Raw genomic sequence first — 72,089 nt, 5'->3', positions numbered from 1 at the left:
AAAAATATAGATTAAACATCTTTAAATCCAATGTTCTTCCTATTCTATTGCTGCAATGCTGGTTCTTCTGTCCTTGGTTTTTCTTTTTACATTCATCAGATCAATAACTTGGCTGATTCTGTATTCCCTGTTATAAGGCTGTTTTAGTAACTCTGTTATTTGGCATTGAATTCCTGCAGAGAATACATTTAAAGTCTCAATATTTTACACACACACACACACACACACACACACACACACACATACACACACACATACACACATACACACATACACACACACATACACACGCATGCATGCACGCACAGTTAGATACATGCACTATAGAATTGTTTCCTTTCTCTTTTTTTCAAACCTAAAGATTTCATTCTTTTTAATGGTTTTTGAGTTCATATTAATTTTTTCACTTATTAAGAATTTTTTATTCATTTTACATGCCAACCACAGATCCCTCTCTTACCTTTTTCTGCTCCCCTTTCAGCTTTCTGCCCACTCACCTGCCACAGCCCACACTCCATTCTCTCCTCTGAAAAATTAAGTCCTCCCATGGGGAGTTAGCAAAGCCTGGTACATTTAGCTGCAGCAGGTCCAAGCCTCTCCCCCTGCATCAAGGCTGTGCAAGGTGTCCAACCATAGGTAGTGGGCTTCAAAAAGCCAGCTCAGGCACCAGGGATGGATCCTGATCCCACTGCCAGGGGTCCTTTATGTAGATCAAGCTACACAAATGTCTGGTTTAGGCAGAGGTCTAGTGCAGTCCTGTAGATGCTCCATAGCTATTGGTCCACAGTTCATGAGTTCCCTCTTGTTTGGTTTGGTTGTCTCTGTAGGTTTCCCCATCATGATCTTCATGCCCTTGTTCAGAGAATCCCTCTTCTCTCTCTTCAACTGGACTCCTGGAGCTTGGTCTCGTGCTTGGATGTGGATCTCTGCATCTGATTCCATCAGTTACTGGATGAAGTCTCTGTGATGGCAGTTAGTGTATTCACCATTCTGATAAATGGAGTAAGCCAGCTCAAGTACCCTCTCCACTATTGCTAGTAGTTTAAGCTGGGGTCATCCTTGTGGATTCCTGGGAATTTCCCTAGCACCAGGTTTCTCCCTATTCCCATGATGTCTCCCTCTATCAGTATAACTCATTCATTGTTCTCCCACTACATCCCTGTTCCAGCTCGACCACCACTTCCCTTATGCTCTCACCCCCCATTGGGCATATGCTCAAGGAATGCTCAATCATACCAGAAGGACACTTGCTCAACTATGTTCTTAGCAGCATTATTCATAATAGCCAGAACCTGGAAACAACCTAGATGCCCATCAACTGAAGAATGGATTAAGAAAATGTGGTATATATACATGATAAAGTACTACTCAGAAGTCAAAAAACGACAACAAACGACATCATGAAATTTACAGGCAAATGGATGGAACTAGAAAATATCATCCCGAGTGAGGCAGCTCAGACTCAGAAGGACAAACATGGTATGTACTCTCACATAAGTGGGTACTAGCTGTAAAGCAATGGATAACCAGACTACAACCCACAGCTCCAAAAAGGCTAGGTAACAAGGAGGACCCTAAGAGAGATGCATGGATTGCCCTGGGGAGGGGAAATAGGTGAGATCTCCTGAGTAATGTGGGGGTGAAGGGGAACAATAGAGGGTAGGGAATGAGGGATGAGAACATTCTTCTTTGTGTTACAGAAATGTAGTTGTCAAAATTGGCTACAAGCAAACCAGAAATAAATTTAAAAATTTATTTGATATAACAAATCCCTTATAAACAACATTCAATGCACACCATATATATTTAATAGAGATTTTTAGTATTTAGCCTTATATATTGATATTATTTAGAATTACTGACCATTTTTAGTAACTGTTAGTATAAAAGAATGAACAATTATTTGCTTTTCTTCTTTTGATATTCTAATACCTGCTGAGGCAAAGCCCACACATTCACTGATGCTTATGACACTCTTTCAATTTTGTCTTTCAACATTTTTATAGTAATTTCAGTTAATTCTGAATGTTAACTTTGCTGTTATACACAGTTTTGATTTCAAAGGTGTACACTCATCCTTCAAAGAAACTTTGTTATTCCTTCATATACAGCTCAACATTAGTTGTAAGTGATTATAAGTGACTTATTGACAGTCTTCAAAACATAGGTAATAATTTAGATAACATTTAAAAGTCCTTGATAGTTCTAAATGAGTATGTTGACATGGTGTTTAGTACAGTTTATTGCAAAAAGTGGATGAGTAATGAAGCTTTTTTAAAAATAATAAATTAAATTACTAAGTGAAAGCTACTTTATTAAAAATTAGTTTTATCTTTTATTTGTATTTTAGTTACTTACATCAAAACCTTCAGGTTTATTGATGACCATCTTGGAATGATCTGCCTCTGCAGACAAACTAACTGATTCTGTCTTCACTTCCATTTCTTTGGGACACTTACTGCTGCCAGGATAGAATGTAAGTTACAGCTGCTGTCCCCAAAGAAGCATAGTCCATTAATGTGGAGTCTAATAATAAACTAGGAAATCTAACTCGGAAGTGGAGTAAAAATCTCAGGAGCTTGAGTGAACTAGGAACCAGTAGATAAATTCTTTCCCTTTTCCATATTCCTGGGAGTCAGTTGTAAGACATAGTTTATATGGTTTCTTGGGGGCATGATACATCAGTTGCCTCACTGGGAGAAAGACAGCTTGGTAATACATCTTTGTCAAGGATCATCTCCTTGTCCTTGCTTTGTTTTTCTTATCCTTCAGTCACAGGTATACATTATCTAGTAAAATGATACACATGAGTTCTCTTCTAAGGTGCAGCTCTCTGGAGAACATGCTAAGAAACACATTTTAAAATAGCCTACAATTTATTTGTGTGTCTTGTTTCAGAGCTTTTAACTTATCTGAGAGAACTATTATTTCAAACATTCCTAGTACTAAAATAAATATAGCTATATTTTTTTCAGTTTAGAAATATCTATTCTTTATTCATTTAGTTAAAACATAAGTTGCTTATGCCCTTCATGCTCTTAAGCAATATAAACTCAAGGATGAACAGGAAGCCTCTATAGTTCACAAATAAATTAACAGAAAAGCTGTACAGACAAATTAAGTCTTGTATCTCAAAGATAAATATACAATTAAATGGTTTGACATAACTTTCCCAAATTTTCAACTATTAAAAAGAGATATAAGGATGGAGAGATGGCTCAGTAATAAAGAACACTTATCATTCTTCCAAGACTTGAGATTGATTACCAGCACCCACATGGCAGCTCGCAATGCCACTGCTAGGGAATCTGATACCCTCCTTTAGACTCCCCGGGAACCAGGAACACAGGTGGTGTGCAGACATACAGGTAGGCATAAACAAAAATTAAAATTTAAAAAGTTAGGATTAAATTTGCAAAGGAGAACACACACACACACACACACACACACATATGTGTATATCTGTTTTATATATTAGAAAAAGAGTGTTTCTGGTTCCTCTACCCTCAAGGCTCAGTGATTACTTAAACAGATGTTATTTCTTACTATTTTCTCATTACAATGACCTGCTGACAGTTATTGAACATGACACTGAGGACATATGTGTACAAGGAGAAGATACTCATAAATGTGAGGCCAGAATTTTATCGAGGCTGGTGACTAGTGTCAAGGATTCATTAATGATGTAAAAATATAAGCCATGATGCATGACTCATCACTGCAGGAAGATGTTTCTATTTTCTTGTATCTTGCTATTAACTCCAGGCAATCTTTATTCTTGATACAATTTATCAGCAAATGTGAAGCATGTGTATGCTTGAGAAGACATGGGATTCTGTTTTTAATCTTTGTCTTCCAACAAAATAATTGGTTATCTGACTGAGTTAGCATGGGATCCAGGATGCCCAAGAATACCTCCAATTTCATGGAAATAAAATATAGAAATATTGGAAATTCAAATGAAAGCCATAAGGGCTTCTCTAGATGAAGAGTAACTTACAGTTCCATGTGATAATTGATTATTGTTTTGCACCATTAATTTTCATTTCCTTTGTTATGTATCAGAATTTTGTCAGTGAACATTATATGAAACTCAGGTCAAAATACTAACATAAAAATAATATTAAAAATGTGGCCTTCATTGTATGGAAGATAATAGTACAAGAAAATATTAATAAAAATAGGAAAAAGTGAATTGTATCTAGGAATAGTAAAAATAATGACAAAGAATTAATAAAATCACTTCTAAACACTCTAGATCCCCCCAACCTATACATGTGAACTTATTTGATGAAGTTGCTACCTGAGGTAACCTCACAGTTATTTATAAATACATTGAATTTGGGAGGCAGTCTCTAAACAAAATATTATAAGTACATAGGAATGTATTTAAATTGAATCAGAAGAAATGCATGAAATACAAACTAGATTTTTTTAATCAAAATACCAATGAACTTATAGAAATTCAGAAATAACTAAGTGGGTGAATAAAGCTGCTTTTCATAAGTAGTGAACCTGCAATGCTGAAGGTGAGCTGCTTACAAGAATAAGGATCAAAGAGGTAGTTAAACATTGTATATTCATTCCTATGAAACATTGTACGTTTGAAAAGGTGCTTCTGTGTAAATAAACATACAAGCCTTATATGGTGATATTTTATTTGTGCTGAAATGTGATTTTATTTGTATGTTAATAAAGTTACCTGGGGGTCAGAGCTAAGAGCAAGCCATTAAGCAGAAATCTGACATTGGTAGCACACACCCTTAATCTGACCACATGGCAGGCAGAATCTCTGTGTGTTCTGGGACACAGCGAGCATGGTGACAAAAGCCTTTAATCTCAGTACCAACCATAGAGACCTGGAGGTCAGTATAGACATGCAGTGACGAGGAAGTCATGTGGATGGGTTACAGCTAATGAGAAGGTAGAACAGAAAGGCCATAAAAAGACAGGACACAGGAAGAATCAATCTCTCTCTCTCTCTCTCTCTCTCTCTCTCTCTCTCTCTCTCTCTCTCTCGGAAAGGACAGCAAAGAGGGGTAAGATAAGATGGTCTTACCTCTTGGCTACTGCTTAATTTCTGGGGTTTTAACTTTTTTTTTCCCTTTGGAGAAATTGGTTTTTTCCTCCTTTTTAATTTATTATATTTGTGTTTTAATTTTACACATCAGCCATGGGGACCCCTGTCCTCCATCCTCCCGCCCCCACCATCACCCTCCCCGCAGCCCCTCCCCTCCATTCCCACCTCCTCCAGGGCCAAGATACCCCTGGGGATTCATTTAAACTTGGTGGATTCAGTACAGGCAGGGCCAGTCCCCTCCTTCCAGGCTGAGCAAAGTGTCCCTGTGTAAGCTCAAGGTTCCAAACAGCCAGCTCATGCACTAAGGACAGGTCCAAGTCCCACTGCCTGGATGCCTCCCAAACAGTTCAAGCTATTCATTTGTCTCACTTATCCAGAGGGCCTGATCCAGCTGGTGGCTCCCCAGCTTTTGGTTCATAATTCATGTGTTCCCATTACTTTGGCTATTTGTCCCTGTGCTTTTTCCAATCTTGGTCTCAAAAATTCACACTCTTACAGTCCCTCCTCTTTTTCAACAATTGGAGTCCTGGAGCTCCACCTGGGGCCTGGCTGTGGATCTCTGTATCCACTTCCATCAGTTATTGGATGAGAGTTCCAGCATGACAGTTAGGATGTTTGACCATCTGATCACCAGACTAGGTCAGATCAGTAGTCTACAGTGGATGTATCATTGTGGATTAATGGGGACCTCTCTAGCACTTTGCTTCTTCCTGTTACCATGTGGTCTTCATTTATTACAGTCTGTTATTCCTTGTTCTCCCTTTCTGTTCTTGATCCAGCTGGGATCTCCTGCTCCACTAAGCTCTCTTTCCCTCCAATCTTTCCCTTCATTACTCCCACTCTCATCCAGGTTGTTCATGTAGATCTCATCCATTTCTCTGTCATTGGGTGATCCCTGTGTCTTTACTAGGATCCCATTGTATAGGTAGCCTACCTGGAATTGTGTAGCAGTCTAGTCATCTTTGTTTTACATCTAGTATCCTACTATGAGTGAGTACATACAGTGTTTTTCTTTCTGAGCCTGGGTTACCTCACTCAGGATGATTTTTTTCTAGGTCCATCCATTTGCCTGCAAACCTCATGATGTCATTGTTTTTCTCTTCTGAGTAGTACTCCATTGTGTATATGTACCATATTTTCTTTATCCATTCTTCAGTTGAAGGGCATCTCGGTTGTTTCGAGGTTCTGGCTATTACAAACAATGCTGATATGAACATAGCTGAGCAAATGCCCTTGTGGTGTGATTGAGCATTCCCAAGAGTGCTATAGCTGGGTCTTGGGGGAGATGGATTCCCAATTTTCTAAGGAAGCACCATATTAATTTCCAAAGTGTCTGTACAAGCTTGCATTCCTATCAGAAGTGGAGGAGAGATCCCCTTGCACCACATCCTATCCAGCATAAACTGTATTCTGTGTTTTTGATCTTAGCCACTCTGGCAGGTGTAAGGTGGTATCTCAGAGTCATTTTGGTTTGCATTTCCCAGATAATTAGGGATGTTGAGCAATTCCTTAAATGTCTTTCAGCCATTTGAGCTTCCTCTGTGGAGAATTCTCTGTTTACTTCTATAGCCCATTTCTTAATTGGACTGTTGGGCATTTTGATGTCTAATTTCTTAAATTCTTTATATATTCTGGATATCAACCCTCTGTTAGATTTGGGGTCGGTGAAGACCTTTTCCCATTCTGTAGGCTGTCACTTTGTCTTGTTTACCATGTCCTTTGCTCTACAAAAGCTTCTTAGTTTCAACAGGTCCCATTGATTGATTGTTTGTCTCAGTGTCTGTACTACTGGAGTTATATTTAGGAAGTGATCTCCTATGCCAAAGTCTTCAAGACTACTTCCTACTTTCTCTTCTATCAGGTTCAGAGTAACTGGATTTATGTTGAGGTCTTTGATCCACTGGGAGTTAAGTTTTGTGCACGGTGACAGGTATGGATTCATTTGCAGCCTTCTACATGTTGACATCCAGTTATGCCAGCATCATTTGTTGAAGATGCTTTCTTTATTCCATTGTAGCTTTTTGGCTTCTTTGACAAAGATTATATGTTCATAGGTGTGCAGGTTAATGTCAGGGTCTTCAATTTGATTCCATTGGTCCACATGTCAGTTTTTATGCCAGTACCAAGCTGTTTTTATTATGGTAGCTCTATACTAGAGCTTGAGGTCCAGGATCATGATACCTCCAGAGGTTGTTTTATTGTACAGGATTCTTTTGGCTATCCTGGGTTTTTTGTTTTTCCATATGAAGTTGAGTATTATTCTTTCCAGATATATGAAGAATTGTGTTGGTAATTAGATGGGGATTGCATTGAATCTGTAGATTGCTTTTGGTAAGATTGCCATTTTTACTATGTTAATCCTGCCTATCCATGAGCATGGGAGATATTTCCATTTTCTGACATCTTCTTCAATTTCTTTTTTGAGGGACTTAAAGTTCTTGTCATATAGGTCCTTCACATGCTTAGTTAGAATAACCCCAAGGTATTTTTATATCATTTGTGGCTATTGTAAAGGGTGATGTATCTCTGATTTCCTTCTCAGCCTGTTTGTCTATTGTATATAGGAGGGCTACTGAATTTTTGAGTTGATCTTGTATCCTGCTATGTTGCTGAAGGTGTTTATAAGCTGTATCAGTTCCTTGGTTGAATTTTTGGGGTCACTCATGTATACTATCATGTCATCTGCAAATAGGGAAAAGCTTGACTTCTTCCTTTCCAATTTGTATCCCCTTAATCTCCTTATGTTGTCTTATAGCTCTGAAAGTACTATATTGAGTAAGTATGGGGAGAGGGGACAACCTTGCCTTGTTGCTGATTTTAGTGGTATTGCTTTGAGTTTCTCTCCATTTAATTTGATGTTGGCTGTTGGCTTGCTGTAGACTGCCTTTATTATGTTTAGGTATGTTACCTGTCTTCCTGATCGTTCCAAGACTTCTGTCATGAAGGGGTATTGGATTTTGTCATATGCCTTTTCTGCATCTAGTGATATGACCATGTGTTTTTTTTTTTCCTTGAGTTTGTTTATATGGTGTATTACATTGATGGACTTTCATATGTTGAACCACCCTTGCATTCCTTGTATGAAGCCTACTTGATCAATGGATAAATGTTTTGATGTGTTCTTGGAGTCTGTTTGCCAGTATTTTATTGAGTATTTTTGCATCAATGTTCATGAGGGAGATCGGTCTGTAGTTCTCTTTCTTTGTTGCATCTTTGGTTTAGGAATCAGGTAAGTATAGCCTCATAGAAGGAGCTTGGTAACATTCTTTCTGCTTCTATTGTGTGGAACAATTTAAAGAGTATTGGTATTAAGTCTTCTTTGAAGATCTGGTAGAATTATGCACCGAAACCAACTTGTCCTGGGCTTTTTTTTTTTTTTTTTGTTGGGAGACTTTTAATGACTGATTCTATTTCCGTAGGGTTTATTAGACTATTTAAATGATTTATCTGGTCTTGATTTAACTTTGTATGTGGTAACTATCCAGAAAATTATCCATTTCTTTTAGATTTTCCAGTTTTGTGGAGTAGAGGTTTTTGAAGTATGACCTGATGATTCTCTGGATCTCCTCATTGTCTGATGTTATGTCCCCCTTTTCATTTCTGATTTTGTTAATTTGGATGCTCCCTCTCTGCATTTTTGATAATTTTGATAAGTGCTTGTCTATTTTGTTGATTTTCTCAAAGAACCAACTCTTTGTTTCATTAATTTTTTATTGTTTTTTTTTTATTTCTATTTTATTGATTTCAGCTCTCAATTTGATAATTTTCTGGTGTGTGTTCCTCCTGGGAGACTTTGCTTCTTCTTGTTCTAGAGCTTTCCAGTGTGCTGTCAAGTCACTAGTGTGAGATTTCTCCATCTTCTTTATGTGGGCATTTAGTGCTATGATTTGCCCTCTTTGCACTTTTTTCGTAGTGTCCTATAAGTTTGGGTATGTGGTGTATTCATTTTCATTGATCTCTAGGAAGTCTTTAATTTCTTCCTTAATCGGTTGGTGATTCAGTTGAGCATTATTCAGTTTCCATGAGATTGTAGGTCTTCTGTAGTTTTTTTTTTTGTTGTTGTTGTTTTGTTTTGTTGTTGTTGTTGAACTCTAAATTTAAATCATGGTGGTCTGATAGAACACAGGAGGTTATTACAATTGTTCTGTATCTGTTGAGATTTGCTTTGTGGTCAAGTATGTGGTCGATTTTAGAGAAGGTTCCATGGGGTGCTGAGAAGAAGTTATATTCTTTTTTTGTTCGGGTTGAATGTTCTGTAGATATCAATTATGTCCATTTGAGTCATAACATCAGTTAAGTTCATTATTTCTCAGTTAAGTTTCAATTTGGAAAATCTGTCCAGAGGTGAAAGTGGGGTGTTGAAGTCTCCCACTATTAATGTGTGGTGGGTATTGTGTTCCCTGAAATATTGTGTGATCCCCCAAATAAACATATGCGGGGTCAGAGAACAGACAGCCACTAGAACAAAGCCAAATTGGTGGCTAGGAAATGGGTCAGAGCAAGCCCTAACAGAAGTTGAGCGGTGGTGGTACACACCTTTAATCCCAGCACTTGGGAGGCAGAGCTAGCGGATCTCTGAGTTCAAGGCCACTCTAGAAACAGCTAAGCACGGTGACCCACACTGTTAATCCCAGAAACCCAACCTTTAATCCCAGGGAGTGGGGGCAGAAAGAGAAAGGTATATAAGGCGTGAGGACCAGGAACTAAAGAAGTAAAACATGTAGTTAGTTAAGCATTTGGTTGGTTAAGCATTCAAGGCTTTGGAGCAACACAGTTCAGCTGAGATTCATGTGGAGGAGGACAGAGAAGCTTCCAGCCTGCGGAAAGAGGATCACCTGACGAACTAGCAAGGTGAGATAGCTGTGGCTTTTTCTGTGTCCCTGATCTTCCAGTATCACCCCAATAACTGGCCTCAGGTTTGTTTTTATTAATAAGAACCTTTAAGATTCATGCTACATTAATGTGTGGGGTTTTATATGTGATTTAAGATTTAGTAATGTTTCTTTTACATATGTGGGTGCCCTTGTGTTTGGGGCAAAAAATGTTCAGAATTGAAACTTCATCTTGGTGGTCCTTTCCTGCGATGAGTATGTAATGTCCTTCATCATCTCTTTTGATTGATTTTAGTTTGAAGTCTATTTTGCTGGATATTAGGATGGCTACACCAGCTTGCTTCTTAAGGCCATTTGATTGGAAAGCCTTTTCCCAGCCTTTTATTCTTAGGAGGTGTCTATCTTTGAACTTGAGGTGTATTTCTTGTATGCAGCAGAAAGATGGGTTCTGTTTTCATATCCATTCTGTTAGTCTGTGTCTTTTTATAGGTGAATTAAGTCCATTGGTATTAAGGGATATTAATGACCAGTGATTGTTCATTCCTGCTATTATTTTTATTTTTTGGTAGTAATGTGTGTGTACTTCTCTTCTTTGGGGTTTACTGCTGTGGTGTTATTTATTTCCTGTGTTTTCATGGGTGTATCTGACTTCCTTAGGTTGGAATTTTCCTTCTAGTGCTTTCTGTAGGGCTGAGTTTGTGGATAAGTATTGTTTAAATCTGGTTTTGTCTTGGAAGGTGTTGTTCACTCCATCTATGATGATTGAAAGTTTTGCTGGGTATATTAGTCTAGGCTGGCATCCATGGTCTCTTAGTGTCTGCATTATATCTGTCCAGGTCCTTCTGGCTTTCAAAGTCCCCATTGAGAAATCGGGTGCTATTCTGATTGGTTTGCCTTTATAAGTCACTTGGCCTTTTTCCTTTGCTGCCCTTAATATTCTTTCTTTATTCTGTACATTTAGTTGTTTAATTATTATGTCAAGAGGGGACTTTTTTTTGGGTCTAGTCTGTTTGGTGTTCTATAGGCTTCTTGTTTCTTCATAGGCATTTCCTTCTTTAAGTTGGGAAAGTTTTCTTCTATGATCTTGTTAAATACATTTTCTGTGCCTTTGAGTTGGTATTCTTCTCCTTCTTGTATCACTATTATTTGTAGGTTTGGTCTTTTCATGGTGTCCAAAATTTCTTGCACATTTTGGGTCATGACTTTGTTGGCTTTAGTGTTTTCTTTGACTGATGAATCTATTTCTTCTACCAAATCTTCAACACCAGAGATGCTCTCTTCCATCTCTTGCATTCTGTTGGTTATACTTGCATCTGAAGTTCCTGTTCATTTACTCAGATTTTTCTATTTCCAGCATTCCTTCTGCTAGTGTCTTCTTCATTTTTTTTTCTTTATTTCCCTCTTCAGGTCTTGGACTGTTTCCCTCATCTGTTTCATTGTTTTTTCATGATTTTCTTTCAGGGACTTATTGTTTTCTTCTGCTTTATTTGTCCTTTCCTCTAGTTTTTTATAGCATTCTTCCCATTTTTTGTTTGTCTGTTCCTCCACTTTATTTTTTATTTCTTCTATATAAGGCTCTAGCCTCTTTATGATTGTACTTACAAGGTTGTTTTCTTCTGCTTCTTCCATTCTGTGATGTTCAGGTCTAGCTGTTGGAGAAGGGCTAGGTTCTGGTGATGCTGTATTGCTCTTTATTTTGTTGTATGTACTTCTGCCTGGATGTCTGCCCATCCCCTTGTGGATTCGTTCTTGGTCTTATCAGTGCACTTGGTCAAGACAAAGCTGACAGATTTAGGGAGCCTCTCTCTGGTCCAGATGGAAGCTCTGGCCCAGATGGGAGCTCTGTTCTAGATGGGAGTGCTGGCCGGATGGTCTTTAAGTCTCAGGGGTTGGCTAGGATTTCCTTATCTTTTCCAGATGGTAGCTCAGGTAGGATGTTAGCTGGGGTCTGGTGTCTGAGTCTCAGGAAGTGGCTGGGGTCTTGGGCAGATGGGTTTGGAGGCTGGTATGGAGATTGCAGGGTCTGCCTGCAGTTTTGGAAAAGGGGGATCTTCCTGCTGAATGGCCAGAAACCAGGGCCAAGTTGGGCAGATCTTCCCGGGATGGCTGGTGCCCAGGGGTGGGACCTAGAGGTGGGGGCTTCTCTGACTATAACATCGGGCACTCATCTCTGGTCCAGATGGGAGTTCCAGGGCAGGATGGATGCTAAGGGCTGGTTTCTGAGTCTCTGGAAGTGGCAGGGGTCTCTGGCAGATGGGTGTGGGGGCAGGACGTGGAGGTTTTAGGGTCCACTGGAGGGTCTTGGAGATGGGAACCTTCCAGGTGGGGTTGGGGGATCCTTCCCTATGGCCGGTACCTGGGGCCAAGTTGGGCAGGTCTTCCCAGGAATAGCTGTTGCCCAGGGCTGGGACCTATGTGGGGGCCCCTTGGATGTGACCCCAGGCACTCACTTCAGTTCCTTGTGGAAGTTCCTGCTTTTAACTCTTTATTTGACTCTATGTTTCTTTTTTAATAAGACTGTTTAGAATTACATTCTACAGCCTCTTGAAGTCCCCACTGTCAGGCTACCTATAGATATTATAGTGACTGCAAATACTTACTATTTGTATGATTTGTTTAACAGGATACAGCACCATCATTCACATAAAAACCTCTGAAGCTATACAGAAAATAGTATTTACACACTATCATAGCCCTAGGACTTATTATGTCTTATTTACAAATCAAACTTGACTCTTGATCCATCACTCAAGAAGAAATTAGAATTAGAAAGTAAGTATAGCTAAGCTCTTGTACTTCTCACTACAGTTTTTACTGTAGTGAGGTAAGATCTATCAAACTATTTTCTTCAAGATAGATATGTATTTTTTTTCTTGAACTCAGTGATAACTTTAATATTGTTTGATGATTTTAATGAAGCTTGAATAAGTTAAAGTCATCATCCCCATATTGAAGGAAAAATGTAATAAATTATATTGTTGCCATTTTCTTGGGTGTGAAGAGTTAAATATTAAGAATCTTAAGCGTTACCATATGCAAGTTGTGTGCCACCATTTCTGAACTCTTCTTTGTGCCAATCACATCACAAGTAGCACATGGATGGATTAGCAGGTCTCTCTTTCAAAAAATAGCTGTTCAATGTCCCAAGAATTCTACTCTGTTAAATTATTAACTTGAAATATAAAATTTGAGAATGAGAGTGCTTTTTTAAAAAAATTTTCAGATTAAGTGTTTTATAAGATGAATCAAATTAAATATGGAATACCTAAAAACCTGACAATTAGAATTTATAATATTTTGAAAGTTTCTAAAGTAATGACATGTTGATATTTGCAAGAACAATTTTATAAGATCTGGGAGGATTTTTTTTAATTAACTAGATAAAACTTTATAAAAAATATGTTTTGAATTTCCCAGCAGCACTTTTACAAATTCAGAATGTGTCCTAAATTGTTGTTTTATTCTTTGGGAGGTCTGAAAATATAATGTCTGGCCACATTATTGATCTTTATCCTGATATAATATTGAATGCAGGGAGAATTAGCTTATCTAGAAGTGCTTTGATTCATATCTGTTCTCTTATATCACTTTATAGATTTCAATCTCCATAGATATAATAAATCCCCAGTTATGTAGCTAAATATTATAAAGAGACATTATTGGAATAAACAAATAAAATGTTCATGCTTAACGAAATTGAGATAGAAAATTATTTCTTCTCTTTGAGGCTTAAATGTGCATTGGACAAATTATTCAGCTTCTGAGTAATACAATTTTAATTCTTCAACCAATAATTTAGTCTCCTTCAAGTATTAAAACTATCTATCAACGGGATTCTTACCCTAGCAACTTATGTCACTATTATTGCATTTAGAGAAAACTTCATTAGTGTTCTAAGATACACTGAAGACCCAATTGGTTTTTGGAATTGTTGATCAGCACTATCCTTCAAGCTAAATAATCATCTTCTTTAGTTCAGTTGTGTGTTCTTGATAAAGGTTATTTCAGTGAAGATTACTGCTAGTTTACGTTTTCTCATAGAAGGAGGGATCAGGAGGGCCTTGGGACCCATGCCTAAGTAGCCACCCATTCCAGCCAGTTGTATACAACTCTTTCCTACTTGCACATGATCTCAAGGTCATAGGAAGGAGCTAGAGGTTTTAGCTGGAAAGGACTGGAGGAAGGGGCTTCAATCTACATGGTTATAGGGAATCCACCATTTATACTAGGTAAAGCCTAACTCCTGTTTGGCTACATTGGGATTACCTGTGCTACTGTGAGTGACCTTTCACCCATGCTCTGTAAGTAAACCCAACTGACTTGTTAATGTCACCAAGGACTGCTGGTGGTATTTCACTTTGGCTTACAATTGAACTGTAGAAGCAAGTTTCGGGGAGTCAATTCTTAGTTCCCACCTATAGGGATAAAATTTCCCTGACAGTAATTAACATGAATTTCAGAATTTTCTAAGCTTTCATTTTGTTAGGAATTATAAAAGCATGAAAAGTGGATTATGAGTTTATGAGCTAAGTTGCTTCTTTGTTTGTTTGTTTGTTTATTTTGAGAAAGTATTTCTCTGTGTAGCTTTGGAGCCTGTTCTAGAACTCTCTCTGTGGACCAGGCTGGCCTTGAACTCACAGAGATCTATTTGCCTCTGCCTCTTGAGTGCTAAGATTAAAGGCATGCACCACCACCACTCTATTTAAGTTGCTTTATTATGGAATTTCTTTATGCGTTTGGGTAACAAGAATATTTACCTTTAAAATATGCTTATAAGTTGCTTTTATGCTTATAAGAATAAATGTTCATTTATTAAACAAAATAAAAATTTGTTTAAAATAATTTACCTTTTAAAGATAAAACTGAGTAAAATTAAATGTTTCTGAGCAACTTTTATTGAAGTATTTATTCATTTTTATTAGAATAGAGTTTAATATTCTATGAAAATTAGATTCCATTATCAGATATCACTTTCTGCATTATTTAATCTTCCCCAAATATACATTGATCATTTTAGTTAATCATAAACCTTCAAATTACCTAAGGAGCTATCATGTATTTTCTACCAAACTGTTGATAGGACAACTAAATGGGTCATAGCTACCCAAACAAAATCTTTCCAGTTGAGAAGTTTGAAGTGAACACATGTAAATATACACAGCTAGAAAGAATATACCACAAATAATAAAAACATAAAACTGATAAATGGAACTTGCATTGCAAGCAAAGGAAATTCTTCTAAGTAAATTACTCCGCTGCCTAGAACTAAAGAATAAGAAGAAATTAAAGGCAGAAAGATATGAGACTAAAAAGAGTTTTTATGAACAGCATTTTGTGCAGAATAAAGAACATGGAATGTAAAGATACCATGAGAAACAAAACATAGCAGATTTGATGCTAAAACAGACTTGTAATAGTAGGAAATGAAGCTGTGGAGATATATAACATGAAAGTCAGTGGGCTTTTGGATATTTTAAAAGTTTTTAAATTTTAATCAATGAACAGTGGGTATCAGACTCAGAATTTTAATCAGCAAAGAAACATAATTTTCATTTTAGTTACAATCTATGTTTGTTTATGTGAAAATTTTTCCAAGAAAAGTTGTGGCTCATATTATCTTAATGCTGATGCAAATGAGATATTTAAATATAGTTGAGAAATATTCAAGTAAGGCAATTACCCAAAATTTGGCTCAAACAAGACAGTGCATGAAAAGAAATATAATTGATGGCATGAGAATTACCCCATACATTTAGTAACAGAAGTATTCTGCTGGTAGAAACATAATAGCACATACAGATGTTGAACCCTCGTTTACTAGGGAATGTTGCACTGTTTCCTGAGTTTTATAACAGATTTCATCATAGTACTTTAACAACAACATCATCTTCACAAATTGTCATAGTTAGATCCAGGCATGGTAGACCATACCCTTAATTCCAAGCACTTAGAAGGCTGAAGCATGAGAATCATTTTAAGATGGAGGGCTGCCTGGGCAACATAGCAAGTTCCATGGCAGCTTGGATTACAACATGACACCCTGTCTATAAAACCAAGGAAGAAATAACAACAACACAACAAACCATAGTTGAGAGTGAAGCCTGGACCGTAGCCCGAGAGCCCAAGTTAAGCTCTCTACTTACCCATGATTCATGCACAATAGTTAAAAGCCATAGAAGCAAAGATGGCACCTATGATATGACATTTTGTTAGCTCATTATCAAAAGTAGTGTACAATTGCTCACTTTTCCCTTTACCTAAGAAAAAACTATAGAGAACATGGATGGTGACACTCACTAGGAGATTGCAAGTGTGGAAGATGAGTATAAAGAAAATCTATCAGTATTTACACATGGAAAACTATATACAACTATGTAAATAAATACTTTTATAAATCAGTATAGAATACTCAGAGGTTCACATTAGTGATGAAGGGCATCAAAGTGTTTTAAAGTAATGTTTGACATGAATTGTGGGGATGTTTTTAAATCTGGTTATGTCTTGGAAGGTGTTGTTCACTCCATCTATGATGATTGAAAGTTTTGCTGGGTATATTAGTCTAGGCTGGCATCCATGGTCTCTTAGTGTCTGCATTATATCTGTCCAGGTCCTTCTGGCTTTCAAAGTCCCCATTGAGAAATCGGGTGCTATTCTGATGGGTTTGCCTTTATAAGTCACTTGGCCTTTTTCCTTTGCTGCCCTTAATATTCTTTCTTTATTCTGTACATTCAGTTGTTTAATTATTATGTCAAGAGGAGACTTTTTTGGGGGTCTAGTCTGTTTGGTGTTCTATACGCTTCTTGTACCTTCATAGGCATTTCCTTCTTTAAGTTGGGAAAGTTTTCTTCTATGATCTTGTTAAATATATTTTCTGTGCCTTTGAGTTGGTATTCTTCTCCTTCTTGTATCACTATTATTCGTAGGTTTGGTCTTTTCATGGTGTCCAAAATTTCTTGGGCATTTTGGGTCATGACTTTGTTGGCTTTAGTGTTTTCTTTGACTGATGAATCTATTTCTTCTACCAAATCTTCAACACCAGAGATGCTCTCTTCCATCTCTTGCATTCTGTTGGTTATACTTGCATCTGAAGTTCCTGTTCATTTACTCAGATTTTTCTATTTCCAGCATTCCTTCTGCTAGTGTCTTCTTCATTTTTTTTCTTTATTTCCCTCTTCAGGTCTTGGACTGTTTCCCTCATCTGTTTCATTGTTTTTTCATGATTTTCTTTCAGGGACTTATTGTTTTCTTCTGCTTTATTTGTCCTTTCCTCTAGTTTTTTATAGCATTCTTCCCATTTTTTGTTTGTCTGTTCCTCCACTTTATTTTTTATTTCTTCTATATAAGGCTCTAGCCTCTTTATGATTGTACTTACAAGGTTGTTTTCTTCTGCTTCTTCCATTCTGTGATGTTCAGGTCTAGCTGTTGGAGAAGGGCTAGTTTTTGATGATGCTATATTGCTCTTTATTTTGTTGTATGTACTTCTGGTTTGACATCTGCCCATCTCCTTGTGGATTCATTCTTGGTCTTATCAGTGTACTTGGTCCAGACAGAGCTGACAGATTTAGGGAGCCTCTCTCTGGTCCAGATGGAAGCTTTGTCCTGGATGGGAGGTCTGGTCCAGATGAGAGTGCTGGTTGGATAGGAGCTGGAGCCTGGACTCTGAGTCTCAGAAAGTGCCTAGGATCTCTTTATCTTGTCCAGATGGGAGTTCTGGGGCAGGATGGAAGCTCTGGTCCAGATGGGAGTTCTGGGGCAGATGGTAGCTGGGGTCTGATCTCTGAGTCTCAGGAAGTGGCTGGGGATTTGGGCAGATGGCTGTGGTTGCAGGATGTGGAGATTGCAGGGTCTGCCTACAGTCTTGGAAAAGGGCAGCCCTCCCTCAGGGCCATCAGAATGGCCTGAAACTGGGGCCAAGTTGGGCAGGTCCTCCTGGGATGGCTGGTGCCCAGGGGTGGGACCTGGAGGAGGGGGCGTCTCTGAGTATAACCTCAGGCACTCACCTCTAGTGCAGATGGGAGTTCCGGGGCATGATGGAAGCTGGGGGCTGGTTTCTAAGTCTCTGGAAGTGGCTGGGGTCTCTGGCAGATGGGTGTGAGCGCAGAGTGTGGAGGTTGTAGGTTCCACTGGAGGGTCTTGGAGAGGGGGAACCTTCCTAGTGGGGATGGGCATTCCTGCCATATGGCCAGAACCTGGGGCCAAGTTGGGCAGGTCTTCCCAGGAATGGCTGGTGCCCAGGGCTCTGGGAGGAATGTTTTTAAAATCACCACAATTATGTACATATAGAAAATAAACCAACGCTATTCATTTTAGCTAAAGATGTGCTAGCTTTTATGTTAAATAAGTTAAGTAAGCATATTCCAAAGATTTCATTATTTTTATTTAAAATTATTTATTTTTAAATGTTTATTAATCCTTTGAGAACTGTATCCAAAGAAATTTGATTCAATTTGCCTACATTCTTCAAGTCCACTAAGATTCCCCCCATTTTCCTATACAAGTAATTTTATACCTTTGGAGTATAGCCATTGAATCTGATTTGTGTTGTTCAAGTACTTTTAGGTACTCTGAAGCATGACTGAAGCATGATTGGTGGCCAAACAGATTTTCCATTTTCTTGCAGTTATCATTTACCAAAAGAGCCTATGTTAGTGGTGTAATTTTGTACCTAATTTTCCATATATGTTGGGATTTTGCTAGTTTTGAAGATTTCTTGAATATCAAATATGGGCAATCACCCTACTGGGTTCAGAAAACAAAGTTTTGTTGCAGGTATACACTGCCTCTTGCTCTTACAATCTTTCTATCACCCTTCTGTGATGATTCCTGGTTATTGGGTATGTGATATAAGTTTTTATTTTAGGGCTTAGCTGTCTGCATTCCCTAGTTCTCTGCATGGTGACCATTTGGGAGTATTTTGTGTCAATCACCATCTTCTGAAAGAAGAAGTTTCTCTGATGAAGTGTGAATTATCCTATGACTATAACAATAAATTATTAGAAGTCAGTTTAATGCTGTGACCCATATATCAAAATAATAACAGCTTTTCTTCTACTGCTTGTGAACTATATAGCCACATAATTTTCATTATAGTAAAGGTGAAATATATTGGTTCCATCTTGTGAAGCAAGACTATATCCTGTCTGAAATTGTTGATTATCATGATAACATTCATGCCACTATAGCTACCAGTAGCACATCTTGCTATGACCAGCAAGCGATACCAAATTCAGTGCTTAGTATCTACATCCACAAAACAAAGGAAAGAAAGAGAAAAAAAGATTTCAAAAAAGTTTTTAAAAATATATTATTATATTGAAAGAAATCTGGTTTCAAATATCAGGGTAAAAGCTGAAAGATCATAGAAGCAGAGTAGCCAGCCATTACTTCTTAGCTCTACAAAATCCTCAGCCTGAAAGAGACTCCTGTCTCCTCCCACCTTATAGTCCTCTCTCCACCCAGCCATATCACCTCCTGTCTCCTAGTGGAGAGGGACATCACAAGAAGTCTTTGGCCTTTGACACATAATATTTAAGGGAAAGTTATTAGTAACTATAATTACAGATAATAATATATATTTTAAGAAGATAGGCTCTCATGTGTCCTACTCTATCCTCCCAGTCTGTATACAGAAGGATTCTCCTGTTTCCACCTCTGCAGTGTTAGACTCTGTATCAAAACTCAAGATGAGTACTTTATGAAAAATGACACTCAAGATTGACTTGTGGCTTCCACACAGGCTCAAGAAAAAATTCTACTCTAATGTTTGATAATTTTCAGAACTGCAAAAAAGAGATTGCACATTGGGAGAACTCATGTTACATCCGGCAGCAACTGATAAGTGAAGAGTAACAAAAAATTGTTTGCAAGAAACACTCCTATAAACACTATATGATGAAGGCCCCATGCATTGTAGGTTCTTCTACTTTGTGTATGCGAAAGCAGGGCAGTGACATGAAGTGACAGGCTAGGAACTCAAGTCTGTGGAATCAGGTGAAGTGGTCTATGGAAACATGCTATGTGACAATTACAATACACTCCAATCTTAAGCTTTTGTTATGGAACTTAATAAACAGAATTTAATCCCAAGAGAGGACAAGAGTTATAATTAGTACTTAGAACAAGGCATTAAATACAGAGCAATGAATAAAATCAGCCAGAAGTGAAAGCTTTTAGAGAACATGAAGTTCCAGTGAGTGGGGTAAAAGAGTTTTATTTTATCCTTAAAGTACTATTTGACATTTTAAAATATGTGCATGCTTTGTTTTGATACAAGTAACATTTTTTTTGTGTGTGTATCCATGTGCTATGATTTTTTTCCCACTTCTGAAATCTGGGAAAGAATTTTTCTTTGTTACATTAAGTCTACACAGAAAAAAAGTAACCCTGGCATTGCTGCTCACTATTTCAAAGTCTTTTAACACTAAATTTAAAATCAATGAAGTTAGTTGGCCTGAGTTCCACTTGAAGTAAATCGTATAATATTTCAGTAATTATACCTATATGGATTTAAGTGATTTATATCTTTCAGTATATTGTAGGAGATTTTAAGATATCATTCCTGAATCTCATTTTAAGATTAAAAATACATGTGAAAGTAGGATTTCTACAGAAGCCCAAATATGATCATTGAACTGTGGTATTGTGTTCCCAAAAATATTATGCAGGTAATAAACTTATCTGGGGTCAGAGAACAGACAGCTACTAGATACAGAGCCACAAATGGTGGCTAGAAAATGGGTCAAAGCAAGCCATAGCAGAAGTTGGGCGGTGGTGGTGCACGCCTTTAATCCCAGCACTTGGGAGGCAGAGCTGGCCGGATCTCTGAGTTCAAGGCCACTTTAGAAAGAACTAAAGATGGTGACCCTCGCCTTTAATCCCAGAAACCCAGCCTTTAATCCCAGGGAGTGATGCAGAAAGTAGAAAGATATATATGATATATAACCAGGCAGCAGAGTTAGTTAAGCATTTGGTTGGTTAAGCATTTGGCTGGTTTAGTATTCAGGCTTTGGAGCAGCACAGTTCAGCTGAGATTCATGTGGAGGAGGACTCAGAAGCTTCCAGCCTGAGGACTCAGCAAGGTGAGAAAGCTGTGGCTTGTTCTGTGTCTCTGATCTTCCAGCACTCACCCCAATAACTGGCCTCAGGTTTGATTTTATTAATCAGGACCATTAAGAATCCTGCTACATTGAACCTCATGAAGTAGTATGTTAATACCTAATAAAATGATCTAATATTAATAATATTTATTAATTTATTTTTAATTTTTTTAGAAAATAAAATTATAAAATAGAACCTGATTATAAAAAGAAACCTGATAAATGCCCCAGAAGACATTGCTTAATACATTCACCTACTCTGTAGTAAACACCATATTTAATTTCATGGACTCCCCTCTCTGCTATTGTATGAAGACACTATCCTCCTGAAAAGACCTTAACAAATTTCTAATAATCAATGTTTGCAACATTTGGATATAAACTGGCATTACAGTAATCATTAAATTTTTCATTATTTCTTATTGTGACAAAATGAACATGTATAATTGAAGACAACCATTACTAATGCTTAGGTATTACAAACCCAATAAAGTGTGGAAATGTTGTTGGTAACTATGATGTTCAATTGTTGTCAACTTGTCAGGTTCTGGAATTAACTAAGGAATACTCATTCTCGTGGGTGGGTAGATGAGGGCAATTAGAGCAGATTTACTGAGCTGAGTTCCTTCCCCAGAGTGGGGCTTCTTCCCCATGAGTGATACAGATGTAAAGAAGTTTAGGGAAATCTCAGTGCTGTTTGGTGAACTTTTATTCATAATGATGATTGTGTCTATTTCATTACTGCTACTCCTGTGCCGTCATTGATATCAGAATATGGCCTCTTGGCGTTCCAAAGTATATTGAAAGGCAATGAAGCTCTCAAAGTATTTGAGGTTGGAGTGGACCTGCTGAGGAATCCGGGTTTGTGGAAAATTTATTAAACTTGTTATTGGCCTCTGCAGCATGCATGTAGCCATTGCTGGACTACCAGACTTCATGCATGATAAGGTATTCTAGTAATTCCCCATATACAGTATTTATTATTTGATTCAAGAGAAAAAAATAAGCGATAATGTTGTTCTCAATTGGGAAGTCCTTGAAAGTCACAGTCTCCAAATTCTTCTAGAGTAGACCACAGGAAAATAATCAGTTATTTTTACTAAATGGTTTCTTTAGGCAAGGTAAATTATTTGGCATAGGAAAAATTCAGATATAAAGAAAAACCTATAGGAAAATTATATATTCATTTCTATTAGTAAAGGTAAAATAAACACACCACTATTTTTATATAACTATCTTTAAGAGTATGGATCTGAAGTTTTCTCGTTTACTGGTTGAATTTCTTTTACAAACAACTGAGTTACTGAATATTGGTCATTTGGCTATTGTTGCTATAATATATAATCTGCGAGAATAGGGTCAGTCTCAGGCCTGGTTGAATGCTATAAATTTTTCCTCTAGAAAAACTTCATAATCACTAACACAGCCAAGCTGTGGTTTGGGAAACCATACAGCATGGTGATCACCAACACAGCCAAGCTGTGGTTTGGGAAACTGCCATACAGCATGGTGATCACCAACACAGCCAAGCTATGGTTTGGGAAACCATACAGCATGGTGATCACCAACACAGCCAAGCTATGGTTTGGGAAACCATACAGCATGCTGATCACCAACACAGCCAAGCTGTGGTTGGGAAACTATACAGCATGGTGATCACCAACTCAGCCGAACTGTGGTTGGGAAACTGCTGTACAGCAAGCACGAACAGTACGTTGCCCTCAGGGAAAAGAGGTGGCGAGGGAGAGCTCGTACCCTGAAGAGACTTGGAGAGGGGGGGAGCCTTACTGCCTTTCCTATTTTCTTAAATTGCCAACCAGCCAACTGAAACATTCATGGGCAGCCTAAGAACCTAAGTCCATTGGTCTTTCCTTTAATTTCCTAGTTAGTTCAGATGTCTTCAACATTTCATCTCCTGTCATCTGAGTAGCTCAGTCTTTGAAAATTTTTGGTCCTTTATTACATATTCAATTTTTCATATGAGTGTGTGTAGTTGGAAAAGAAATGAAATTTAATTATAATTGGCTCATCTATTTGCATCTATGGTGTTAAAAATTCTGGAACTCAGAATAATTCAGTGTGAGAACATTTGGATCACATATTGGCAAACAGTTGCTTAGTGTAGTTTTACTAAAGATCATTAATATTGTAAAAAAATCTCAAACAGTAAAGGTGAACCAAGGACAGTATGTAAGATGTGTGGCCTGATGGTGATAAAGCTAAAAAGCCACACTTCCCAAATTAAAGGATCATACTTGTATTTATCAATGGCTGGGAAATCAATACTTGTTATCATTCTCAGAAGAAAACAAGGCTTAGCTACTGTCATTTGTAAACATGCACTGTACAATCAATCATCAGTCATGGGACACCTTCCTAATGCATGCATGCTAGAGGTTCAGCTCCACATTTGCATTTTTGAATTAGTCCCAGAGTGACACAAAGCAGTCCTGCAATTCAGATGTAACTAGCAAGTCAATGTAAGTAGATATACATTATTAGAGTACAAAACAACAGAAGTGCAGTTCTTTTCTTTAACAATAAGAAAAATCTACATTACATATTTTTAAATCACAGACTACTTGCCTATTACAGTGTATTTCCCTATAAGAGATATTGGGTGCTCTAAATGAGCACCAGTACCTGTAGCTGCAGACATGATCTAATCCTCACAGCTGTCAGTAAAGCCTGCACTAATGTGTCTTGAAAGAGTGATTAATAGGTTTTGACAATATCATTGCATTGCATATTTAATCAGATTATGCATCCGTTAGAAATGGTTTGCTTCTAACATCTGCAGTCAAAAATCCACCATCGGTATTCAGATCAATGCCTTAGCAGAAACAAGTAACTACTATGCATGCCAGTCTTACTGTTGACAAGTTAAAACTGCATGCCAGAGACAGATGAGTCATGACATTTTCTTCATTCACATAATGATTTTTTAAAAGAAAAAAATATTACTTCATCTGTGCCTAAATTAATGCTCATTAAAGAGGAGACAAATACACATTACTGTAAGCAGCAATCTCAAGAAAGAGATAAGAATTGGCTGAATGCTTTCCCTTAAAGTTGATACTGTTTGTTGTGACTTAAAATGTATATATATGTACTGTTACAATTTCATATGTACATGTATTTCAATGATAATGCTACTCCTAAAAGATATGTTATGAAACAAATTTTTGTATTGAAAGATTTGACATGACAACTTTTATTTTTGTGTGATTAAGTAGTAAAATATTAAAAGAATTTTTTCAGTGCAATGATGAGAATTATAATTAAATCATACTTTCTTGGTATTTATTCACTTCCAATTTTAGGAATTACCTTTTTTACCACAGTGTTATTTTTCATTGGAATCTAAAAAAAAAACAAAAAACAAAAAAAACTTGCTGTGAACCAGTGTCTCCCTCCATTTCCATAACTTGTCTCCAGAGGCCAGGCACATAACATCTCCATTAGATATCATTAACTATCACTCTTCAAATCCTATGGTCTAATTTGAGCTGGTTCCTTTAATAAAGCTTCTCTTGCCAGGGTTAGCAGTGGTGTCTGTTCATCTTACTGGCTGGCTGTCCAAATACCAGTGGAAGAATTAAAAGGCACAAAGAGTGTTGAACACAAGTAGCAGGAGAGAAAATTGCAGACACACCAGGTAGAATCAACGGATGTAAAATACATTTATAAAGGCAAAGAAGCACACCGACAGCAAGGCACACTGAGAATGACCTCTACAGAGCAGAGGGGTCTCAGGCAGCAGGATTCCCTACTCAAGGGCTGGAGTTCTAAGGGTCTTCGTGGGCTGGAATAGGGTCTTCTTGCCCTAATTTCCAGTTTGGTCTGTTTAAACAAGGAAAGAAAATCTCATAACGCCTCAACTTTGGCTACCCAAGTCCTTTAACTTTTACATATTCCACAATACTGGTGGAAGTAAATACTCACAAGAAATTAGTCTGAAACTGTCTGGCCTTGGTCTAGGTCTCAGGTGAGGAGGATGAGGAAAAGAAGGACTTTGCCACACCATCTTTCTTTCCTTCCTTCCTTCCTTCCTTCCTTCCTTCCTTCCTTCCTTCCTTCCTTCCTTCCTTCCTTCCTTCCTTTCCTCCCTCCCTCCCTCCTTCCTTCTTTTCCTCCTTTCTTTCATTCTTTTTTTCTCCTTGTTTTGTTGACTACAACTGAATACAATGAGATAAAACAACAGCCATCACATTGAAATTTTACAGGACAAATCAACATAAGAAAAAGAGCCAAAGAAAAGGTACAAGAATCACAGATCCACTTGTTTGCACACTGAGGAGTCCCATGCTGCTACAGTTTCTGCTAGCTTGTATAAACCTTGCTCAGCTGATCTAGAAGGCCTTGTTTTCTTGGTGTCCTCCATCTACTCTAGCTCTTACACCTTTTCTGCATCTGCATCAGCAGGATTCCCTGACTTCTGAGGGGAGAGGTTTCATGGAGATAACTTATTTAGGGATGACTGTTCCACAGGATCTCTCTTTGTGATTTGGTCATGTTGCTGACTCTGTCCTTAAAATGCAGGTCAAGCTTTGTCCCTGTTATCTAAGCCTAAGTCATTTTAATTTACACTTCTGTATATTTCTATTTAGATTTTAGTCACACCCTCTCTGACATATCTTCAATTATAGCAGTTGAATTATTTCCATTGCTAATCTTTTCTGTGATGGATATAACTGAAATAAAAAAAAAACCTCCTATCAAGCTTTATGCTTTTATTTTTAATACACAATTATACTATTTTAAACACATTTGTTCAAAGGAATTGTATTTTTTACAGGCAAGAAACTACTGATTTATTTTTAAATCTTTGCTTTATAATTTTCATTGAAATTAGAAAAAAACTAAGATATCTGATAAGACCACAACCTAACAAAATTTATTATTTACCATTTATTTGATCTATATTGGTAGCCTATATACCATTTTCCCCTGAGTTAAGTATTCTAGCTATAATTTCTCCTCCAATCACTATTTAGGTATGCTATGTTTTGTTTGCACTCAGTAGAAAATCACTTTTATAACTTTTCTTCTAAACTTTTAAACAAATATACATTAAATATATTTAATTATTAATGGATTTATGTTTTACAACTTAATTCCATTATGTCCAGAGAATATATTTGGAATCACTTAAGATGTAAGACAAATTACTAAACCATCTTATTAATAAAAAACCCAGAGCCAGATATTGGGGTGAAAACTGAGAGACCAGAGGAATAGGACAAGCCACAGCCAACCTCACCTTACCAACTCCTCAGCCTCCAGAGAGACCTACTTCCTGTATACCTATGTCTACATGCCTTTCTGTTCTGCCCCAACTCATTTCCTCTTTCTGCCCAGCTACATCACTTCCTGTTTCTCTATCCAGACCTCCAGACCTCTATGGTTAGTGCTGTGATTAAAGGCGTGTGTCACCATGCCTGGATCTGTTCCCCAGAGCGGCCTTGAACTCCCAAAAATCTGAATGGATCTCTGCCTTCCAAATGCTGGGATTAAAGGTGTGTGTTACCATTGCCTGACTTATATGTTTAATATAGTAGCTGGCCTTTTCCTCTGATCCTCAGATAAGCTTTACTGGGGTGCACAAAGAAAATATCACCACATTAAGACATTTAAAATATGTCAAGGCATTTACTGGAGTTAATAAATAAATTGTGTTGTTGAATGGCTGAATTGTTCTTGTACAGAATACATTGGCTGGGCTAGCATATGTAGAAGACATCAGGTAGAACCAGTGTATACCTTATACATCTCTCAATTTCTCTCCACTTTTTTCCTAAGGTTAATATACAGGATTTTAAAAACAACATAAGTTATCATATTGCTGTGCTTAGTTATTTTATTCTGTTTTGTTGTTAGGTGCATATATTTCTGAGTGTTACTTCTTAAGGTGAATTGTGATATTGCATCATATAAAATAGCACGCTTTATATTTGACACATTCTGCATTTTCAACTAGAAACTCTTTTGTAGTAAGAATCATCTCACACACGTCCTAGTGAGTATTTTCACAACACTTCTCTATTATTTTTAAATAGTTTTAATTTTATAACACCTTAACTGATGCTATAGAATACAAAAAATGCATTTTAAACAGCTAGCCTTCTATCAAATTGTCTTAACTCCATACAACAAATTAACAATCTAACCAAATTATACAGAATAAAGAAGTTGATTTCATTCCTCTCCTGTTTTTCTATTTCTTTAACTACTGTGCATCATTAGTGCAGTGTAATTCTATATTCCTTTTGTTCTAAAAAAGAAAAGCATCCTTTGAAGGAATTGTTGGAGGTTATTTTCAATTTTATTCCAGCTTCCTTTGTATCTCAAGTTTCCAACTGATATTTTATCCCTGTTTGAATCCCTTGCTTCATGGTGGATATGGAGCTTGTTTTCTTTCCCCTTGCCACTTAGATGTTACAGGAATCAACATTAAAAGAAGCCTGCATATATCGCTGAATGCTGAATTGAATTGGGAGCTAATTTGGGGTCCTCTTGCATATAAGGAAAAACTAATCTCCATGATGTGGCTTCTTTCCCACATCATTTCCCCTGGCTATGTTAGAGATAATCTCAATGTCATTGTTTTTCAGCAATGTGTTACTTATTGCCTTGGTTTGGCTCTGGTTTTGGATCAATGAATTCATGTTTTTCATAAATTAAAAATTTTATTTAATTTGTGTAAATTATACATTCTTTGCTTTTCCTTTCTTTTTCATCTTGAGTCATATCAAGTCTACATCACAATTTGTATCTCAAAGCCATTTCATTTTTCCATTGATTATCTTTTTCTCTTGCATTTTATGGCTTATTTGAAAGTTTAATGATACCTCATTTACCAATATTTAATTAACTGTAAAGTCCATTGCAGGAAGATTTCAAATATTTAATGTATCTTTTCATTAATAGAAGTCCTATTTCTACTTTTCACTGTTTTTCGGCTTTATCATATTACATTTGTGAGTTCTTTTCAAAAACGTAATTTGTTTGATAATTTCACATATGGCTAAAATGTATCTAATAATATATTTCCACCATTCTTTTCCTACTCTACCTTCATCCTTCCATCACCCTTCCAAAGTTAAAGTCTTCTTTATTTTTCCTCTTATAATTCACTTATTCTCATTTGTGCTTCCCATGTAGTGTAAGGCAATATCCTCTGGAGAGCGGCAGCCCTGCCTATACTGAGCCACACAACTGAAATAAACCAACTGTTCATCTGCTAGAGGCCGTCAACTCCCAAAAGATTCCTCCTCATCGGTAGGTGCTTCTAAGAACCTCTGTTCTCCGGCTTGGATAATTGTCTGGATTGGTCTTTTGGAGGTCTTGTGCTTGCAAGCACAGCTTTGATAAGTTCCTAAGCACAATGTTCCTATCATGTCCAGGCAACGTTGTTTCACAGTAGTCTTTCCTGATAAGTGGCTTTTACAAAATTTCTGCTCTCTTCTACATGTTCCTCAGACCTTGTGGCCTGTTTTGTAAAGATGTTTCAGGTAGGGTGAGCCGTGGCCAGTCACTTGATTTCTGCTCTTTGACCAGTTATCTCTATGTTAACCTTTTATTTGTTGTATAAAGAAGCTTCTCTGAAGAGGAGGGTAAGTTTCACTGGAATACAGGTATATGATAAGTATTTAAAATTATTATACCATGCCAGTGTAGCAAAATAGCATTTGTTAGGTCCAAGACCTTCCCAGTCATTATTTTTCTTTTGGCCTTGTTTACCATATCAGGTAGGGCTTCTCTCTTGCAGAACAAGTCTTAGGTCCAATTAGAAAACTGTTGACTACCTGCATGATATTCATGCCTTGCACCAATCAGCATATCTTTTCATCATCACTACAGTGTGCAATACATACAGTTATGTAAGATTATTAATGGCTCCCTCCACTAGGCTTCTGAATAGCCCCTTCCAGCATGATGCAAGCTAGTTATCAACTGAGGAAACTTCCAAACTAGTACTAGGTTGATTTCTCCATGTTTTGTGCTAATATTGTGTGTTGTCTTCATCAATACAGTCTTGCCATTAAGTTCCAGTGAGTAATCAAAAGTAGTAACAAATCCTGTTTTGTTTTGGTTTCTTTTATTTGAGGGGTGGAAGTGTCTATGAGATCCCTTTGACCAATAACTCAGCACTGATAACCCCACTAGGGTTGCTTCTGTTTGCTCACCAAGAAATTTTTAGGGGGGATACTATTCACATTTATATCTAAAACCCTCAGTCTTTATACTACTTGTCATATTTATATTAAATAACTTACTGACTTTTATGCTCATGTAAGGTCCAGATCTACTTTTATGGTCCACTATTTTTCTTTTGAGAAAGAACATAATTTTGGCCTGTACTTTGGTACTTATTCTATGCTTATATAGGAAGTTTTTATTAGGTTTTAGACACTGTTAATTATACTTTTGACAGTTGGGTATACGGTTTGCAGTGTTAGATTTGCCTTGGTCACAGCTACTTCCTCTATATTTTAATTAGATTTATTTGAATAGTTTTAAGCTTGTTTAGAAAAGCCTTTCAGCTATTCTTACTCTACATTTTTGTTTGATTCCCTTTTTAGTGAATGTGCCATGAATTCTACAATGAATATCTGAAGTATTCTGGGAAATTTTGTACTTTAATTGATTATTAGTCACATTAATAATGAGGGATTTCCTACTCATTAGTGATGATTGGAATTTTCCAGTTTGTTTTTGTTCTTCCTAAGTATATAGCTTTAGAAATTTTACCACACTCACGAACAAATGGACTATTATGCATAATTTCTGGACATATATCCAATATCCTGTTACACAAATTAAACTTACCACCTCTTTTTTAAGCAAATATTTATTTATATCTCCTTAACTAGAAAAGAGCAATGTGCCCAGTTCAGCATCTCATTATAAGCACGAAGAGCAGGCACATAAAAAAGAACTGCATAGAGGTCAGAAATCTAGAAAATTACAAAGTTTATGTCATTTGTTTCTGCTTTCTTGGTTTAGCAAGCTTAGAAAATTAATTTGAATAACTTTCTCTCTTTTTTCCAATTTACTGATAAAACAATTATCTTTTAAAGTCTACTGGCTGTAGGCAAAATATTTTCATTAATGTTTTTCTGAAATAATTTCCAGTTTGTTATATTTAAATATAGTTGGACATTTGGATAAACTTTACTTTAGAGGTCTTGTATAAATTCTTGAAGGTGTTAGGACTGTATAGTGATGTGAATATTCCCATTATATGTGCATAAAATTTCTTTGCTATTCCTCTGTTTTTGTTTGTTTTTGAGAGAGGATTTCTCTGTGTAGTTTTGGTGCCTGTCCTGGATCCCATTCTGTAGACCAGGCTGGCCTTGAACTCACAGAGTTCCTCCTGACTCTTCCTCCTGAATGCTGGGATTAAAGGCATGAACCACCACCACCTGGCTTGTTATTTCAGTTTTAATGCTTTTCTTTAAATGTTGAGGTATTTGGTGGAAGATTTCCAGTTTAATAAACATAACTTATTAAGATTTTACTTTTTGTGTATTTGTTATTATTTTAAGAATTATTTTTACAGCAGGATCAATCAAGATATTATCCTATTCATTCTTCTCAACAATACTGTTTTGTTATTTAAATTCAGATTTTCAAATAACCTAAATACTATCTAAATGAATTATGTGATTAAAAGGGATTACAATTATATTCTGTCACCTGGTCTCATCAATTAAGAAAATCACTGCTTTGTTGCCAATACCACTACCATATTTCAACATTGTAAATGCATTCAGACCTGCTTCTGAGCTTTGTTTTCTGTCCCATTGATTCATTTAGCTTTTTAAGTTCCAGTATAGTATAATCTCAATGTTAACATTCAATAATTAGTAATATAAGAATATCATCTTATCTTTTTGACTTTTAAAAATTATTTCTTTAATCCTTGAGTTAAAATTGTATCATTTCCCATTCCCTTTCCTCCCTTCAGAACTTTCCACATATCCCTACTTGTACTTGTTCAAATTCATGGCCTCTTTTTTCTCTAATATATATATAATTTATGTGTATAATATTCCTAAATACACAAAATACAACATGTTCAGTCCATATATTGTTATTTGTATGTATGCTTAGAGGTATTATCATTTGATAACAGATAACCAAATGATGATTTCTCTCTTAAGGAAGATTACTTTTCCTATACTCATCAATCTTTATTTGTATATAGTTTTTGGTGTAAGATTGAGTGAGGCCTTTTGGTTTTCTCCATCCATGTTGGCATGTTTATTGTTGATGATTTGCTTTTTAATTGATATATGAAGTAACAAACCACCTTATGGAAGTTTCATTCATATCATGTTTTAGTAGGTCCTCATATATCTCCCCTTTGGCTTTACCTCACTTGTTCCATTCCAACCACTGCTGTGGGATGTCCTTCTGTATGCTGTGGATATGTGTTGCTCTCATTGGTTGATTATAGAGCTGTTTGACCAATGGCAAGGAAGAATAACGTTAGGTGGCATAATCAAATTGAAGACAGGGTGGAGTCTGGACGGATGACATTCTGCTGCCAAGGAAGCAAGACATGTAGAAAATGAAGTAAAAAGTCACAAAACATGTGGAAAAGCATAGCAAAGAAATATGGGTTCATTTGATTGTAAGAGCTACCTAGTAATAAGCCTGAGTCATCAGCCAAGCATTTATAATTAATATAAGCCTCTGAGTAATAATTTGGGAAGCAACTGCAGAACAGCGTGGGACAGAGAAAAGCCTCTTTTCAAACTATAGTATTCTTTATTCCTCTGTCTCATCACTGGGGCTCTGTTACTTCTTGTTTTCCTTCCCTCCTCATGTGGCTCTTTCCAATCTCCTGAACATGACCACAATTATTTCCCAACAAATAAATATGAACAACAATTACAGTGAAGATACGCAAGTGAAGGCCAGGCAATGGTGGTGCACACCTTTAATCCAGCACTCAGGAGATAGAGGCAGGAGGATCTCTATGAGTTCAAGGCCAGCCTGGTCTACAGAGCGAGATCCAGGAAAGGCACAAAGCTACACAGAGAAACCCTGTCTCGAAAAACAAACAAACAAACAAACAAAAAAGATATGCAAGTGAAATGAATATGTGGTATTTGCTTTCTGAGATGGCTTTACCTTATTCAACAGAATGTTTTTTTATGTACATCCATTTTCCTTCAAGTTTGATGATTTCATGTTCATTACAATGGAATAAAATTCCATTGTGTATGTGTATCCCACTTTCATTATTTCATTAGTTGGTAGACAACCTCTAAGATGATTCCACCTTGTCTTTTTTTCTCCAACTAAATCAGCTAAAATACCTTTTCATGCATAATATTTCAAACAATATTCAATTATATTTAAGAAAACTACCATAAAGTGGTTGGAATTGAGTAGAATAAATAAAAAAAAATTTAAAATAATACTCTTTACCTTATTGAGCTTTTCAACCCACTTATATACTTTAATATCCTAATTATTAAGGTTATAAAGTTGCCCCTTCCTCTCTCTCTCCTCCCCACTCTGTGTGTGTGTGTGTGTGTGTATGTGTGTGTGTGTATGTGTATGTGTGTGTGTGTATGTGTATGTGTGTGTGTGTGTGTGTGTGTGTGTATGTATGTGTGTGTGTGTGTATGTGTGTGTGTGTGTGTGTGTGTGTGTGTGTGTGTGTGTTAGAGACATGCACTATTACCAATACTGAAGCTGTATGAGTAAGAAGAAACCTCCTTGGAATTCAAACTAAAATGCTAATTTTATTAAGTTTATAATTTACTTTTTTTATTTAATCAAGGAGTGTTGTAATATTCTTGTCATATTTAAAATATATATTTAAATAGTGTTCCAATTTTTATTACACTGAAAAAAATGGCATTGCTTCAGATAGTAGCTCTGTTATTTAGTATACTGCAGTTACATTCAGGACAGAAAAACAACCCTTTACCAGGTCCAATTGTTATATATATATATAATCTATAACAATAACTTTTCAACTGTTCTAAGCTTGTTAATGCCTACAGAAAGTAGTGTTTCATATTTTCTATTTAATGCTCAAGACCTGTGTGAAATCCTGCAAGTATCTTTGAACTGTACCCCAAGATGCTTCTTCTGGAGGCAGGAAATAATTTATTGCGATATCACACTACATCTCACCCCTGCAGGTGTAGCTCCTCTATCTCACTAGAGCACCTTTCACACCTCAGTTTTCATAAAGAACCTTCTGAAACAGACCATTGGTTAAACTTTCAGAATCTTAATTTTTCAGCGTGGCTGTTTAGATAGCTGAATTTAAAATTCTTTTTTTTTTTTTTCTTTTTCTATTACTACCATTCAGAACTGCGCTAGTCTCTTCAATGGTCTTTAGCCTACTCTCATAAAATTAAAAGAACAAAATTGCTTATGAATTTGTTGCATTCTACATGAAAAAGTATGTAAAAGATAGAGCGTACTTTATTTTTATGATAAAACAAGAATGCCAGGAATCTCCTCTTGTGACATGCATTCTATGGCTAAAAAAACTGACGCTTATATATATGGTCAAATAAATATTCACAGGCTACTTCTATGGGTTTATAGGAATATAGAACATGACAGGCAATAAAAATGTTACTAAAGTTATTGGTAAGGGATAGTTAGATGGTCAACATACATTAGAAGTGCCTCAGTGCAATAGTACAGATTAGAGTATAAGAAAATCAAAACTACAAAAGCAGATGAAAATACACTAGGGAAATAATAAACTGGAAAGATTTGAAAAAATTCTGTCACCTATACTGCGGTAATAGAAAACATTTGGTGGATTCAAAATAAGAGCTTAATTTTATTGAGTTTATTACTTATTTTCACTTATTATTACTTTATTCAAAGAGTTTGTACTATTTCATGTCATATTTTGAATAGATGTTAAATAATTTTTCAAAAGTTTATGATACTGAAAAATGTTATTTCTTCGGACCAAGATGTGTTATTTAGTACACAGAAATGACATTAACCAGTTTAGACTAATTGCAATAGTGGAGAGGTGCCTGAACTGGCTTACCCCAGTAATCAGATTGGTGACTACCCTATCTGTCATCAAAAGCCTTTCTCCAGTAACTGATGGAAGCAGATGCAGAGATCCACAGCCAAACATCAGGCTGGATGGGCAGGAGGAGGGAAGAGGGGAATCTGTGTTTGGTGTGTAAAATGAATAAAAATTTTTTAATAAAAAAGAAAAAAGAGGATACAAAAAAAACTATATCAGGTCCAAAGTAATATATATCCCTTGTGCAATACCTGTATTATTAACTTGATTTACACTTGAATTTTTTTTCAGTTTAATAATTTATTTGTAAAACACAGTAGCTATGCAGTAATCTAACTGGTAAGAATCCGGAAATGGTCTTGGAAGTATTACTTACTATCCTATCTACATTACTGCCCAGTATCACCACAGATTATTTAATCTTTACCTTGATCTTTATTCAGTAGAGTAAGTTAATTACAATACTACCATATATTGCCTATAACATATCCCCTAATATTGTACTAAAATTTACAATATAAAGTGTGCCTTAAGATAGTTATTCAAGAACTTAGAAGAGTCCAAATATTGCAAATAGACCCGATTCACAGCGTGCTCTAATTTTGTAATTAACAATGAATCAAAAGAAGCTATTAGGTTCTGTGGCATCTCTTTTCTTAATAAACCTCATGCTGCTTAATGCTTAAAATTCTATTGTACTCTAAATATGTTTATAGATTTTTATAGGACCAAACATACTAGCATGTTTGAGGGATAATTATTTGAATAACATTTATAAAGAATTATTTCAACATTAGTCACTTTTTTTTTTTGCCCAATACAGCTGTTTAATTTTCTGAGCTCCCCCATGCCTTCAAAGAAGGAAGTTCTGTCCAGGAATCCTAGAATAATTTCGACATATATTTCCCCTCACAATGTGCTGATGGATTTAGCATATGTTCTAATTTTTCAGACTTTTGTTCATAGATATACTGGCCACTGCTTAATTTCAGGTTTTTTGTTTGTTTGTTTTTTGTTGTTGTATTGACTTACCCATCCACTTTCCCAGGTAAGCATTTTTAGTGATACAGTGAGGACACTGTGCTATTAAACTCCATACAATTCCCTCAGGTTTTTTAATTTCATATAATGACACTATCGAATGTAGTTAAAATGTTCTTGGTAAGAAAATAATAGATACTACAATGAAGTATTTAGGTAAAATAAGAATAGTTTAGGAAATGTTAAACAATTTTCAAAATGTGGGTTTTTTGTTTCTTTGTTTGCTTTTTGCATATGTGAATGTTTTGTCTGTAGGCATGTATGTGAACCACGTATGTCTCCTAAGGATCTTAGAAGAGAATAGTGGAGATCCCAGGATTGGTTAACAAGGGGCTGTGTAGTTAGTGTTTTCCTGCCTGGCCCACAGTCAGGTAGGAAAACACTAACTACAATGACGCCCAGCATGTTGGCAAGAGTTTCCACCTAAAACCTGACGAAAAAAGATTCTAAAACAGAACTAAAAACAGCTTTCTAGTCGTCTCTCTCAAGTTAGCAGCAGCCTGCAGGTTGCTAAATGTGATCTCTTTCTAAAGAAGAAAAGGGGATATAATATAGGTATAATAGTCTGAAAAGGTAGATTAAGGAACTTTCTTTTAAAGAGCAACAACTTGTTTAAAATGTTTTACATTGGTATAGATTTTAGTCTATTGATACAAAATTAAAGTTAATTTTGTTATACTGTGTGTATATTTCTACTCTTGTTTAAGGTATTATGTTTGTACAGCTCATTTAAAATTGAAATGGATAATTAAAAACAGATTAATAACTGGTCATCTATGATAATCATACTCATAGCCATGCTAGGTAAGTCTTCTAGGTATACACAGAGATATTTCAGATAGATAGGTAATCTTCAAACACTTCAAAGGTCTACAAAATATGGCATTTAAACTATTTTTAAAATTTAGACTTTCTGGACAGTGAGACATGTCTGCTACTGGCAGCACCAATTTACTTCAGAGAGGAGGATGGGCATCAAAGACACTTCATATGGAGTTTATCTTCACCTTGGCAAAAATAGCCATTTGGACAAGAAACTGTTCTTGCCTGGACTGCTTGATCAACTGGACATGCAGGACCCATAGAAAGGTGACCACTGAACTTTGCTTGACAAAATGGTCGTTCAGGTTCCTGCTTCACAGAGGAAACTGCCAGACATTCTACAAGACACTGAGAGAAGTGACCAAGAGACTCTAGCCCTGTGGGCTGAAGACAAATGCCCCAACTTTACAAAGGAACATTAGGTGACTGTCCAGGCTGCCAGCTGTCTCTGTCTACTCTTGCAAGACTCCTGAAAAATGCTTATATCCTTCTCCCAAGTTCTCAGGTAATATTATATCCTTCTCAGGCCTTTGATATGGTTGAAGACTAGATAGTTATAATTTCCTCAGTTATGATAAAAGATAAGTTAGATATAAAACCTTAGACTCACAAATATAAGATAGGATACCTTCTTTAATATTGTAACTGTAATTCTTGCTTGATAATTGTTTTATTATCTGAAATTTTACTATCTAAAAGTTAAAACCTTGCTTTTTAAAAAAAAGAAAAGGGGAAGTGCTGTGGGATGTTCTGTATGTCAAATGTGTTGCTCTGATTGGTTAAAATAAATAAAGTGATGATTGGCCAGTAGCCAGGCAGGAAGGATAGGGTAGGTGGCACAAGGAAGAGGAGAAGGCTGGGAACAGGAAGGCTGGGAAGAGACACTGCCAGCCACTGCCATAAGAAGCAACATGTAAAGACATCGGTAAGCCACAAGCCATGTGGCAAAGTATAGACTAACAGAAATGGGTTAATTTAAGATAGAAGAAGTAGATAACAAAAAGCCTGCATGGCCATACAGTTTGTATAAGTCTCTGTGTGCTTTCTTGGTTGGATCTGAGTGACTGTGGGACTGGCAGGTAAGAGACATTTGTCCTGACTGTGGGCCAGGCAGGAAAATACTAACTACAGGGCTGTGAGCAGCCTTGTGGCTGCTGGGAACTGTACCCAGATCCTTTATAAGAACAGCAAGTGCTCTTAGTCACCTCCTGGAGCCTCTGCTGTAACTTGTTCACTTCTTTTTCTATACTTTCATTTTTTATCAAGCTTGTGGCTGTTTCCTGCTATAAAACAGAAATGTAGTGCAGATGTGTGCCTCTCCTGTCCATTCTGAAAGGCGGAGCATGGTTTGCTCTCTAGATCAGAGTGCTCTAGATCAGAGCTCTAGATCTTGATCCAATAGGCAGGAAAAAATTATCTCTACTTGCATTTCCATCTTGTTCCCTGCAAGGCAAGGAATGGTAATGGGATGGGCAGTACATGCAAGGAACTTCCCAGCAAAATGCTTTGTGTACTTTCCAATTAAAAAGCTGAAAAACAGAAGCTATACCACCTTTCAATTTGCAATGCTATGCTTTGTATTTCCTGATATTTCTTAAAATGTCTCTGATTTGTGAGACCTCAGAAGAATCACACTCACACACACACACACACATACACACTCACACATGGAAGCTTCTACTTCGTTTTAAATATGGCTTTATCATAAGGTTTATCACTATACACATCGAATAATCCATCATTCAACCCTCATTGGGAGTACTTTTTCCTGCATTTGATAGCAATTAATGCAAAGACTGTCAACTACTTAATTTTCAGAGGATAAGAGACTGAATAAGTGTACCCAACCCCAAAATAGGAGGTATATATCACACTCTTCCATCTCTATGCTCAGGGATCTTCTTGAAAGAGGTGATAGAAAGACACAGAAGTGGTGGATAAGTAAATGGAGCTTTTTTTCTTTTCTTTTTTTTTTTCTACACAATAGGGAAGTTGCCCCCTTGAATAGCATGAACAAGACTCAAGCAAACAAAGACCAGGCAAAATCCCAAAGTGCTGGGAAAATGGCATGCAATCTCACAACTAGCTGAGTAGTAGAGAGGGTGAATATAGGAGGAGATGGGTGTGACTATGAGCAAAATACATATAATGTTCCCAAAAACTTAATAAAATATTTTTTAAAAACCTATGTGAAGCAACATATTGAATGTAATATAATGATCATGTCATATTTTAATTAATTAATTAACTAGTTAATTAATTAATTATTTTATTTTGTTTTTTGAGACAGGGTTTCTCTGTGTAGTTTTGGTGCCTGCCCTGGATCTCACTCTGTAGACCAGGCTGGCCTCAAACTTATAGAGCTTCCCTGGCTCGGCCTCCTGAGTGCTGGGACTTAAAGAGTGTGCCACCACTGTCCGGCTGATCATGCCATATTTTAACTGGTAGCATTTTATTTCTTCATAGCAGTACTTGGAATAATTACAAATTGCATTATGTAAGACAAACTGTACACACATGATTTCCACTTAAAATACAACTTTACAAAGTAATACAATTTTTAATAGATTTATTTATTTATTATGTATACAGTGTTCTGTTTGCATGTATCCTTGAAGGTCAGAAGAGGGAGCCAGATCTCATTAAGGATGATTGTGAGCCACCATATGTGTGCTGGGAATTGAACTCAGGACCCCTGAGCCATCTCTCCAGCCCCCACAAATTTTTATTTGCAACTGAGACATATATTTACCAAAGTAAGTTGCTATTACAAAAAATATAATATCAATGTGTTATTTTGCAGTACCCAGAAAACTGATTTTACGGAAGGTGCCAGCATGTAATATAGTGCAGAACTATTTTACCTTCATCCACTGATCAGCTGAATTGCACTGAGTGAACTATAGGTTGTGCAAAGAGTTGGGAGTTTAACTGGCATTGAGACTATTGAATTCTTATTCTTATCAGACCTTTAATAAGCTAAAAGATCTCTCTTAACTATTTAGAATAGACTTACTCTGTGTTTTTAGCACTTTCTGTGGTTGATCATACCATAACCCAAGAACAAACTTTCATTTTCTTATAAGATAATTTATTTCAATTTTATTAAATTTCTTACTTCTCCAAGAAATACTGACCATACATTGTTTCTACTTCACATCTTTTAATTTTCTTATTGCCTCATGGATCACAAAAATGCCTATGGATTTGTATCAAGAAATTTTAGCCTGGTTTGATTGTTATGAAAATTTCCATCAGCTGTAATTTTAATTCAGTTTTGTGATATGTGAAACATGCATATTCTATATTTTTATCCTTTTGAAATCTCTTATATGAAAAGCAGGAAATATGCATTTACATAGAATGTAGTATAATAGGAGAGAATCTGAGGAGGGCATGGAGGGAGAGAGTACTGGGAGAGACAACTAGAATTCAGGGGCTTTGGGGGTTGGTGTGGAAAGCTAGTGCAGTGGAAACACCCTGGAAAATGCAATGGTGACCTTAGTGAAAACTCATAATGATAGCAGATACAAAGCCTGAACTGGCCATTTTATGGAAGCAACAAGAATTCCAATGGTGGGACTGGGACAACAAGCCAGCTACAAAACCTTTGACCTACAATTTGTCTTGCGTGCTACATGGAAGACAGTGGTTCAGAACTTGTGGGAGTGGCCATCCAATGACTGGTCCAAGTTGAGGCAGAGGGAGCCCATGCTGACACTGTCTGGATGGCGAGGAATGAGAGGCTGGATAGCACAGAGATCTAAATAGAACCAAACATGACTTGCCAATAAAAAAAGAGCCAATGAAATTATTTCTAAAGATATTCTGCTATACTAATAGATCAGTGTTAGTCCAATCGTCTTCAGATAGGCTTCATCCAGTAACTGATGAGAACAGATGCAGAGACCCACTCCCAAACACTAGGTCAAGCACAGAGAATGCTGTGGAAGATGGGGAAGAAGGATATAGGAGCCAGAGGGGTTGAGGACACCAGGAGAACTTGGCCAACAGAAAGCTTGTAGGAGCTTACAGAGACTGAAGAAGCAATTGTGGCACTTGTATGGGTCTGAGCTAGGTCCTCTGCATACATGTTATGGTTGTGTAGCTTGCTGTTCTGGTGGGACTCCTGATAGTGGGAATGGTGGGGGTAGGGATTCTCTGACTCCTTTGCCTGCTCTTGGGACACTTCTCCGTCTATTGGGTTGCCTTGTCCAGCCTTTATGTGAGGGTTTGTGTCTAGTCTTTCTATAACTTGTCATGCCATGTTCAGTAAATATACCTGGGAGCCTGCTCTTTTCTGAAGAAAAACAGAGGAGTGGATCTAGGGGACAGAGGAGATGTGTGTGTGTGTGTGTGTGTGTGTGTGTGTGTGTGTGTGTGTGTGTTGGTGTGTTGGGCGACTATGGGAGGAGTGGAGAGAGAAGAAACTGCAGTTAGAATGTAACGTATGAGAGAAGAATACATTTAAAATAGAAGAAAAGAGTGTGATACATAAAAACAAAATAAAAAAAGCATGCTTTTGACTATTATATATGGCATTTGAGACATGTACTATCTCCACCAGAAGAGAGACTCATGTACCTTCTTTATTTAAAAGTGGTTAGCCTTAGGATTAAAACTAGAGCATAATATTTGGACCTACAGAGCTGCTTAGAAGCTGCCAGCAGGATAACGTTGTGGTTTCTATACCTTTGACCAAAAATTGTACTCTGTCAGGAAAGACTGAGATGGCCATCCTCATTACCTGGGTGTGTAACTTCAGGAGGGATATACATAAATGAATATAGAAGAAATGGACAATTCCTAGCCAGCCAGATTTTCTGAATGAAGCTGGGGCAAGAATTCTGCAACTAGATTATGTCTAGACCCATATACTCAGTGCTTCTAAGTTAATATTCAGTATTAATTATTGATAATCTCATACATGTTGTTCACAGTATTGGTGCAACTAGAAGAGCTTTGTTTAGCAGTGTTAATTGTATTCATTGAACATGAGCACTTAGTTATGCCTTGAAGGTAGTCAAATACTCCCAACCCTTAGTTAAAATGTAACCCTTAGTCTTTGTCTAGTCCTTGAATTGACTTATCTTTAGTCTACCCTCAGCCTAGAGTCGTATTCATCAATTTTCTTGTGCCTGCTTTATTTCAATTATCAGTTGAAGTATCAGTTCTTCTAATATAACCATTTTGATGATACTTTGTGGATCAGGTTCACTCTCTCCACAACCAAGCCCATACTATTTTATTATACTCATTTTGCATATTTGGGTTCACCACATAAACTGCTTTACACAACTCCTTTCAACCTTTTCATATTACTACAATATTAAATTATGTAACATCACTGGAATTTTTAGTGCTGTACTACTTAACATCCTGACAATATGTACCCATTGATGCAGTAGTGCTAAGAATATTTATTACAGTAGTCAACTGCTCTCTTGATTTGATTTAAGGGAGTATATTGTAAACATGGAAATAAAGACACAGCTAGGGAGATATTATAAAGTGCAAGGTAAGGAACCTTTGGATGTTGTTTTCCTAAATGGAAATTCTTCTACTCTTCTAATCTTTTATCAGAGAAACTTTCTATTGCACTGGATAGTAGCTAATACAACTGAGATTAATATCAGTTCAAGTGCTGAGAATAAATGATGATGATCAGGCTTCCATAGATGGAATATTATAGAATGGATAGGAAAGATAAGTAGAATGTAAAAGCTGGAAGATTGGAAAAGATGTTATAAAAAGGTATCCTGCAGATACGACATGACTGTTATACGCACAAAGCCACAGCAAGAATGGTTAACTACCTAACTGTACAAGATCATATCAATTAAAAGTTTCAGCATGGAGACATGAGAAACTCCTAATGTTTGCTAAAGAGCAGTAGATAGCTGCTGAGGGATGGAGAGTCATTTTCCTTTAGGGATAGTGATGGAATGATTGCATAGCCTGGCTGAGGGCAGCTGCAGCTGCTCATGTGTAGCTGTGAGCTGAGAGTGTGTGGTCCTTGCAACAATGGAAGCTAGAGCTGGTGGTGTTAAGTAGGTTAGGCTAGTGTGGCAGCAACCTGAGGAGGGGGGTCTAGGGTAATCCTAGACCTGCAATCTATGGTGTGAAGGAGTGAGTGGCCTGAAAAATGGACATGGGGAGTGTGAAAGAACCATATGTGATGGGTGGGGACTGAGAGCAGAGAGCTGCCTGAAGGCAGAGTCAGCTGGTGGTGGACAGCTAATTCTAGTGGCCTTTGGAGCCCAAGTGCCTGTGGATTTGGGGCCTGTGGAGTTTGGATAGCAACTTGAGTTGTTGCAGAGAGGTTGCAACAGAAAAATCCCAGACTGGATCAGAGGACTTGGGGAAAGGGAGGAAAAGGCAGCGGACTCCTTCGTCTGTGGCTGCAGTGGCTGTACTGGCATGAGTGGCTCTCTTGTGCTTTTATGGCCTGAGTTAGACTCCAGGTGAAGCATTTATCCAATTATTCTTTACCAATAAAAAACTGGGAATCAGATATTGGAGTAAGAACCTGAAAGAGCTGAGAAACAGGAGCAGCCACTAGTGACTTCCTACCTCTTCATTTCCTTCCTCCAAAATACTGCTCTGATCCTCTCTCAGCCCTGCCTTATTACTTCCTGTCTCCTTTCTGTCCACAGTCCTCCAAACTTCTATGGTTAATTTTGGTCAGCTAGTGGCTAGCTCCTCCCTCTGTCTCAAAGCAAGCATGTAATCAAAATAACACACAACAGGTTGCCTGTGTCCTAGTGGATAACCCCCTCCCCCATCTATTCATATGCACAAAACTGATTCAACTCATTGGGTTATTACAAAAGTGGAAGGACTGGAAGCTGGGAGGAAGATATATTGGGGATGAAGGGGTAGTAGATGGGATTGGGGTAGATATGATTATGATGCAGTGTATATATTTTTGAAATGATCAAAGAATAAAAATTTTAAAAAGTAAAAAAGTGAAGGTGTAAATAAAACTGCATCTAGATAAGACAAGAGAAAACATTTAAATTTTGGGAAATAGAACTAGATGGGAACAAAAATTTAAAAAATATATTAGTTACTTCATGTCCATTTAAATTTTGTAAACTCAATGTATTTAAGAGTTTTCCAGAAGAGATCATGTATTTGGGAAAGGGAAGGGAAACACTGAAGAGTTTTAGAGAAGAGACAAGTAGGATAAAGATCAACAAACTGCTCATATATGAAGTTCTCAAAAACTATGTTAAAATTATACTAGTTTATTTTTAACCTGCTGGATGGAATAAATTAAGAAACATGCACTTGCTGTTTTAAAGAAAATTACTTAAAATGTGCACAGAGTAAGTAGGTGATGGTTTTTAGTGATTAAATAATAGACAGCAAATGCTTTGATCCTAAACTGGACATAAACTCAAAAAGAGGAAAAAAGTTGACTTTGCTCTTTTAACTATAACTAAGAGATACAGCAAGTATTTAGGTAAGGAAGAAGAAAGCAGTGTGTGTAGTTGGAAATAACAATTGAATGTTTAAAAAAAGGGTAAATTGTGTTCAGCAAGACAATGAAATACTGAGAGGAGCATTCTTCATAGCCTTGGGACTATATAGGCCACAAATTATTCTAGGCACTACTCCATTTTGTGGGCAGAGAACAACAGCTTACTTGAGGGTTTGCTAATATCCAAGTGACATTGGAGTGACAGCCCAGCTTAAAGGGAAGGAGAAGCAGATCAACTTCAGGCAGCTTGGGTAAACCAGGAAGGAAACCATGCATTATCCAAAACAAGCCATCAACCTAAAAAGATCAAGGCTCTGGAAATAACAACTAAATACTTATGGAAGCTTTTCCAAGTTAAGAGGATTCATTAGTAATTTAACTTCACACATTATAAAAGAACATTATAACTGAAATGTAATTATTGAAATAGAAACAGTCTTTCTTTGAAGGATAAGGAGGCTCATTAAACTCAGGAGAAGAAGGAAGTTTGCAGACTCATGGAGCAAAGGGACCTAACAGCACTCAGGAATCCTAGACTTTTATATGGTATATGATGCTTCTCCCCGAAAAGTTATACAAGCAGTAGGTCCTTTGTTAGGAAGAGAGAATTTCTTCATGGAGTTAACAGTTATTTGGGGTGGGCTTTGCAGTTATTTAACTACCTTTGAGTCATCCATGCTGGGATAGTAGACCCAAAACTCATTCTTTCAGCAAGCTAAACTTAGATGAACTATTATGTGGTCTTTTGTCAGTGCCCTAATAACTGTGTAGGTGGTTGCCTATGTCTCACCAGAAAAAAACCATGAGGAACTCACACTCTCCACTTACTGTTCCAAAATTCAATGTTCAATATATAAAAAAAAATACTAAAGGTGGAGAATTACAAATTGTAATGAAATTTATTATCCAAGAGAGTCATTTAGTAGAAACGGTCTCAAAGTAATTTGTAACATGCGTTTCTTCTCTCTCTCTCTCTCTCTCTCTCTTACACACACACACACACACACACACACACACACACACACACACACATCCCAGAAAGGGAACTGGGGTAAGGCCAAAGTAATGATTTTATAAATGTCCAATTTCATGAACCAAAGTATAGTTGGAGTTTTCTCCAGTCCCACTCAGACCCGCAGCCACTCAGAACCAAATAAACACACAAAATAAACACACAGACACTTACATTATTTAAACTGTTTGGCCTAATGGCTTAGGCTTCTTCCTATCTAGTTCTTATACCTTAAATTAACCCATTTCTATTCATCTATAAGTTGCCTCGTGGATTGTGGCTTGCTGATACCTTACATCTTGCTTCTCATGGTGGTGGTGGCTGGCAGCATCTGCTGACTCAGCCATCCACCTTGCAGAATTCTTCTCCTCCTTATCCCACCTGGCTACTGGCCAATCAGCATTTCATTTATCAATCAATCAGAGCAACATATTCACAGCATCCTCAGCACCGAAGTAGTTTTTCTTTGTTTTGTGTTACTTACAAGGAGTAGGGGAAATTCAAATGCAGCTGCATCATCAGAAAATTTACATCAACAACTCTGAAAATCCTGCAACCATGGGGTACTCTATGCAGCTTGAAGGCAACTTGGTAATAGCAATGCCTCTTTCTTTGAGTAGTTTGGCTAGTCAGAGTCTCTACCTCCAGGAACTGCTTAGTCTGTAGTCATGATTTTCAGAACCTTTCACGTTTTTGTTTTCTCAGGTATGTGACATTTTGTTTACCACCTAAGGCTTGTAGCCTTATTTTCCTCCTTGAATAAAACTTTTTCTTTTGAATGATATTGTTGCAATTCAGCACAACATGCCACATGGTACAATGGAAGTCAAATGTCAATGATAAGATACAAACATTTTAATTATTGGATAGGCATCTACTCCATGACTATTCAAGGGAATCTCTAGTGGATAATAGGAATGAAGAAGGAACATGTGCTTTAGCACTAAGGCGAAACAGGGCAGAGAAGCCCTTAATTGATTACAGTAAACTTTTAAGTTTTCAAGAAATAGAAAAATAAAATGTTGGAGAATACATAGATCATTTATAAGAAACAAGTAGATATCAACAGTGCAAAGAAGACTAGAGAGATTTCAGTGGAGCCTCTAGTCTCTGTCCAGACATGAAATGCAGCGTCATCTCCATGACAGAGTCTCCTGTGAGGTTTATCCTTCAGCATCACATCCTGAGTTTGGATTCTTGGACTCATCAGAGTTTAAAGCTGCATTAAGGATTTCCTAAGAGTCTATTGAAAAGGAATCTGATATCTTATTGTCATTTAATTTGAACTGAAAAATTCCTGTTCTTTCTTCTTCCTCATATAAATAGTAAATTTATTTTAAATGACATAAGGTTGATATAGTTGAACTTCCTTTTCATAAGTGATAAAAATTACAAGTTGTCACACACATTTCTCGAGAAGACAGATATGTCAAATATAAAACTGCTTCCCTGATTTCATAGAGATGTGTAGGAATTGCCAAATGATTCCAAAATTTTGACGTTTATTCCTTCACTTACCCTGAATAGATCTAGGCTTTCTTTCATTGATGACTTGATATATGGTAGTTTCCACACTATCACTTTAAAGCTGCTACAATGAAATGTCCTCAAGACTCACTCACTGAAAGGATATGAAATTTATTTCTGTCCAAATATCTGCATGAACAAGAAATGTGAAGATCAGTCAAATAATGTCTAAACAGTAGCCTTAGTACCAACTGGCCTTTGCCATCCATCTCAGTACTTCATTGTGTCAATGTTAATTCATTTTTCTTTATTGAGAATAGGTTCTTTTCTCATACAACACATCTTGAACACAGTTTCCCCCCTCTACTCCACCTAGCTTTCCCCACCTCTTGTCTCCCCCAGATATACTCCCCTTCTGTGTCCTCTTCAGAAAATAGCAGATCTCCAAGGAGATGGCCAAACAGCAAAACAAAGGTAGGTACGGCAAGGCAAAATCCTTACATTTAGGCTAGACAAGTCAACTCAAGAGGAAGAGTCCCAAGAGTAGGTGAAAGAGTCAGAGACATACTACTCTCAGAGTTAGGAGTCCCACAGAACACAGAACTAACAGCATCAATACATATGCAGAGCACCTGGTGCTGACCTCTCAAGGCCTTGTGATTTCCTCATCAGTCTCTGCAAGAACATGTGAGCCCCACTAAGTTTATCAGTGGCCCATGTTCTTCTAGTATCCTTCATCTACCCTGATTCCTACAATCTTTCTGCCCCCTCTTCTGTGGAATTCTCTGAGCTCTGAAGGTATGGACACAAATGGAGACCTTCAATTTGGACTCTTTCTCTCTACATAATGTCTGGCTGTGAGTCTCTATTTCCAGTCCCATATGCTGCTGAGAAAGCCTCTCTGATGAGGTCTAGATAAGGCACCAGTCTTTGAGTATGTAAGAATATCACTAGGGATCACTTAAGTGATTTTTTTTTTTGATCAATCATGTTTGATTCTACCCTAGGCTACTAGTATATCCAGTCTCCAGTTCCTGGCCGTTGAAGCATTGTCAAGCCTGGGTTCTCTGTCCTGGATTGGGTCTCACGTTAAGCCTGGCATTGTTCTGTGCCACCATTGCACCAGTATATCTTGTAAACAGGAAAGAATGAGGGTCACACTTATTGTAGCTGGGTTAGTGCCATGTTTGTCTTTCAGCAGCCTTCAGTGAATGTTCCCCCATCAAAGCAACTAGATTGTTGAGGAGAGGACTTCAAGAAGCCTTTCCACATTCAAATGAGCTGTGGGGATGTTGTCCATGACCATGTGGCCATACTGTCACTTTGCAGAGAACAACCCTTGCTTTTAGCATTGATTTCCATAGCTGCTGCACCAGTTTGCACTCTCTGCAGCATTGGAAGAGTGTTCCCCTTGCTCTACGTCTCCCCAGCATGAACTGCCATTTATGTTATTGCTTAGCCTTTCTGACAGGCATAATATGGATTCCCACAGTAATTTGAATTGGAATTTTCCTGATAGCTGAGGATGTTGAATATTTATTTAAGTGTTTCTCACCCACTTGAGATTTCTCTATCGAGAATTCTCTGTTCAGAGCTGTACCCCATTTTTAAATAAGATTGTTTGGTTTTTTTAGTATTTAGTTTCTTGAGTTATTTTTATTTTTTGGATATTAGTCCTCTATTGGATGCGAAGTTGGTAAAAATATTCCCATTCTATAGGCTGCCACTTTGTTCATTTGAATGCATCTTTTACCTTTCAGAAGCTTTTCAGTTACTTGAAGTCCTGTGTCTTAATTGTTGATCTTACTGCCTAAACTATCAGTAATCTGTCCAGAAAGTATTCTTATGAGCCAATGTGTTCAAGGCTGTTCCCTACCTTCTTTTTTTTCAGATTCAGTGTATCTTGTTTCATGTTGATGTCTTAGATCCATTTGAATCTGAGTGTTGTGCATGGTGATAGATATGGATCAGTTTTCATTCTTCTACATGCAGATATCCTGTTTAACCTGATGCATTTGTTGAAGATGCTTATAAAGTATATCCATATGGTTTTCTTGATTTCTTCACTGTGTGTTGTTATGCCCCCACGTTTTATTTCTGAAGTCATTAATTTGGATATTCTCTCTTTGTCTTTTGGATGGTTTGGATAAGGGTTTGTCTGTATAGTTAACTTCCTCAAAGAACCAACTCTTTGTGTCACTGACTCTATGTATTGTTATCTTTAATTCTATTTTCTTGATTTGAGCTCTTAATTTGATTAATTTTTTTCCATCTACTCCTATTGGGTGTTCTTACTTCTTTTTGTTCTAGAGCTTTTAGGCTTGCTGTTAAGTTGGCAGTATGAGATCTGTCTAATTATTTTATGTAGGTGCTTAGTGCTATGAACATTTCTCTTAGCACTGTTTTCATTGTGTCCTATAAGTTTGGGCATGTGTGTATTAATTTTCCTTGAATTATAGAAAGTCTTTAACTTCTTTCTGTTTATTCATTTTTTGTATTGAAGATTGGTATGGTAAATGACCCTATTAAAGTGATGTTTATTTGGGAATTAAAAATGAGTACTCCCAATTAGTACAAAGCAACAGTTCATGTATAAAGGAAGAACTATATGAAATATCTTATAGAGTAGAAAATAAAATACTAGAAAATTTGTGTGCCAGGTTTTATTCTATCAGTTTCCTTGTGGTGAGGTAGTAACGCCAATCTAAGTGACAAGGACATATTTTAGAATAATTTTAGTACTTAAAAAGAATCATGTTCTGTAATTAATATATTATTCATTCCCTGAAGTATTCCTAAAAAAAGAGACTGTTGAGAAACACTAAGAGCTACAATAACAACATTTGAAAAAACAAGAAAAATTAATTAATTTCCAATTCTACATTTTACTTGTCTTACCCTACAACTTCCATGAGCACAATTTCGCTTCCTTTATTATCTCTTCACCTGTTTATCATAGTAACAGCCATATTTGTAGCATGACTACCTGTAGAACTTTTGATATATTACATTTGACTGTCTTTACAAAATACAATTTTTATTAAATAAATCACATCATTGTCTTCATGCTTATAGTAATGACTTAGGCGCGATTCTCTAGAATTTAACATGTCAAAGCTCATGTTGCAGAAATCAATAAGTTGTATCTAAATTCAAAGAACAAAACAAGATTGGGATTTGGCTTTGTTAGTGTACTAAGTTGTGACTATTTTTCAACTCCCACATTCATTATCAAATGAAGCTTGCAAAGCAGCATCCTTTGAGTATAAACCAACCTGTTTGTTTAACATACAATGTTTAACAAGTCACCCATTGACTCTTTCATTATTCTAGTGCTTTTTTACTCTTTCTAAATGTTAAAACAGAGAACTGGCTTGTGACTTCTCAGATTGCAATTCAATAAATCAATACCAAATTTAAAATTCATGACACAACATATTTTGATTTTATTTTCTATTATAAAAGTGTTACCTCAGAACTGGAGAGGTGACTCTGTCTTTAAAAAATCTTTGATACACAACAATGAATCCTAGAGTCCACATGGGAGCATCTGTACAAGAAACCGAGTGTCCTGCACTTTGCCATAACTGGGTCCTGCGTAAATGATGTGAAGAGGATAGCTATGGCTTGCTGTGTTAAAACTTAACCACTACAACAGAGACCTTTATTAAAAGAGATGCCCTGCCTTGAAGGAATGGGAAGACAGTGATGGAGGACACTTGCGATCCACTATCCTTTGTCCCCAATACATACTCACATGCATATATACCCATACATATACATGGACATTTATACACACCAACAATGTACACACAGTTAATTTTAAAAATTGAAAAACTGGCAACTAGTTTAGTCTTTGTTCAGCTACCTATGAAAACCCATAATAATTCTATTGACCAAGAAAGTGCTTTCTATTCAGGGTTTCAGAATCCTAAACACACAGGGTTGTTGTTGCTGGAGAGAACAAACAGGTATGGAAAAATGTTTAGTGTTGTACTGTCAACTAACAAGCATGTCATTGTATGTCAGACAGAAAAGATACATGATGATAGATGATAGATAGATAGATAGATAGATAGATAGATAGATGATAGAGAGACACTGCTCTGTTTGTGGTTGCATAGAAAGTGTATTTTTCTCTTGAGGCTTCTCAAATGAAAATTTTCTCTTTGCCAGAAAAGTAACACCTTCAATCAATTTCTCTTTTAGCTTATGTAAGAGATCCTGATTAAAATAAGGATGATTCACAGATGGAACACGAAGCATGCAGTTCCCCCTGGATATTAAAGGACAAACAAACAAGGTCTCTTCAGACATCAATTTTCTGTCAGAATGATCGGAGAACAGTAACTGAATGGCATCCATTAGGGAGAATTCAAGGCCAACAGCAGCAGTGGGGTTTGGTAACTGCCTGGGAGTGTCTCCTGGGAGCCATAAGGCACTGACAACAAGGCTCCCTCCATGTTGTGTCAGCATCTGAATGATGGCCTTATTCAGGACTGACATTTGGGTGATTAACTGCATTTTGCACTTCAGAATTTGTTCTTTCTTGTCATGTTCTCATATTAGTCAAAAAGAAGTAACACCTTGACTCTGATTCACAATATTCCAGTTGTAACACCTGTTTAAGACTTTCTTCTTGACCACACTTGACTCTACCTGACACACAAACTAAAAATTATGTTCCATGTCTAACTTTTAGTTTGATCAATTGAGTTAATTACCACAGTTTTTAAAAACTTCTCCAGTCTCTCTCAATCTCTCTTCCTCTCTCTTCTGTCTTTCTCTGATATCTCAAGAGAAAAAAAAAGAGATTGTCAAACTAACTTTAATATTACTAAACTCTCCATCTGTTGATCCTACTCTTTCATATATCTGTATATCTACATGCATATATACACATACACACACTCATATGTCTTTAATAATGAGTTGTCATTACAAAGGTGAATATAATGTAATATGTGAAAAACCTCAAAGACCTGGATTATTTTTAACCTACATATTTGAAGTGACTGTATTATCCATGATTAGATCCTCAAAATCATAAAACAGGACAAATTGTTTTCCAACAATGTGTTAACAATCTAAGGTATAATAATAACAGACAGCTAACATATTCCACTAGAATTTCTAGGAGAGAATAGAAAGCAGATGCAGAGGGAAACAGCCCTCAAATAAAGAGAGAGCTGTTTCTCAAAAAATTCTCAGATCCATGTACTAGGCATTAAATATCTATCACTTATCTATATACAGTCATGGCTAAAAGCATGGATTTCAGAAAAAAATGAGACAAAACTAAATTAAACATTAAAAACTTTCAACAATATTCTGACATTATGGATATTAAATTATAAATGAGTGTAATTAAAATTAAAATCACTAAGCATGTAATGCAGAATAACTCACATGATTGATAGTTCTTTAATTTTCACCAACATCTAAATATCATTTTTATTACATATTTCATAGGAGCATAGTTTAGTTAGTAGGCAATCCTATACTAAGTCTTCATGCATTTAAGATATTAAAGATAAAGAAATGAACTATTAAAATAATAAGAGATAAATGAAGGTCTTTTTGGCACATATAAGCCAATAAATGTAAAGGGAAACTATAAAGGTATATTCTGGTTATAAATTTCAGAAAGCAAAAATAATGCTAATAGATGGTTATTAAAAATATTATTTGGTGTTTTAATTATAGTTGTTTGCAGAAAAATTAAAACACAGATATGAATGTATCTTAACATGGAATCTATGTTAAAGTATTCCAAACTCTAGTCCCTTCTGAGTAGCTCAAATACTTGCTATTAAACTATTTAACACTTTCTACACAACATTTGCCCATTGCTCCATTATACTCTGGCATTTTACTTAAATTACTTTAATAAAGCATATTCATGATGTAATGTAATAGTATCAGAGAGAAAGAAAGCAGCATGAATTAGTACTAGTGTATTGTTTCTATTCATCACCAATTTAGTCCTTTATAGTGGAAGAAAAAGTGAGAGGGGAGAAAGCTCTCAGGCCTGTCAAGATTAATGTGCTGCCAGGATTGTTAATCTCTCTCTGTGTTCAAAAGAGCACGAAGAGAAAGCTCCTAAAACAAAATTTAGATGAAAATGTCATCAGGAATCCTTAAAGTCCTCATGGAGCTATTAATGAAAATCTTAATACTCACTCTCAAGTGGCAATTTCTTAACATTTAAACTTCAAATACCCTGATAGGAGGTTGTTTTGGAAGCAAACTGTGGACATCTGGAGCCACTGTTTTATATCTGCAGTGTTAGGTGAAATGTGGGTGGATGTCAGCATCTCTTTTCTTTAGAAGTGCTTTGGAATAGAACTGTACAATACCAGCAGAAGAGGCAGATTCCTGTAATTAAGCTGCACAAACCCTCCTATTGCAGGCAATGGAGGTTTTACACACAGAGCAAGTGAAAGGCTGTATTTTCAGGCACCAATTCTTTGGTGAGTAACAGGAGGTTGAAATAATAGGGCCTTTTATTTATAGAGTCCTTTAGTTCAAGGGACTCAAAGGCAGCAATAGTCATGATCTCATTAACACGCAAAGCAGCTCTGTGAGAAAACAGGACCAATAACTATATTTTGCATATAGAGTAACTTGGGATTCTATAGCTACATGCAGGTCCCAGTTGTCCTTCTGTCCTTATGTAATGGGAATAGTGCAAAGAAAACAGCCTGTGGGATCACCAGAACTCAAAATAGTTTGCTCAAGTGCCCCAAGCAGTCTACTGTACCTTGTTGATATATGGGTGTTGAAACACTGAAACACAGACTTTGCTTTACTTTAATTGAATCTGACCACCACAAGCACAGGGATATCTTTTTATTTTAAAAAAACAAAAGTCACAGGCATTAAATTTTGAACAGAGATTTTTTATCAGTCTTAAATATGATCTTTAAATCCTAGTGATATTTAATTTACCTATATAAAACATTATGAGTGTATACATTCCTAAAGATACATTTCTGTCACAATGCCACATCAAAATTATTGTGGTATTATTTAGGTATTATTATTATATATGTCCGATTAGAATAAAATCAGGTGGAGAGACATTTGGGATGGATTACAGCCTGTAGTTTGTAGAGAAATCCTGCTGTATTTATTTTCTGTATACTTGCAAAAAGTATTTATAACTTGCAAATTAGTACTATTAATGAATTCCAAAATATAAAATAATAGTTACAGATAATCAATAAGCAGCTTTTTTCATGAGTTTTGTAGAAGAATTAAACATTTTGTTTAGGATATGCTGTCCCTGCCTTTCACACATTCTCCTGAAATGACTGTCCCTGTACCATTCAGTGCTGTGATTGCTAGAGGATTCTGAATCTCATCACTATTTAAACAGTACACAGGGTTAATTCTCATATTTCAGAGGCAAGTCTATTTACTCAAAATATTATTCATGTTATGATTTTACTTATGTAAGTTAGCATAATTTTCATACTTCTTATTCAAACTTTAACTTAAGGCACATTAAGATAAAAGATCTCAAAATGTAACAGATATTCAATTTTCATTAACTATGATTCTTAGAAGCTACAGTTAATTTTAGGATTAGATTTCCTTCTAAAATCCATTCTGTTTTTCCAGTGTTTCTAAATAGAAAATAAAAGATTCCAATGTGATTGGTTCAAATTCAACAGCTGAAGGAATATTTAAATGAAAATGATTTATGCAAAAATAATTTCTAGTTTTGTAGAGATAGCAATGCTATTTAATGACACAGGCCTCATAGAAGAAAATGTTTGAGATATTTTTCACAGCTGTATGAATAAAATTTATACTAAGTTATTTTTTATTAGATATACCATAGATAATGAATTTCTTGATCTTCTCTCTACTTGACTCTGAACCAGCCACTAGGGTATCCCAGCATAGAAACCAACCCATATATTATAGTTACATGCTTACAATATCAACATGAAGAAACTGGTTCATTCCTTTGCTGTAATCAAGACTTCATGACTGCTAGCAATGCAACTTTGCTATTCATATAAAGTAATTTCAGGGATCATCATCTTATGGATAATTTATTTGTTTGGAAAAATAATTTAGTGCTCTAGTATCAGTTGAAACTTTCTATATTAACATTTTAATTGATTTTCATAACTGATAATTAAATAAACAGCATGTAACTTCTAAAGTTATATATGATCCATATTTACCTGATGATATTTCTTGTGTTTTGGAGTGATCCATCCAAAATACAGAAAATTCTGGAGAGAGGTATTATGTGATTCAGAGAACTATGTTTCCCCTTAGACAACATTCTTTCTGAATAAATACAGACCATAGTATACATGGCTTTTCAGGCATTACCATGTATCAAAAGACATAATCTAAAATGCCCCTTCTAGTTTTCTATTAAACAGAAGCAATATTTTTATTCCATTATCCCATTTTATATACTTATACTTATGTAATAATATATGGGAATATAGAATCTATATCTAATATGTATAAAGATGTTTTTGGTAGATAGCATAGCAAGACCACAGGAAGGAGACTTTAGGTTGAATCATCCAAGTCCTCAGTCCTAAGTGTGCTGTGTCTTTGGTAATAGAAGTTACCTTCAACCTCTGAGAGGCAACCTGAACTTATTCTAAAAGTCTATATTGTTTGGGGAGTCACTTTGACTACCAGACTAACCTTCAAAGGGAGCTTTCTTATTCCTTGGTAGGGCTTTTAATTGGAATGAAACCCCACTCAAAAGGACATAAATTGTGCCTGGTACTAGAAACCTAGCCAACTGTACAGGTCTGATGAGGTCATGGACCTTAGAAAAGAATCTACTACTACTATTTTGCTAGACCAGCATAATTCCTTACTATGTTATAAATCTTATCTTGTGCCTACAGTTAAGTATAGCAAAAATCTCTAATCAAAGAAACTTGAGTTTAGAGCAAATAGAGACCATCACTTAAAACCACAACTAGATACAGTGTAGAGAGCAACAGATTGTGAGGAGTCCAGACACAAAGGAAATACCTACATTATAGCTTATGCATCTATTAAAAGTTGGGCAACACTGCAGAAGGATGGGCGGAAAGACTGTAAAAGCCCGACTACCAGAAGCTTTCCATCAAACAATCTTTCCTAGAAATGGCTACATAAACAAGACCAGAACAAGGCAATATCAGTAGACATCTTAATGGAGACAAAGACAACTTCATAGTTTTCCCTGTAGACAAAGAACTAAAGGCAACTAAAAAATGCTTGATAAGGAGAATTATCCTCTCTCAGAGGTCTGTTCCCTAGTTGGTTATCCAAGACAAAGTGGTCAACCTTGAAACCATGTGAATACAAACAACAAAAATATACTCAACTGGTTGCATTTATATATTCATACATATGTATATGCCTGCACATGTAAGTTTATACTACAATAATAATCAAAATAAAAGAAATTATGAATTTTAAAATGAGGGTGCATGGGAAGGTTTGAGGAATGTGTTTTGGTAAAAAGTGGAAGGATTAAGGGAAGAGAGAAATGATATAATTCTATTTTAATTTAAAATGCATACACAAAAATAAAAGAATTATCTTATGACTTGTGACTTTTATAAGGAAACTAAGCTGTTGTGATGGTGAACACCTTTAATCTCAGCAATCAGAAGGCAGAGGCAGGAGGATCTCGGTGAGTTTGAGGCTGCCCTGGTCAACAGAGTGAGGTCTAGGACAGCCAGAGCTGTTACACAGAGAAATCTTGTCTCAAAGAAACAAACAAACAAAAATTCAATAACAACAAAAAAGAAAACTATACATTCAGGTAGTACTTAATACCTGAAATCATAGAAGCTATGTGATCTAGGAAAAGTATGGCTTATAAGTATATCATAAACTCTTACACCTACAAATTCCTTCTATCTTTTCATCTGGTTATTTTTTCCAAAGGCCATTTGATTTATACTTTTCAAGTCATATATCTAAAGAAAAAACTTGTAAAGGTATCTTGTGCTGGTAAATCAGTTTGTAAATAATATCATTATTTATTTTGGTGATGTAATCTGAAAGATGTTTTTTTCTTATGTGTTGTAAGGCAAAAAACATGAATGAGAATCCTGAAAATATAGTAGTAGAGTTAATGATAATTACTTTACTTCTGTTGGGAAAAGTTTTAGTTGATGTGTTTCAAATTGTCTCATAACTAAAGAAGTAAATGCAACACAAAATGTACATGTTCTTTTCATAAAAAATGTCCTTTTCATAAAATATGTCTATATTCTGACTTAATTTTTATATCTAACAGCCAATGCATAGATAATTTGGAAGACATTGGTAGATGGGAATAAAGCTGATACAATTAAATTGGTGGAATGTAGTGTGTAGAAATCTACAGGGAGAGGATTAGTTAGAGAAAATGGTTTTTTTTGTTTTTGAACAGGATATAAATGGAAATAAAGCTGCAGATTAAAATATTAAATTAATAGAAATGTAAGCATATTACCATATTATAAAGTATGGGTCTTTGCTTTTATAAAATATTGTTTAGAACAAATGACTATTGAAGTATAATTAAAAAGCATGGACACATAATTTAAAAGTATTACCATTACCATGGGTGTTATATTTTAGAAATATGATCAAGTGATCTTCTGAAGTACAGACTTAAAATGCTAATAGTGGAAATAACATTTAGAAAACTACTCTGAAATTTGCTTAAGAAACCTGTGACAGTGTTGAGAAACAGTTAAGAAATAATACAAGCTGAAGATCATTTTATCAGGATTTGTGATATCATTTCTACTCTGTTTTCTATGCAAACTTTCATAACAAAAGTTTAAAATTTAGGGTGAATTTTAGAGATATAGACAGAATTCTTAAGAAGATACAAAAGAAGCTGCAGATCTCCCTCTGTTACCTCAGACCCAATCCCACAGTCTCATCCCAGCTCTGCAGTATAATTCCTGATGCACCTTTTCCTGGCCCTCTTCTTCTGTTGCCTGCGGATGCCACAGATCATCTGCTCTCCTTCCCCACTCTGCTTTGTCTCAGTCCCTGATGCTGTCAGCTACCCTTGCTAATCTGGGGGCTGCTTCTCCCAGGACAAGTAGGTTGATGGTACTAAATCCACCTCTTTTTCTGCTCCCTGAAAGCCAACCCCATCCCCATCCCCATCCCCTGCCTCCAGTCTCATCCCAGCTGTGCATTGGAAAACCTGCAGTCTCCATTTCCTCTTGAAAACCCATTGCCAATGGATGACAAGGGTCTTCTCCACCAACAGTCCTTCTCCCAATTCATCCCACCATCCCAGCCGCCAGCACCATTAGGAATTCACTGGGAAAACATCAGATAAGCAGGCCAGGGAAACAGAGAGGAGACTTATTCAGTCATAAGAGAAGATTCCTTCTGCAGCAGATGGGAACAATGGCAGAGAACCACAACCAGTCATTACAGAGAGAGAGAGAGAGAGAGAGAGAGAGAGAGAGACAGAGAGAGAGAGAGACAGAGAGACAGAGAGACAGAGAGAGAGACAGAGAGACACAGAGAGAGATCTTGAACACACAGTTCTAGATGGAATATCTCCATCAAATACCTTCCCACATAGGTCAGAGAATCCTGAAGAAGAAGTAGGAGAAAGAGTTTAAGATCCAGAGGGGATAGAGGACACCAAGAGAACAAGCTCTTCTGAATCAAACAAGCAAGGACCATTGGAACATAGAGACTGAAGCAACAAGAACAAGTCTACACAAGTCTGCACCAGGTCCACTGCATATACAATGTAGCTTTTATCTTTGTCTTTTTATTGGACCCCTGAATGAGTGAACAAATGGTTCTCTGATTCTTGTACCTGCTCTTGGGGCTGTTTTCCTTCTATTGGGTTGCCTTATGATGATCTTTGTTTTATCTTAATGAGTTTTGTTTTGTCAACTTTGATTGTATTCTCTTAGAAGACTGTTCTTTCCTAGTGAGATAAAAGAGGGAAAGAATATGAAGGAGAAGGAAGGAGAGGGAATACTGGGAGGAGTAGAGGGAGGGAAAACTGCAATCAGAATAAATTCCATGAGAAAATAATCTATTTTCAGTAAAAAAGGGGAATAAGGAAGTGAAAAAAAAGAGAATATGCAGGGAAGCAAAATGTTTGAAGACCACAGACTCGAATGGTAATTAAAAGAGCTTATATAACTAATATTTTTTCTACTATAAGGAAAGTTACATAACATAGTTATTCATCAATGCAATCACCTTTAACATTTTCAAAGTATCTATTTTATTATTTATTGTTGTTAGGAACGAGGTATGTTCCTTCAGCAACTCAACTTCATCATCTATAACATCACCAGCAGCCAAATGCAACTTGCTTACCCTTTAATGAGTCTAGGCCATCAGGACCTGTTCTCTGTCTCTCTGACTTGTCTCTGTCTGTCTGTCTCTGTCTATGTCTTTCTGCCTTTCTTTGTCTCTGTCTCTGTCTCTCTCTCTGCCTTGATCCTTCCAGAGGAGGCCTTTCCTTCCTCTTTCCTGAATTAATCTCTTGAGTGAGAGCTGTTGCATGGTGGGATTTCTGGGGCATTACTTGGCCCCAATCCACCAAGGTACTCTTCTACTGCTAAACCCTAACAACTGTGATTAAATGTTTTGGAATGCTTTGGAATAAGTGCAGTACGGGACTGGGAAAATTTCTGAAAGTTTACATAGACCCCTAGATGCCTTTCTGCTGCTTCACCAGGCTGGTCACTAACTACCCGCCCTGAACAGGCCCTTACTTGCCAGAGTTTATTTCTCAGTGAAATTTTCTGACTTACAGTTTACAGATATAAGTTTTATGAAAAGAAAATGTATCCTTTTTGTTTGTTTGTTTGGCATAAAGGTCTCGTCCTGTAGACCAAGTTTACCTGGAACTTTGGATCCATTTTTCTTGTTTCTTTGCTACTGTATGACAGATATGTGACCTCATGTTTAATCTTTGTGATCAAATTTTATTTCAATGAATCCCTATGTTTGCTAATGAAATTCAATAGCTTCCATTTTTTTTTTCATAAACAACTGTTTTAATTTGTTATGGGAGAGAGTAAATTGGCTTGAAATCTTAGGATCAAGACTACTATATGTGTTCTCCTAACTTACAGTTGGTACAAGTTACAGAAAGCAGATTTTTTTCTTTCCAAATTTAATCATTAACTTTGTGTGATGTCTGATATCTCTTCCCAAGAAGTGATCAAAAGTCCCTGAATTGGGCTTGTTTTATTACTGAGTAAACCACTTTAGACAAAGACAATTATAAAAGAGATTGCTGGTATTTATGGCCAAATACATTTATATTCTCTGAAGACTGAATATAAAGAAGTTTTAATCAGTAAGCAGGAAAATATGTAACAAATAAATAGACATTTTGTTAATGCATTTTCTCCTAGGCTTTCCTCTAAATGCCATTAAAGTTGATTCAAGGAAGACTGATAAATTTCCTACAGGATGCAATTCCAAAATTTAGGACTAATCTTATTATTAGTAATATGATCATTGCATTTCTAATTAACATAGGCTTAAGTCATTTTGCTTTAATGTCAGCCTATCAATTACTTTTGCACCATATGAACATTATGTAATTACAGTGAATTATACAATTATGAGATGTGAGACGGCTTAGTGAGCTTCACATCTAAAAATGGAATGACTTAATTTGAATTGATTGTTGTTTATATACCATTTAACTACATGCATGAGCTGATCACATCATAAAAAATAAAAAAATAAAATAAAATAAAAACACTTGCTGCAGAGGAGATAAAGAACAATTGGATTAGAGAAAAGAACAGTGTATCCGACCTGAATTCCTCCCCTTTACTGGCATGTGGATGAACTTTTTTCCCTGATTTACTGATTTGTTGTCCTTATTCAAATGAGCCCCCAAAGCTTGACTCTTTATATTCCATATCAAACCCTAATCCAGGCAGAGATCCATGCATAGAAAAGAAAATTTTAGATAAAAAGCATAGATTCTACAAACTTTTCTTACTATTTTAGTGCTTTGTGAAGACATTCATGCTGTGATCTTGAGTTTGGTGATGATAACCTAATCACCAAACTGAATATCCTCTGCTCTGTAAATTCTCTTTACAGCTCAGCCAGAGTTCCTAATGGAACCTCCACTCATGTAAATTCTCTTCTGATTGGTACACAGGTTGTTTCTAGTGTTACCTCTTCTGGCATTATTCTCTTTAACTGAATTCTTAAGTATATAAAATAATATATGAAACTGTAAAATTTCATATATTATTTTATCTTTATATATTTATTTCTAAGAATAATGTATTCTTATATAGTCTTAAATATATTATATATTTTCTTAAATATATATTTTTGTTATTATATTTATCATATATATATATATATATATATATATATATATATATATATATCTCCAAGAGATTTACATGGAAATAAGGGATAAGGTGAATGATAATTTTCATAGTAGATTTTTCCATTAGTCTGTCCTTCCTGCTTCTACTGGGATATAAACACAGTTTACAGTTTACAATTTCTGACCTAACTCCACTCTCTCTAAACTCCACAGAATCATAGGGTATTGGCTACTATATCCCCAGGCCTCAATTTACAAATTTAAATGTGCAATGTTAACTTAACACTGATATTTCTACTTCATCTTCAATTTCGATAATAGTTTCCTACGTGCAAACCATTATGATAACTTCCAATATGTCAACCCACTTAATTTCTGTTCCCCAACTCATTCTTATCCACTTAGTAGGCCAGATGTAAGAAAAATTAGTTGGTTAACAAATCAGAAAATTTGATTGTACTTAATTATTGACACTGCTTTATCTCTTGAGTGAATAAATAACCACAGACCAGAATATTCTTATTTTAAAAAGCAATTATTTATTTTTCTTGCTTTATTTTCTGTTGTGACAAATTTAGCACAAGACTCTAAGCACTCCAACATTCCATTGCCTTTATCCTCATATGCTAGTTTTCAAATCTGTCCACAGTGATGACTGCTTGTGAGATTAATTTGTACAAAGTGACATCATATTAATTTTAACTTGAAAATCCTGAGATATATCACTGCCTTAGGCATATAACTATGTCTCCTGTACACATGAAATTCTAACTTTGCTTATTAGAATATTACAAGTTTTATCTAAATATCATAGTCACTCATGATATATAATTTTGTTCAAATTAGATAAAACAAATATACATGGAACAATAACAAATATTTAATTATTCTATTGCCTATAAATAAAAATTGTCATTTGAAGAGCTGGGTGACATATAACAAATAAAATGAGAAATACAATATACAATTTTTTGAATACAAGAACACAACTTTTAATGTTATGAAACAACAAATGTGGATATGGCAAAGGAATCAGAGAAACCCAGTCTCCAATGAGTTATGATGTAATAATAGATACAAATTCTAAGCTTTGTTGATTAAGACTGAGAAAATACCAAAATGTGTAAACCATGGGTTCTAATTAAAACACCATGGAAAAGTACTAAAGATGTGGAAGAGTATTACCAGTGAACACTAGATAAAAGATGTCCAGTGAACAGAGTCAGTGCTGATGAATGGATTCATGCAGTTCTGTCTCAGAATTAGGATGAGGTAACTATTAAGAGAAAAAATAAGCAGAAAAGCAAATATCATACATTCTAAATATAAATAAGAGAACAAATTACAATTATACAAGAAGCTACAGTGCCTATATTAACATACTTAAAATAGTGTATTTGCTAAACTTTGAAACTGGAGCCACAAGGTACAGGTATACTGCATATTCTTCATTCTTTTTAAATGACCAACCTAGAGTATCACATAAAAAAGCTTACAGTAAGCAATAAATTGGAAAAAAAAAAAAACAACCAAAAACATTTGTTTGTTCAAACCCCCTCTGTGATAGCTTGAGCAAGAATGCTCTCAGAGGCTCAAACATTTAACTCTTTGGTTCCTTCAGTGGGGACAGTTTAGGGATGATTAGGAGGCATGGTTTTGTTTGAGGAGGTGTGCCCCTGGGGGTGGGATTTTAGGTTTCAAAATCTAAGCCTTCAGCTACTGTTCCAGCTCCATGCTTACCTGCCTGACGTCATGCTTCCCACCACGATAATCATGAACTAGCCCTGTGATAATCAGTACACAAGCTCCCACTTGTTTACTTTCAAAAGTTGCCTTGGTCATGGTGTCTCTTTCCAACACTAGAGCTATAAATAATATATTTTCCCCAGATCTTTAGTTATTTAAATGGCCTGCTTATATTTAAATGTAATTCAAGTTCCTATTTTATTCTCTCAAGAAATTGAAATTCAAGTTATGAAAATATATCAACCCCTGAATTACTGTCTTTTACTTGATTAAATAGTGTTTATAAACTGATATCCCTATGAATTTGTTCTGCCCAGCATGTTACCTTTTTATTCATCGATATTTCCATCCACTTAATTTCAAATAACATAGTCTTTTATTGAAAAAAGTAAATGTGTATATCATTTAAAATAGTAAAAGTGAATAAGTTAGTAGATAGAAAATATCAAAAACTTTAAGTCTTAGATGGCTTGGCCTCTATGTGCAAAACTTATACATAGAGTCTATTTAAAAAATGAAGAAAACAAAATATTAGAAAGTACAAACAAAACAAAACAAAAATACATTAATAATAAAAAATATCAAATTGGTAAAATAAATATATAACAAGTCATTTAATTAATTTAAAGAATTATATTTGAATATGAGTTAAGTTAGACATTGTGTATCTAATTTACTTACAGTGTAGCTATTAACATCCAAGTGCTTAATAACCTTGAAAAGAAATAAAAAAATGTTATTCTGCTAAAGTAGAAAAAAATGTAAATATTTGTTAAAACTTGAATGTCTCATTTGCACTTGATGTATATGTTTAACTTATCTTCATTCACATGTGATTAAAATAATTGCTATATAATAGAACAAAAATATTCCCAATATTTCTAAAGTAGCACTAAAGCACATGACCCAGTACTATGCTCACAGCAAGGGAGCCAGTATCAAACACTGTGGCCTTCAATGGGACAAGGACATACTCTATTTAATGATCAACAACAACAACATGGTCTCTCAGTGTCTGTGCTACTGGTGTTATATTTAGGAAGTGATCTCCAGTGCCAATTCATTCAAGACTACTTCCTACTTTCTCTTCTATCAGGTTCAGAGTAACTGGATTGATGTTGAGGTCTTTAATCCACTTAAGTTTTGTGCACAGTGACAGATATGGATCTATTTGCAGCCTTCTACACATTGACATCCAGTTATAACAGCACCATTTGTTGAAGATGCTTTCTTTTTTCCATTGTACAGTTTTGGCTTCTTTGTTGAAAATCATATGTTCATAGGTATACGGATTAATGTCAGGGTCTTCAGTTTGGTTCCATTGGTCCACATGTCGGTTTTTATGCCAGTACCAAGCTGTTTTTATTACTGTAGCTCTACAGTAAAGCTTGAAGTCAGAGATTGTGATGCCTCCAGAGGTTGTTTTATTGTACATGATTCTTTTGGCTATCCTTGTTTTTTGTTTTTCCATATGAAGTAGAGTATTGTTATTTCCAGGTCTGTGAATAATTGTGTTGGGATTTTGATGGGGATTGTATTGAATCTGTAAATTGCTTTTGGTAAGATTGCCATTTTTATTATGTTAATTCTACCTATCCATGAGCATGGGAGATCTTTCCATTTTCTGACATCTTCTTCAATTTCTTTTTTCAGAGACTTAAAGTTATTTTCATATGGGTCCTTTGCTTGCTTAGTTAGAGTTACCCCCAAGGTATTTTATATCATTTGTGGCTATTGTAAAGAGTGATATTTCTCTGATTTCTTTCTCAGCCTGTTTGTCATTTGTATATAGGAGGGCTACTGATTTTTTTTTTTTTTTGAGATAATCTTGTATCCTTCTGCATAATAACTAAAGGTGTTTATAAGCTGTATGAGTTCCTTGGTCAAACTTTTGGGGTTCACTTATGTATACTGTCATGTCATCTGCAAATAGTGAAAGCTTGACTTCTTAGTGGCAATAGTCAAGAGAGTGCCCGAGCTGACCTATTCTGGTGATTGTGTGGCTGCACAACCTAACTGTCATGATAGAACTTTCATCCAGTGACTGGTGGAAGCAGATGCAGAGATCCATGGCCAAACCCCAGTTGGAGCTCCAGGAGTCCAATCGGCAAGAGAGAAGAAGGATTATATGAGTAAGGGATATTGAGATCTGTAGTGGGTAGCCATTCCAGCCTTGGCCTGGAAGTTCCAACCCCCCATTGAGGCTTCTGTAATGGTCACACCTACAAGGTGGGGCAGAGAGAGGACTCTGAAGACACAGGATCAAGAGGAGAGGCTTTTCTTGGTTCCAGGTCCCTGGACGCTGGAGGTAGACCAAGCAGAGTTCTCTAGAGAACACTGCCGGACTGCATCATACATTTCCCAGACCCTGAAACCTATCCCTTCATTTGTAAGTTACCCCACAAAATAAACCTCCCTTTTAACTGTGTGGAGTGGCCTTAATAACTTCACCAATAGAGACCATGATTGGTAAAAGCACAGGGACAAATAGCCAAACTAGCAGAAACACATGAACTGTGAAACAATAGCTGAGGAGCTTCCATGGAACTGGACTAGGCCCTCTGGATAAGTGAGACAGTTGATTAGCTTGAACTGTTTAGGAGGCCCCCAGGCAGTGGAACCAGGACCTGTCCTTGATGCATGAGCTGGCTTTTTGGAACCTAAGACCTATGCTGAGACACTTTGCTCAGCCTTGGTGCAGGGAGGAGGGAACAGGACCTGCCTCACCTGAATCTATCAGGCTGGACTGTCTCCCCAGAGGAAACCTTGCCTTGGAGGAGGTGGGAATAGGGGGTGGATTGGGGGGGAAGGCTGGGAGGTGGGAGGAGGGAGGACAGGGGAATCTGTGGCTGATATGTTAAATTAATTATAAAATAAAATTTTTATAAAAAACAACAAAACAATATGGTTATTCCTTAATGTCAAGAATGTGTATATGTCACAAGGCCCTCTAGTGACTTCACCTGATTTTTTTCCCTAGGCTTGATTCTGTTTACCAAAATTGTTAAATACATAAATAAGGCTTCCTAAGCTGATGGCTGACAACAAATTGATAGCAGTATATGCTTAGGGCTCCCTTACAAATAAGAAGCCTGAATCAAAATTAAATTCAAGGATGTAGGCCATATGCTCTTTTCATCAAAGGCTGGAGATATGATCAACTCAGAGGACCCAGGACATCAAAACATAGCCATCATGTATGGAACACACCAGAGAAACAATATGGGCAGATTTGGCATGATGGGTGTGTGGGCCACACACAGAAGACATTATGTGCCTAGATGTCTTCAAGAGATCCAGGAAAAATGATCTTGTGGATGTTCGCCAACACCATAGCTTCAGAGGTATCTGGAATAACCACAATGACAAGTGTTTGTGTTCTGGTATGTGACATCACCCTCACAAATGTCCAGACTGTGGTCCAAACACTCATGGCTTGACATCTCAGGTTTCACACCCTTTCATTATTTACTTTGGCACTCAACCTGATCTGAGTAGAAACACTAAATAACCTGGTAGATTAAGAATGTCATGACCCAGGAGTACAGACACACTTTAATAGAAAAATGTAATAGAAATCTATAGTGATATTTTATTTGTATTGAAATGTGATTTTATTTGTATGTTAATAAAGTTGCCTTGGGATCAGAGCAAGCCAGAGCAGAAGCTGGGCGGTAGTGGTGCACGCCTTTAATCCCAGCACTTGGGAGGCAGAGCTAGGCGACTCTCTGTGTGTTCAAGGATACAACCAGCATGGCGACACATGCCTTTAATCTCAATACCAACCATAAAAGACCTGGAGGTCTGTATAGACAGGCAGTGACAAGGAGGTTGTTAGTTATTTTGGCACTCTTACCCTGTGAGAAAATGTCCCGAACACGACAAGACCACAAAAGAGTTTTTATTGGGAGAGGATAGAGGGAAGCATGACAGGCCTGTGTGAAACACACACGTGGTTAAGGGGACAAGAAGAGAGTCATGCAAGATGGCACCGGCTTTATAAAGGTTGGGCCTGGCATGCATACAGGAACTCCTGTGGCTACTCCACATATGCCCACATGCTTTACGCAACCATGTAAAACCACGGAGTCCTAGCCACATGAGATGTTTGACCTGGAAATGGCTATTTTGAACCAGAAATAACTAGGCGGTCTGCCGGGCAAGCCCAACCATGTGGACATGTTGTGATTTCCTATCAGAGGTCATGTGGCTGGGTTTACAACCAATGAGAAAGCAGAACAAAAAGTCTATAAAAAGAAAACACACACAGAAGTAGGTCTCTTGCGGAGAGGAAAGACAGCAGAAGAAGTGAAGGGTAAGGCTCTCAGCTATTGCTCTGACCTCTTGGTTTTTAACTCTGCAACTGGCTCTGTGTTTCTTATTTAACAAGACAGTTACATATACAGAAATCCCTGAACTTCCTCCTCTGGAAACATGTCTGTTGGCATGTTCAATGGCTCAACATAGTTTCCTAGCCTTCCTTAAATTCTCACTGGAACCTACCTACGAGAAGCTAGAATTATAATATGATTTCTCTAAATCTATTATACAGAGCTAAAGCCTTATAGTAATCAGTTTTATTATACATGTCTTGCCCTAACAGAGTGTATATAGTTTTAAATTCAATAAATATAAGGTTCATTGAAAAAAAATACAAAGTATTAAAGAAATGAGTAGTTTGTTCTCAGACAAATCAACAAGACTGAGAAACCCTAAGCCAAATTAGCCTAGGAAAGAAGACACAGGAAGATTCAAATTAGTAAAATTAGATATGAGTCAGTAGACACTATAACAGGCATAGGAAATTCAGAGAATAAGTACAAGCTTTAAATGTTTGTATTCAGGCAGGCATGGTGATGCACACCTTTAATCCCACCACTCAAGGAGCACATGCAGATCTCTGTGGAGTTCAAGGTTTGTCTGACCTTCAAAACAAGTTCCAGTACAACCAAGGATATTAAACAGAGAAACCTTGTCTCAAAAAACAGGCAAACAAATATGTATTTAATCAAACTGAAAAACCTGAAAGAAGTGAACCAATTTATATATATATATATAATTTCCCAAAATTAAATCAAGATTATAAACAATTTAAACAGACCAGTAATCCCTAGTAAAATAGAAGCAGTAATTAAAACTTCTAACTTCCAAATTCCAAGATACAAATGGATTCAGCATAGAATTCTATCAGACATAAAAAGTAGAATTAATGCCAATAGTTCTCAAATTATTTCACAAAATAGGTACTGAATGAACATTGCCTTCTTTTTAAGGTAACTATTAACCTGACACCTAAACCATGGAATGATCCAACCAAAGCAAGAAAATTATAGATGAATATAACCTATAAGAATAGATATTAAAGTTCTTGATAAAACATTTGCAAATTAAGTGTAAGAGCACATCAAAAGGATTATCTGCCATGATCAAGTTGGACTCATCATAGATATGGAGATGGTTCAATATATGTAAATCAACAAACAATCTACCACATAAACAGACTGAAAGACAAAAACTGCCTAATCCCCTCTTTAGACATAGAAATGACCTTTGACAAAAGATCAAAATACTTTCATGATAAAAGTCCTTGAGAAACTAGAGATACATGGAACATATCTCCACATAATAAAGTTGATATATAGCATGTCCACAATGAATATCAATTTAAATAGTGATCACTCAAGCATTTCCATTAAATAAGATGAAGACAAAAATGTCTTCTATAGCCATACTTACTCAATATACTACTTTATCTTAGCTAGAACAACAAAACAATTTAAGACGATCAAAGAGATACAAATGGAAAAGAAAAAACTCAAAATGTCTTTATTTGCAGATAGCAGACTCATTGATCAAGCCCCAGCTATAAGTGTGCACAGTTACATACTCCTAGTTTTTTGAGAAAGAGGCCAAAAATACACATTGGAGGAAATATAACCTCTTCAACAAATGGTGCTGGTAAAGATGTATAGCTACATGAAAACAGATCCATATCTATCACCCACACAAAGTTAAACTCCAAATAGACTAAGAATTTCAACATAAATCTAGACACCATGAATCTGACAGAAAAGAACATGGGCGATACCTTTGACCTCATTGGCTCTGGAACAGACCTTCCAAACAGGACTTATCCTGGGCACTAAGATTGACAATTAATAAATTGGACCTCATGAAATTGAAAAGATTCTGTATGGCATATGATGCTATTATTAGAACAAACCAGCAGGCTAGAGAAGGAGAAACAATCTTTACCAATTATACAACTGGTATAAAATAGTTATTATCTAAAATATATAAAGTCCTGGAAAAAATTGAAAACAGGAAAATAAAGAATACAAGTGAAAAATTGGCTACAGAACAATGCAGAGAGTTCTCAAAAAAGTGAGACACTTGTGAATGAGAAATACATAAAATTTTCAATATTCTTAGCAATCAAATAATGCATACTAAAACTACTTTGAGATTTCATTTATACCAGCCAGACTAGCCAAGATCTATAAAACAAATGTTCGCTCATGCATGCAGGAATGCAGAAGGGGAACACTTATTCGTTGCTGGTGGGAGTACATACTGGTGCAAAACTGTGGAAAACAGTGTGGAAATTCCTCAGAAAGGTGGAAACCAATCTACCTGACACTTGAGCATCATATATGCGAAGGACTCCACATCCTCCTACAGAGACAGTTGCTCATCCATGTTCTGTATACTACTCATAGTGTACAGATATTGAAATCATCCCACAGGTCTATTAAATGATGAACTGATAGTAAAAATTTGGTACATTTATAAAATGAAATATTATCTAGCTGTTAAGAAAAATGAAACTTGCAGGTAAATGGACTGTGATTGGAAAAATCGTCATCCTAAGTGAGGTAACACAGAACCAAAAAGACAAATCTTCCATTCTTTGTCTTGTATATGAGTATTAGCTTTTAAGCTTCTGATATATATCTGAATAATCACAGAAGGTAGGTATCTGGCAGCATCAAGGAGAAGGTCTCTCAAGGAAGGGGAACTAGAATATAGTGTTATATAGAAATAATGGGGGGAATGGAATAGGAAACAAGAATAGAACGGAATAAGAGTAAAAAGTAAAAAGGAGGGTATATGGAGAAGGATAGCCAACTCTAAAGGACATTTGAAAACCACTGGAAACATGGTAATGTAAAACTCTCTGAAATGTATACATGCACGAAAGAACACTAAATTGAGTCACCAAAGAGTAAGAGAAACAATGCCCCAACTCGCTATCTTAAGCTATAAATTAAAATGTCCATTTCCAGAAGTAGATTAAACTCTCTTGGAATCATTGGCCAGAGGGATTCCTTGGAAATCCCCAAACATCACAGGCTATTGTCAAGGCTGTTGGTTGCTTTCTACATCCTGATGGTAGGACCCTATAGGTGAATGTAGCACTCCCTTAGGTCACTGTATGCAGAGAGGATGAGCTGGTACCTAACTAGAAATTTCACCTTTACTCACTAGTGAAGGGTACCTTGCATGGTAATGAAGGAGAAAGGCAATGATCAAAACCACTCAGCTACAGTCCCTGAAAACTACAATAGAAATTTACCTTCCTAAAAGATGTACTAGTGCAACAGTGGCAAAAATGTTACAAGAGTAGCCAAGCACTCTTTTGTTAGATTTAAAGCTCTATCTATGAGTGAAGTTCATATCTGACATAGGTAAAAGGAAGAAGAATCTGAGATTAGACGGGTCATGGGCCTCAGGGAAAAACTACTAATATTATTTTGTTAAAGGGAAATGAGGATAAAAGGACTCCTAATAACTGCTATACTCATAGGTCAATGCTTTGCTCAACTCACATCAGGGAAATGTCTTGTAACAGATGGGAACTAACAAAGAGACCCACAATTAGACAATGTGCAGAACGTAAGAGACTTTGTAACACTAAGTTCTAAGTGATATGTCTTCATCAGTCTCCTCCCTAAAGGATCAGGCATTTCTGCAAGAGGATGTGGAAAAACTGTAATAGCCAAAGAAGATAGATATCTCAGAGGACAGACACAGTGTCCTCCGGACACAGCACGACTTATGCACATATGAACTCAGAGGGAGTATGACAATATGCACAAGACTTTCAAGATTCAAGCCAATTTGGTATGCCAGCACTGAAATGGGGAGTGGACACAGGACCTACTTTTAACCAAGAAACTATTTGCAGTTCATGTGCACTGGCAAATGGAAACATCAGTTTTTGCTAATGGAGTGTTATGTGGTATAACAATCATAATACAGGGCAGGCCCCTAGCCCAGGAGTATTTAGATAACACAAAATGAACTCAGTGCTAGTTTTGTAGATTGTTCCTTTCTTTTTTCTCTGTTTTGATATTTTTTGTCTTATTCTTCTGTTTATTTTTGGAGTCAGCAGCTGATTCAGATTCCAGCCTGATCTCCACACAAAGATGAAATTATGAGTTAAAGCAAACCCCTTTCTCATGAAATTGGTTGATTTTTTTTTTTTTTTTTTTTTAGTGTATTTTATCACATCAACAAAATTAAAACTGGGACACGGCCTAACAATGAGAGAAAATGTGAGTGCTTGGAAATAGAGTTAGTGATAACATTAGGCAGTGATAAAATTTAAAACATATATAGAGTCCTTTTTAACAAAATGCTCTACAAAGAGTCAAGGGGGATTGACATCATGAGCTGAAGTACATAAAGGAGAAAGAGAAAGAGGTGAACCACATTGAGATCCTAATAATAACTTGAAAAGCTTTGGTTAATGAGAAATTTTTGAATTTTGCTTAAGTAACAGGAATAAAGAACATACTTTCACATCCTGCAGTGAAATTTAGGGCAGACTTTACAAATTGTACTCATGTATTAGACAATGAGTCTCCAATAGAAGACTTAATTTTTTCTTTAATAATCTAGAAAAATAGAGTAAAAGCAAAAACAAAACTAAATTAGAAGACAAATTGTTATTACATTTAGAGATTACTACCAAACTTCTTTAACATTTTAAATCCTTTAATATTTAAAATTATGACTTAAGTATATAAAATGATTCCATGTCTCCAAAAGGAAAATATATTGTAACAATCAGATTAATTGATGATTTAGTATTAAAAACGACATTCATTTTACTATTATCCAATGTCTTAATTTTCTGACAAATGATCTAGTTCTGCAGTGACATGCAAATATTTTTTCAGAACCAATTTAAATCCATTTTATAGATTCTATGAATGATAAAACTGGAAACATTTTTAATATTACAATTAACACTCAAATATTTCAGGAAGATAAAAACATGTCACAAGGGCATGGAATCCATCATGATGTCCTCGTGATAAAGGTTCTGTTATGTTGTTATTGAAAACTATGATAATGAAAGCAAGGAAATGCTTTTAAAGAAGATGGCTTCTCACCAGGCCATTTTATGCTTCTCACTGCTCTATCTAGTCAACCAGTGTTTCATGGAGAGCTTGCAGAGGCAATTCATCATTGTACTTGCATTTGAACTTATTGAACCATTTGGAGATAGAGGATTTAATGATGCAGCAACAGCAAAGACTGTACTTTTTTATTTATCTAATATTGGAAAATAAATTTAAAGTCATTAACTATCATCTATGCCTTAGAAATGGCCAACTTAAGTTATATAACTTGGACAACACTGGAAAATATTCTAGTTACCTTTAGTTGGCATGTAGCAAGGTGTACCCAAACTTAAACATCAAATAATTATAAATATGATATGTAAAAAGTAAAAAACAATGTTAAAATCAAACATATAAAGCAAGGCAAACATTTTTTTTTTCTGGTTTTTCGAGACAGGGTTTCCCAGTGTAGCTTTGAGCCTTTTCCTGGAACTCACTTCGTAGCCCAGGCTGGCCTCGAACTCACAGAGATCTGCCTGCCTCTGCCTCCTGAGTGCTGGGATTAAAGGCGTGCGCCACCACCGATGGCTACAAGGCAAACATTTTAACACAGGAGAAAACTTGAGATGAATGAAGGTTCTATGATGCATTTCATTCCAATATTGAATTTCTGTATTTACACTGATCCTTTGAAACCAATGCTTCAATTCATTGAAACATTTTCATTGATTATACTGAAAAATTTTGCCATAATAATGTTATATAGTTGTTAGATGTTATATA

The sequence above is a fragment of the Onychomys torridus genome, chromosome 10 (genome assembly GCF_903995425.1).
Source record: "Onychomys torridus chromosome 10, mOncTor1.1, whole genome shotgun sequence".
Lineage (NCBI taxonomy): Eukaryota > Metazoa > Chordata > Mammalia > Rodentia > Cricetidae > Onychomys > Onychomys torridus.
Note: the sequence above shows the minus strand (reverse complement) of the source record.